Source organism: Quercus lobata, chromosome 8 (genome assembly GCF_001633185.2).
Source record: "Quercus lobata isolate SW786 chromosome 8, ValleyOak3.0 Primary Assembly, whole genome shotgun sequence".
Taxonomy (NCBI): Eukaryota; Viridiplantae; Streptophyta; class Magnoliopsida; order Fagales; family Fagaceae; genus Quercus; species Quercus lobata.
Genome location: NC_044911.1, coordinates 35595284 through 35667372, shown reverse-complemented (window position 1 = coordinate 35667372; position 72089 = coordinate 35595284). Strand labels below are relative to the sequence as shown.

Here is a 72089-nt window from a genome sequence, read left to right as displayed (position 1 = left end):
AAAATATTTTTAACTGTTGATTTGATTGTTTACAATGCTCGATTTTATAGTTTTTTTAAAGTTGTATTTCATTCTTAAAATTAGATTGGCAATATGTTTGGTGCTAAGAATTAAAAAGTAAAACAAAGATAACCAGTTCTCAAGTTAGTTTCATCATACCCTTTTGTTATTTACTTTATTTTTTGTTTTCTTTCAGATTATGAGAGATTTAATATTCTATATTTGGGTTATGGTTTTATAATTGTTGGAGGATTTGTTTTAGTTTATTTATACCATATTTTTCATTAAATTTTCGATTTTGTCATAGGATATTCCGAGTATCCTAAGAGTTATTAAATAAAATTAACAAGTCCAACAAGTCCAACTTAAACTCAAACTCATCATTTTTTTAAACAAAATTATTTTTGTTTAATCCAAACTTAACAAGGAGTAAAACTCTATCTCTCTAACAAGTCTAACTTAAACTCAAACTCAAACATTGATGTTATTATTATTATTATTATTATCTCTCGACTTCACTAATGTGATATTTTACGATAGGGTGCAAACCTATAGCCATGGATTATTCTTTTGAATGTAACCCAATCTTTTTCTTATATTTTTCTATTTTTTTAGTCATATATATTTTGTTGACAAATTTTTTATAAGCCATTGCACATTCAAGTAATGGTTTCTTCATCAAATTGTAACACAAATTGAAGTCATAGAAGAATAAATCATGTAATGGTGTAGTTTCTTAATCAATTTAAGGCTTTATAAAATTATTTTAGTCTACCTCACAAATAGGTAGGTTCCCGTGCATAGCATGGGTTAGCGACTAGTTTTTAACTATTCTTATTTATTATTAAATTTTCAATTCCATTTTAATTTTTCATATCCCTCTACCTTAACTTTCTTCAACCTTTCTCATTCCATTTTAACTTTTCATATCCCCACTACTCTCAATATTACTATTATTCTATCTTTTTATCTTCCTTTATATTTGACTCTTCTTATTTTTATCCTCATACTATAAAATTGTCATTCCCTCTCTTATTCCATGCATAATTTTCTATTTTTCCACACACAAAACCCCTCTCTCTCTCTCTTTCTCTATTTTTTTCCTTCAGTTTTTGGTAAATACATTTTTTATTTTAGTGTAAAAGGTTGATCAAAACATACTAATGCAGTACCGAAAGCTCCACCAAATGCATTACAGAAATCAATTTTAGACTGCTAGAAGTCAGTCAGTTTGCTAAAATTGGAATTGACTGGTAATCTAGCTTGACCTTTTAGTGAAAAGGCAAGGGGAGACTTCATGAAAGATACATTTTGGCATGTATCTTATACATTAGAGAAGAAGTTATTTGTTTCTTGGCTAGATTGGGATGAATTTGCTGAAATAGTGGAGTTGCAAAGTATAAGAACTGGCCGGGATGTAGAACCAATTGAAAATAGCTCGGCTGAAAATGGATCACATCTCTATGAACCATGATAACAAAGAATTGAAACACATCATAATTCATACATCCTTTGGGTTGATACGATTTAGTTTTGTGTTTCATGTTGTTATCTTTTTTATTTCATTGGTTGTTAAATGTTATATTATTGCATTATAAATATAGTATATACAAATATTATTTTATTTTATTACATAGCATAAATAAAATAATTTGGTGTTTATTGCTATACATTTCATTTTTAATATTTTTCTTCTCATCTAATTTTATTCAACATTTAAATTTAGCAACATCCTCCATATCATTAAATTATTTATAATTTGTCTCATTTAAAAAAAAAATTAAACATATAATATTTTGTTTAAATTCAATAAATAAAAATTGTTCTTATGAAGTCTTCCCATGAAATGTTACAATGCATCAATGGAAAAATGAAATACAAAATAAATACTAATTTAGAAACACTCAATTAAAAAAAAAAAAAAAATTTTTCTTATAAAGTATTCCCATAAAACGTACAATGCATCAATAGATAAAGAGAATACAAAATAATAATAATAATAATAATAATAATAATAATAATAATATCAAACCAAACATATCATAAAATAAACTAATAGTTATGGATATACTAACTTCATAATAGCAAAATGAAATAAAAATAAATAAATAAACATTACAATGCATATTTAGTACATTAGGATTATCATCAAATTTGGGAAAACAATCGGATGTTAATGGGGAGAGAGAGAAAGAGATTAGTAAAAGAAATCAAACGTCAATTAAATAAATTAATTAGTAACTGTTAATTGGAAAACAAAGAGGCTAACAGCTAAAGGAGTAAAAATTTAATTAAAGAAGACCTTAAGAATTTCATTAAGAACTTTACAATGAAATTAAATAAATCCTTAAATTCACTTAATTAATTCATATAATCAACAATTAAATACAATCATACAAAATTTAAACTTAAAACAAATCAAACTCTAATCTAGAAAACCATATTTATTATCAAAACTAAAAGGAAGACATTCCTCGGTAATAATAGAAATATATAAGAAATAAAGATGAAAATTTTCAAAATCCTTATTTTGACATTTCATTTAACAATATTTATAAATAATAAAATATAAAAAAAAGTTCCTTAAATGCTTATATTCTTCACACATCACATCTTTTAAAAATCTAATGAAAGGTTCTATGATTTTAACTCTCATTTAATGTCTCTATTATGAAAATCACAAACCATTAAAATTTGATAATAGTAAAAAATGTTATAAATGAGATCATGAAAAAACTAATTAGCCACTATTATTATGGAATAGATGTCTTTTTTAATACACCTAAGGAAATGAAATGTATAGAGTTTACTTATTAAGGTATATGAAAAGATTCATGTTAAAAAAATATGTAAAGGTTTTTTTGAAAAAAAAAAAGTATATGTAAGTGATGATGTCAAAATTGTCAGTTAGGTCGCTTGTCCAATCCGGAGCATTAGACAATCTTGTAGGACTTGCAAAATAAAGGAGAGATTGATTGAAGAGACCATCGGATTGTGCCTAGTGAGGGAGCCTTCGATGCTTAAGTTAGTATCAACCCATATCTTTTGTATATAGATAGTGTTTTGTAGTAGTTTTTGATGTACCTTAGCTAGTGAGACAGATTGTCCCTTTTATAGGTGACTTAGGTAGCTGTTATACATAAATTAGGGTGATTATTACCTCGATTGTAATGTTCTTTGTCTTGATGAGAGTTTAAGACCTTTGATGGTCGTTATTGAATGTGTTGAGCAGTTATCTTTGATGGCCTACTAATGATGCAAGGTTGTCCATAATAATGAAAGACCTTAATGATTTTTCTAGACTCATCAGTTGCCCTCCATTCCTAAGTCTGATTTTGCTTGATGCTGGTCAGGCTTAGGGAATGTTCTTGACTTGTTTAGATTCAAGCTTTTTTTTTATCTTCAACTACTTTCTTCTTCAAGAATGTTAGTATTTCTATGACGACCTTTTAGTATCTACCTTTTGAAGGTCTTTTTGGACATTTGAGGGATCATAGCTTGAAAGTGAGCTAATTTCTTTGGACGACATGTGTGAGGTTTTAGCATCCTCTTTGGATCCCTTCATCAATCTTTTGTAGCTTGAAGAATTTTGATGTTTGGATGATATTATTCTTCCAAGATTTATATTCTTGTGTGAAGTATTTTTATCATCCATTGAGTGCACAATTTTATTCTATCAATTTAATTAAATTTTAATGCTAAAGTGTTTATATTACCTTGGCCATGCCATTTGTTGTTTTGACGATGAGGCTTTAGGGAAGACTTGATGTTTTCCGTTGTTGTTCGCTGAGTGATTGCATTTTGTGGAAGGAGAAAGTTAAAGCTCTAACCAAGAAGTTGTTGACGGTGCAAAAGGATGAGTAACTCTAGTCGGCCAATCAGAAGATCAAGACTATGACTGCCAAGGCCATCTAAGTGTTCCAGCTCACTGAAGAATACAATATTGTTTTGTTTAGCTGGTACTACCAAGGCTTTGAACTACTGAGGCGGTACTCGGTGAAGCATGGTTCGGGGTTGATTTGGAGAACCTGGACTTTGAGTCCATAAAGAAATGGAGGATGACGAAGTTGCTCAGGCTATGATGATCGCCTTCCATTAATTGCTACGCGAACTTTTTGGTTTTTGTTTGACCTTTGCCATATGGTTTACCTCTCTTAGCTTTGTCGAAGTGATACATATCCTTTTAGGGGTCATACCACTTAGCTTGTCTTTCAGGTGATTTACATCTATTTAAGGAATTTTATTACCTAGCTATTTTTAAGTGATGTACATCCATTTAAGGAGTTTTATCACTTGGCTTCATCAATGATTTACATCCATTTAAGAAATTTTATCACTTGGCTTCGTCAGTGATTTACATCCATTTAACAAATTTTATCACTTGGCTTTGTTAGTGATTTACATCCATTTAAGGAATTTTATCACTTGGTTTCATTAGTAATTTACATCCATTTAAGGAATTTTATCACTGGCCTCATCATGTGATTTACATTCCTTAGATTAGGGAACCTTATCACTGGCCTTCATCATGTGATTGCATCCCTTGAGTTTGGGAATCTTATAACTGGCCTCAATAATACTTGCTACATTTTGTTATAAATAATAATATCCAAATAGGTAAATTGCATATTGTACTATAATAGATATCTTTTGATGAAGTGTATTCTATATGAATCATAGAGAAGTATTCTATGATATATAAAAATTGAAGCTATTTGACTATATGCTTTTTTAAACTGATCTTTGTTAGGTGCTTGCACTGTATATAATTTTTAAAGCAATTCAAAAAGATTTTGGTGAGTTAGCGGAGATAGTGGAAATTTATTAAGACTTAAACTCATGTCTATACTGTTAACACAATCATCTAGCATTTTAAGTCTAGGAGACTTAATAGAACTTCTCAGATTCATGACGATAAAACATATGCTACTAATAATATAGCCATATTGGTTTTGATAATTGTAACAATTTTATTGCAATATTTTCAACATGTTCCATATATGCATACTTGTAATAATCATGCAATCTTGATATGCACTTAATTCTAATAAGATAATATTTGGCATGGCTAATTAAAAAGAAAGAAAGAAATGAGTTACCTTGACAAGAGACCTTAAATCACGATACTATTGTGTAAGTCTTCTCGACAAGTTTTAAAATCTCTTTTGTTAAGCTTAACATTCTATTTCGAGTTTGAAGCTTAGATCTTTTTTTCTTCATTCTTTTGTAGGCGACTTGACCACATGCCCCCGTTCAAACATGAAAGTTCAATTCTCGTTATTGGATGATGACTAAAAGAATGGACTGTCATGGTTTGTACCTTTATTTTTGTTCCTTTGGGCTTAATCTTAGTCCCAAATGAAACCTTCATAAAATTTTATGTCTAATTTATTAGAACAAAATTTAGAAACTTATAGACCAATGCCTATAAATATGCATGGATAGAGATGAGGCAGTATGTTCATGATAGGACATTATATATAAATTTATAGAGTGGTCCCAAAAAGGCACTGCTACTCTTCAAAATAAATGAGTAGAATGAAAGAAATAATTAGCTGGATAAATTATTTCATAGTGCAGGGTGATAGCAATTCAATTTTGGAGAAATAAATTTGGAAAATACCATCATCTTAGGTGTGATATTTTCAAGATATGAAATTCCATAATCAATTAAATGTTTTTAAATTTCTTTCAAAAGAAAATCTGCTGATAATAAATAGGTATATATTGACACCTCAAGTTGAGGTGGCTACTAGTAAACGACATATAGGCCATTTATGAGAAACTTATGTCTTATTTTACCTTCATCAATTATATAGCATAACGTATACTTACAAGGATAGCAACTTTATGAAATGATAAGAGAAGGCCATGATATGGCTGCATATAATTCATGGAAGTACATCAATGCTCACAAATAAGGGAATAAATTCTAGTATTCCAGCCTGAATGACATGCACATTGGTTGCCAAGTCCTTTTTATAGGAATAGCCTACTAATTTAGTTTACATGGTAAAATACATCCACTTAACCATATATAAAAATCTATCATCTCTTTTGCTTTCTTTTTTTGAAAAATGTTTCCTTCATTGGTTGATTATGAAATCAGTCAACAAATGTTTAACCACCTAGCATACGATTGTCCAACTCTTGGCCCTTAACATAGAAATTAAACAATAGCAATTATGGTGTGGCAATAATAAGTGTTGCATAATTGACCCTTAAATATGGCGCTAAAAGGAGGGTGAGATATTTCCCCCATAGTGTGGTTTGAAATATCTTTAGATTTTGCTCTTTTTAAAGCAAGTAATGCTATAATATAAATGAGAGGAGTAAGGACCTGACCTGGCAAGAAAACCTCTGCAACATTCTTAATGGTTGTGGTGCCTACGCCATGATCTTTTTTCTGCTGGATGATTGTTTTTATATTGAGCTTTTTGTTGATCCATTTTGTCAAGCTTTACTGGGCACATTTTGCTCCAAAAAGTACTAACAAATTAATAATTTCGATTGTTTTCAAATGATGAGCTTAATATAGAGTACATGTCATTCAAGTCAAAATATACATTTGGCCGACTGCTTTAATGAGCATTCACATGGTCCTTAACTAATTTTCACCTAATGGAATCACATGGAAATAATTTGATACTATTTAGTATTTAGAGACAGTAAGCTCTGCTCGTATATCACATATATAAGTAAGTATTTAGTCTGGTGATGTCACTAGTGTTCGAGCAAAAAATAAAAACATTGTACTTGTATAGCTGCTTCTATTGAATCATACATGTAGATTGTTACACCGTGAGAGTCCCACATTTTTCCCTTTGAATGCTTGAAGGCATGGTTGTGTATAGATTGAACCATTTAAATTCTCCATTCGCAAAGTCAGAGCAACATATATTTATACATGGAAAAATTTGAATAGTAAATTTTGTTCGTTCTATTGTGAAACATTTCAAAGTACAAAATTTCATAATATTTCGAAAATGATTTTTGCTTGAGGATTGAAGTTTGTAATTCTTTGGGTCTTTCAACCCTAGTCCCACCTTGCATTCACTTTGAAAATTATTCTGTATGCAAGGTCAAATAGGCCATTCATGCATTTTATTTCTTACGCTTTCTTTTAAATCTTTTCCGATTTTTTTTTTAGTAATGTGTCATTAGTCAGTTGATGAACTAATAACTCGTTCATAACTGTAGAGTATACCTTTTCTATTTCTATACTTTCATCTTTTACTATTGTTAGCAATAAATACAAATATAAATTTGGGGGATGGCCCCTATGATACAACTTTGCTACCTGTGAATATCAAGTTATCAACCAAGATATTATCCTTGTGTTGTGTACCATTTATGTTCCTTCTTTAGTGTAGCATTAATTTGACACATAAAAGGACACAAACGGATTGTTTAGTTATAGTAGAAAATGTAATAAAACCCTTTTAATGGCCATTATTAGGATATTAAAGCCATAATATATGACTTATATTTGGCTTTAATGACAAAGATTTCAAAGAGATCGGCATGACTTCTTAGCCATTGATCTTTTTCGAAGTGTGTAGGCTGTAGCAATTAAGGTATTCTTTCCTTTTTTTTTTTAATGCCTATATTTAAGATCATAACTTTGGTAAGGTAATAAAAAGTTTCAGCTTCATTTTTCTTAAATTCCATAAGTTATAATATATTATCTTGTGGAATAATATTTGACTTCCTTATTTCCAATCTTATCAAGATGCATTAGGAAAGAAAAGTAGCAATATAGAAAGCCATAATTAGGATTTCAAGGTCATAAAATTTGCCAGTGACTGATCTGGGCTTTTTGGCAGTTGATTTTATTCATCATTGTTTCAAAAATATTGAAGTGTTAAGCATTCATAAAAAGAGTGTAATATATGAACATAACAATGGCCCTACTATGTTGTGTAACTAGTAGATATTGAAACATGACAAGAGAGTGTAATGGACATACCTGCTATGCTTTGCCTCTTCTTTCTCTGTTGAGTAATAATTTCTATGCAGCCCACATATTTTTTACTAAGTGTAAATTACACAGCTTTATCAGTGGTTTGTTTTTGAACTAGTCTTCCTTGTGGAAATAAAAGTCCATGAAATATATATCAACCATAGGAGGCAATATGTGTGTTTTGGACCTTTACAAGAGCTTCTATTGATTGACCTCAAATGACGAACTTAATGTGAATACCGTCTAAGGAACATTAACGGGATCCATAATTTTCATTACGGAACTAAATGTAGAAAAATATATTTATTTCCTTTCTTTGTTGAAGAGCTTTATTGAGATATAAATCAAATTTCTTAAAAGATGTATGAATAATTTCTAGTTTGAAATTGGGGTACTCAAACTTGAAAAAGGCAATGAAATATGAATCCACTTCTTTAATGCTCAAAATTATGACATACTATAATTTTATTAAAATAATAAATTTTGGTTTCACTTTTCAAATGCCAAAAGTTAAGATTTACAGGATATTATTTTTGGTAAAGCAATAATATTTCGCTTTCCATCAACTAGGATGTTATCAGTATATCAATTGAAGACACAAACGGTCTGTTATATTAGGAAAGGTAGTAAAACCCTTTCTAATGGCCATAAATCGGATTCAAGATCATAATATTTTGCTAATTTTTGGCCACAAATTTTTTTTTCCTCTTTCTTTTACTATTTGTAGTGTGTTTTTGGTAAGTGTATCTCTTGTGATTTCTATGACTATTTGAAACAAGTAATATGAGATTTACACTATTCTTATGAAATTAATCATTATTTTTGGTGTAGTGACAATTATGGTAAGTTTCTAAAAGAATTTATCCATGTATCTATTATCTCTATGGTTGACCTCTTTAATAGGTGCTTAGCTTAATTGGAACCATTCCTTTTGAAGCAAATTTTCTAGAATACTAGCCTAAAATTAAGTTATGCAATACCAAATTGTAAATACACGATCTGATAGCTATAACGTAACTGTTTCTGAAAATTGTTTATGCCTTATTTGGAGTCACCTAAGAGGTAAGACTTTAAGATCTTAGGCAAAACGTAATTCTACCAAATAGAAATATTAGTATAGGGGGAATCAAGTTGTCAAACGTACCTGAGCGATTATACTCAATGGATGGATTAGTGGGTTAGCCCATGGAATGCATCCATTTAACACCCACTTATGAGGAGGTTTATTTATTTTATTTTTTTTTTTACATGCATCCTTCACTAGCAAAACGATGAAGGTGCTCTAGTAGTGTATTAGTGATTCAAATAGGAGGATTCCTTGATTGGAGTGATATTTTGGGTTATTTGGTACTATACTTTAGCGTCCATTACTCCAAATTGAAAAGAGTAACCCTTTGTTGCAGGAAGAGCTTAATGGCTTATCTTTCCCACAAATGGCATCAAACTGATGATGCCAAAATCGCTAGCTGGGTCACTTGTCCAATCCGGAGCATTAGACGATCTTGTAGGACTTGCAAAATAAAGGAGAGATTGATTGAAGAGACCATCGGGTAAACCCCGATGAGGGAACCTCTGATACTTTAGTTAGTATCAACCCATATCTTTTGTATATAAATAGTGTTTTGTAGTAGTTTTTGATGTACCTTACCTAGTGAGACAGATTGTCCCTTTTATAGGTGACCTAGGTAGCTGGTGTACATAAATTAGGGTGATTATTACCTTGATTGTAAATTTCTTTGTCTTGATGAGAGTTTAAGACTTTTGATGGTCGTTATTGAATGTGTTGAGCGGTTATCTTTTGATGGCCTACTAATGATGCAAGGTTGTCCATATTAATGGACGACCTTAATGATTTTTCTGAACTCATCAATATAGTTTTTATTAACTAGAAAGAGAATGAAAAACCAATTTTTAATAACTACAACCGTCACTACTCTATAAATCATAAACAACACTATGTATATTCAATATCCTAAACAATAGAGTTAGACACTTTTGGATATACACTACTATATTCAACCTATAAATTACAACCCAAATCAATCATACAATTACACAATCAAAGCATGAACATGTAACATGAATTACCTTCTAAATTACTTCTTGGAATTCTCACAATTATTGAAAGAGAATTGCCAAATTTAATTTTTAGAAAACATCAAGACAAGGTACAAGAATTTTTATTTTTCATTTTGTTGGTTTAACTTCCATAGACAAAAATATTAGCCACATTATTTCAACCCTTATGGAAAAGAAGGTTTACATGTAGCATGCAAAATGTGTTTAATTGATTTAGAGATGTAAAAATCAGTCAACCAACTATGGTAGAATTAAGGTTTCAAAATTTAAATAAAACAATTCTATAATAATAATAAAAAAATATGATTATGAAATGAATTACTTTTCATTAAATTAGTTCAAATTACAAAATGATAATAATAATGAGACCACCTTAAAAAATAATCACACGCAACGCACAGGTTTGCGACTAGTACCCATAAAAGTCCAACGACTATTTTATCCATTATTGCCCAACGACTATTTTTCTCATAATTACCAACGGCTATTTTACTTATAAATTCCCAACGGCTGGAAAATAAATAATAATAAAAGTGTTTGGAACACACACCCACACCAACATTTTGTAGTACTGGTGGGTTGTGAGTGGTGGCTAGGTTTTGTATATATATATATATTTTTTTTTATACTAGCGGGTATTTTTTAATATATTTTAATGTGTCATAATGATAAAATAAAAGTTGGGATATGGGGTGTATTGTTAAATGTTATGCTAAAATAGATAAAATGACTTTTTAGTGTGCTAAAGTAACATTTTTGTGTGTGTGTGTGTGGAGAAAAAGTAGTGTTTTCTCCTATTTGGGCCTTGGGAGAGGGGGGGGGGGGGATTTTAATTTTAGATGTCTTCATTGAAAGCATTAAAATGTGTTAATTGAATTATAAGGCTTTAAGCCTAGCTACATAAATATTAGTATATCAACATATTAGACATCGGGCAAAACAATGTTGATGTTCTTCAACTTTTGTTAATTACAATTCAAGAAGCTATGTAAGTCTTTCTTACTCATGTCACATCAATTGAGACCATGCATGCCGTGGTAAGTTCTTGGGATATATACTCTGTGAAATATACCATGGGACAAACTGGTATTCAGTGTAATGAGCATATACAACAGTCCCTCACATAGGGATGGATCTTAGGTGAGTATATAGAGTGATTCTTCATTTGTGAATTGTTTAATTTTGATATCTTATTTGTATAATATTTATTAAATGATATAATTTTTAGTAAATTTTATGTTAAATATGTTACAAAAAGTTAAAAGTTAGTTTATTTTTAAAAAGCTAAAAATTAGATTATATATATAAATTTAAAAAAAAAGAAAAAAAAAAAGAGAGAGAAAAGCTGAAACAAAAACTAAAAGTTAACTTGTCAACCCCTAATAGTATTTTGAACGTGAAAACCTTGTTAAGGGAAACAAGATGCAAATTTCAGATTAATTAGAGGACGCGTAGTATTCATCGCATGTGGAAAATGTGAGTGGCTGGAATCCTTCAATCATATGGAAGGTCAAAGAAGTAATTACGAAATTATGTACACGCTCATTCTCGGAAGGAGATGAAGTGGACGGTAGCAGCCAGGACCACTTTAAAAAAATGGGTGTTCATTGGCCCCAAACTACATGACTGTAGAGATAAAATCGCATGTATCATTGGCTCCTTATTGTAACCAGCATAGCACATTTATTGAAACATCGCTATTTAAATCATTTAACTTTTTTCGAAATATTTGTATAAAACAAAACGACCTTTGACATATTGGTAGAGTTTGGATTGGGTGTCTGCGTTTAAAAACGTGCTTTTTCTCTTCTTTTTTTTTTTTTTTTTTTAGCTATAGTTATTGACTTTCAGAGACAAAATTTACTGTTTATGAATAGTGTTTGCACTGTTTATATACTGTTTATGCATTTAAAAATATTAAAAATAGACCCCACGGTACTATTCAAATATTTAAAAATTATTTCGCTACAGTATTTTCAGTTTTCAGTTTCAGCAACAATAAGTTCAATCCAAACGGATCCATTGCCAGCTGCTTGCTATTAAAGATGAACATGAATAAAAAAGACCTTTGACGTATTGCCAGCTGCTTGCTATTAAAGTTGCCTTTAATTTTTTTTTTTTTGATTTATTTTTAAAGAAAGTAAAAAGGTACTTTTACTTGCCATTACTCTATTATTCCAGGAAACCACCACTCCAACTGCAGATTAATGGTATTTCTCTCTTTAACTATAGTCGTGACCCCAAAATTATGGACTTCTTCAGGAGATATTACCCTTATTTGCCAATTTGGTTTCTAATCCATTGTGCTTAACTAATTCACTTCAAAGATAGCTGACTTCTTGTTTTTTAATCTTGTTTTCTTCTGTATCTGTCAATTCAGGACGAACATAAATTAGAAGGATTTATTATTATTATTTAAACTAAGATCCTTCAACTAGAATTTCAGTTCAATGCTAATTTAGCTTGGCTCTAATTTTTTATGCCTGTTTGTTTGATATCATGGACCTAGTTCATCAACTACTCAAACTAACATTTTGATTAGCTTCAAGTTGCCTATTTGCTTCAGGATTAATGCCTAATGAGAAATATTATGTAAACTCATTAATTAGATTAAAGAACATCGTTTACTCTTAAATTTTGGAATTATTTTTATTTTGGTCCTTATAATTTGATTTGGTATTCATATTGCCTTGATCATTCATTTCAACTGGTAATCTAGTAATACCAAAAATTATACGGGCAATACTAATGTGACTTAATGGATGCCACTTATTTGACACTTAATGGTCATATTATTATAAAAAATGGATGACAGGGTTGATATGAAAACGAAATCAAATGTGAAGGGCCAACATGAAAAGCCAAAATTGTACTTTAGTCAATTACTTAACTATTTAACAATTATGCCAATTTAATTAGTGATTTTGTACGTTTTTAAACCCCTTAAAATACAAGTTGTTTAACCTAATATTAAACCAAGTTGATAAACAAGTTCATTAATAAGATCTAGGTTAAACACATTTAAATCATATCATGTGAATAGTGCGGAAAAGTAAATAACACAACGATATGATAACTCAGGAAAATCGAACCAGTAAAAAACCTAGGGAGGATTTAACCTAGCCATTCTCAAGGTAAAACAGATCCACTATGAAAAAATTGAAATTTTACAATAAGACTTAGACCATTAACATCCTATTACTATCTCGTATAGAAAACTTACTACCACGACCATGTGACAGCTCCGAGTCCACAGACTACTTCTTTCCTTGAACCACAACAACCACAAGTACTCCCACTTGTGTTTTCTTTAAACTCTTGAAACATCAACTGAAGAAATCACCAAGTTCTTAACATCAAGAGATTCACACATACAGCATATCAACAACCTCTAAAACGTGGCTAGAGTTTTTCCTTTTATACTTAAAGCAAAACATAGAACCCTATACGTCATATGGGCTTGGGTAAAGTTGGAAATTCTACAGAAAAAACAATTTGCACAAGGTTCGATCGATCGAGTCTAATTTTCGATTGATTGAGCCTTGCAGAAATTGAATAATAATTTCCTGCAATTACTCAATTCTAACTTTACACATAAACACACTTTGAGCAGCCTAAATCTAGACTCTAGGTTTTGATCATGGTTTGCCAAGATTACACATTGAAGTTCTAATACATTTAGATCCTAAATTCTTAGAACCTAACAAACTCCCCCTTTGGCAATCCGTGAAAAAAACACATAACAAAATTGAAATGCTCAAAATTACAAAACAGCCCAATAAACAATTTAACCTAACTAATATCTATCAGTTACCAATGTAGATAGTAGCACAACTAGATAAACATGTATATTCCTGAAACACTCAAAAAACACATAAATGCAAGTGTGGAAAATAAAAGTAAAATAAAATAAATTCTTGATTTCACAAAATAGAAAAATAAAAGACATATATCATGACCTCATAATATAAATCAATAGCTAATGTAACACATGTGAAACAAGAAACAATAATAGAAATAAAAACATAAAACAAAGTATCTCCCCCTAACATATACAACCCATAGAAATAAATACATCAAGATAAAATACATCATAAGCCAAAAAATGAATACATCATGAAGCACTTAGATACAATCTAAAGCTCCAAAGCTCCAAAAACTCAAAATCTCCCCCTATCTCCATCAATATGTACTCCCCCTTTTTGTGACGAATTGCCAAAGGGCAATCAAGGCTCATCATCAAAAGGAGGTGGTGGAGTAGATAGCCAAACAATCGCCAAATCTGTACGCAAAGCCTGAAACTCTGTGAGCACATCCACCAAAAGCTGTCCATGTGCCGCCTGAATGGTCATGACAGTATCCAACATACTTCGAATGGATGAATCACCTGAAGTAGAAGGTGGAGGATCAACTGCGGAAGTGGGATCGACAAACTCCTCAGCTGTGGGGTCACCAGAAGAAGAAGGATGAGATGCAACACTTGTGGAAGACTCTACTCGAGGGTGTTTATAGCTAGCTTTCATTTGAGCTGCTCTCTACCTAAGGAAGGTGGCACCTATGGGAGTTATAATATGTACGGGCTTAGACGCAGGAAAATCCTCTAAACCTAGATGTAACAAAATCCTATGTATAAAAACAGGGAAGAAAAGACGATGTGCTATAGAACTACTCTTATGAACCTCAACCAAGGAACGAATGAAAAGAGTAGGAAAACTCAGAGGAGCATCAGTCACAAGGGCATACAAAGATGCACGTTGCTCGATAAGAATGGTGTGCAAGTGAGAGATGGGCCAAATAGAATAGCAAGAAATTTGGAAAATCAAATAATGGATCTCAATAAGCTCATGGGAGGTAATACGTGGATCAGCACCCCACTGAATGGAAGTACCGATGAGATATGACATAATGTCATCGAGAGGAGGGATCTCCGAATAAGGGTAGACTGGCTGTCATACCAAAGGTATCCCAAGCCATTTGTAATTGGTTATTTAACAGTACAAATTTCTTTAATAGCTCTACCTTCATTTCTTTTGGCTAATATGTCTTTACTGAATCAAAATCAAACCACAAAATCATATAAAAATCACCAAATTAGAGTTTAAAATTATAATTAAAATTTAAAAAGAAATCTAGGCACATTTGCACAAAAATTCCATCTAACTAAGTCACACTTAGAAATATTGGACCCTTTTTCTTTTGTATAAATAGGGGGTCCCAATGGGATAGGGGGCTAACAATTTTCTCTCCAAAACATTTATTGTAGGAACACAAAAGTTTTCCATTGTAGACTTTTCACAATTAAAGAATATGACTTGCAAACTAATCAAACTAGAGTTTTTAGTACCTACAGCAATTTCACAACATCAAGAACAAACCCTAGTGTATACAATGTCAAATTCCATAGTCTCCTATTACATCAAATGAGTGTTTAATTTTTCTTGCAATGTATTGAATAGTAAAGCTTCTGGGCCATAGTCTCAATTACAACTCTTAATCATGTTGGACTTGGATGACACCTATCAACAACGTATCATTATGAGATGCAAAAAAAATTTGGAGTGTACACAATGTTTAGTGTGGATGGGAAGAAATTTCATCCTATTCCAATTGGTTAGGTTAGTAAGGGACCTATTCCAATTTAATGATCTTGGAATTTTGTATACAAGTAATAATCAAGGAAACTTCCACCTAAAATAAGTCAAACTTTTGGCAAGAGAGAAAATTGATGTCTAGACAAATCATGCTAAGGCCAACCAAAATGGACCATATTCTTAATTTCTTATCTCTATTTGTTCCATGTACAAGACTTATAGTCAATGCTTGGCGTATAAAAATTGAACATCTTATCTAAAGTCCATCCTCTAAAAGCTTGAGAAAAAATTCATTTAAACCAACACAATATATAAATGATAAAGGAATCAAAGAAAAATTGTCAAAAATAATGAAAATTTAATCTATGCTTAAATTCTTATAAGGATGAACACAATAGCAATATCCTTTTAAAAAAGAAATTAAAGATTAAAAAATCTATACTTATTTTGTATGTATGATAAAGTCCTATCACAAAGGTTTTTGAGACTCATGTTGATTAGTGATTAGAAGTTATAAAAGAATAATCATCAATATATATATATGAAAGTAGAGATCTCATGTGGGAGTGTTTGAGGTCTTGCCAGGTGACGCTCTAATTTTACATATAACATTTTTTTTTACCTCTTTCATTAAGTTTTTTTTTTTACTGTTACCCAAAAGTTTACATTAATTTATTTTACTATTATCTCATTAGTCTCTCATTAATTGCCTAAGCTGACATCACACATTTCTCTCTTTTTCATGTCTTTTAGCATACCCACCATTTTAATATTTTTAAAAAAGCAAAAAAAATAATAATTAAGGACTAATAGTAATAATTAACCAGATAAGGCCTTGGAGAGAGATAGAGAGACATAAAAATGTTGTAAATTGTTAAATAAAACGCATTGTTTCCCTATCAAAAACCTAAGACTGACAAAACATTTGAAAGAGAGAGAAAGAGAAATCTAAGGGGATGTCTATAAGGTTGAATTTATTCAACCATTTAATTGGCTTTATTTCGTGCCAAATTTGCTTGTATTTCAGCATTTAGTTACCCTGTATTTAGGTGGGTTTGTTGTAAGGATAGTGAGTGAGATAGAGTGAAGTTTGCTCAAGAGTGTGCAAGAAAACAGAGACTCGTGGCTTGGCCACGCGGGTGACTCGCGGCTGCAAGCCGTCAAACGCAGCACACGTGCCAAGCATGCCGGAAGGTGAACAGTCATGCTAGCTGGAGCACTACAGGACAAAACAGGACAACTGGCCATACGGTTATCTCGCGACTTAGTCAAGCCGCGAGGTCAAGCTGCGAGCCACCCCTATTTTGTAAATCCTGACGTTTCACATTCCTTTCCCACTCCAGTATAAATACCCCTTTTACCCACAAATGTAAGAGAGCTTCCAGAGAGAATTTTGAGAGAGAAACCCTAAAGAAAAACAAGATTGATTCACCAACAATCTATACATTAGAGTCTCTTCAAATTCCTTAACTCTCTTCCTCTCCATTGTCAAATTCTTGAGAGGCATTTTACCAAACCTTGTTCTCACCATAATCATCACTGTGAGAGAGCTGTTTGGATTTCTGGGAAGCAGTTAGGAAGGAACCAATCTTCATTGGTTGATGCTACGGTCTAGTAGCGGAATCCGGGAAGTTAGAAAAGAAAAAGGTTCGGCGTAACCTCGTTGGAGCAAGAAGCTTGGAGGGTTTAGGTGCACTGGGTAGATTAGGCTTGGAGGGTCTATTGCTGTCCATGTATCCCAACTATATTTTCTAGTGGATTGTTTACCGCTTGGAGGGCGGCGGAGAGGTTTTACGCCGAGGGTTTCGGTTTCCTCTTCGATAACACATCGCGTGTTGTCTTTGTGTTTGCATCTTCCTTCCTCTTTATCTTTGCCTTATTATTATCTGCTGTGGGTTGTGATTTTAATTTGGCTTAGATAGTTTTACCAATTCCATATTATAGCTTATGTTAATTTTCCGCACACTAGTTGTTTGACATATTGCTTGAATTGGTTAAGTTGTTATTTGGGGATCTAAACGTTCAAGGGTGTTTCTACACATATTTGAACTTTCAATGTCACCTCCGTCATATTGACCCCCCACCACCATCAAGACACCAAAACCCCTACGGGTATTTTTTTCTTCTTTTTAAATTAGGGGATTAAATATGATTTAGGTTTGGGTAATTTGGTTGGATAGTTTTTGTTTTGGATATATAAGTAGAGAGAATATTTGGTACGCAATGTAAAGTCATATTCTACCATGGTTTTAAATCATCTATAAGACACGTGCATACACACTTGCCCACACTATGTTTTAGTGTCGCATTATCAATGAGTGGAAAACAGTGAGAGAGTTGGACATAATTTTATTTCATAGTATTAAATATGTGAACACAACACAAATTATTTGATTTTCACAGTCGTGTTACTCTTTTGCATTTATTTTTTATTTCATGATTAAAAAAAATAATAATCTTACCTTTTTTTTTAGGGTGAAAAATTAATCTTACCTTGAGAAGGCTATAAATATGCAGTGAAACAACAATTATAAATTGCACACATATAACCACTATAATTATTCAGTTCAAGGAATGAGTAAAAAAAAAAATTTGGAGGAATATTGTAGAATAAAAGTTGTTACAAAATGTCTCTCTCAAATACTTCATGCGAGAGTGCATGAGGTCTTGCCAAGTGTCATTTTAATTTTGCATTTAGCCTTTTTTTACCTCTTTCATTAAGTTTTTTTTTTTTTTAATTTTTTATTATTACCCAAAAGTTCACATTATCTTATTTTAGTGGTATCTCATTAATATCTCATTAATTGTTTAAGCTTACACCACACCTTCCACTATTCTTCATGTCTTTTAGCATACCCACTGTTTTAGTTTTAGTTCTTTTTTTCTTTTTTTCCTTTTTTTTTTTTTTTTTTTTTTTTTTTTTTTTTTTAAAATGTAAGGGCTAATAGTAATAACTAATGAGATAAGACTCTAGAGAGAGATACAGAGACACAAAAATGTTGTGGATTGTTAAATAAAATGCACTATTTTACTATATATTACCAAAATAAAAGACTTGAGACTAACAAAACATTTGAAAGAGAGAGAAAGAGGAATCTGAGGGGTCACCACCTCCGTTATACTAACCTCCCACCACCATCAAGACATTGAAATCCCTATGTGTAATCTTTTTTTCTTTTTAAATTAGGGGCTTAAATATGATTTAGGTTAGGTAATTTGGTTAGATAGTTTTTGTTTTGGGTATAAAAGTAGAGAGAATATTTGGTGCATAATGTAAAGTCATATTCTACCATTATTTAATTTTAAATCATCTATAAGACACATGCATACACACTTACTCACAACATGTCTTAATGTCACACTATCGATGAGTGGAAGATAGTCTGAGAGTTGGGTATACTTTTATTCAAAATTGTTTTATATAAAATATCACAAAATTATCCGTGCATCGCATGGGCAACTTAGTAGTTTATAATAAGATGGTGTAAATAAGAAGAGACAAAATAAAGGAAGATGAAGGGAAAGATTAATAGTGATATTAAGATAGAGGGTAGAGGGGAGATGAAAAAGTAAGGGAGGGAGAAGGGTTAAAAGAAAAAAGGATAATGACATGGATGGATACTGATGTAGCTTAACAGAATGGTAGCAACAATAAATATTATGCTTCAGCTTTTAATATATACATAGATATAGATTAGCTTTCCTATTGAAATATTAAAAACTTATTTGATTAAGATGGTTATTTAGAAACTTTCTATCTCCTTCAAATTTGGGTCAAGCATGTGCCACTTTTGTGAAAGTAACATGTCCAACATGCAAACCATTGGGTCACACACATCTTGTTGGTTAGGAATGAAAAATTAATAAATATAAATCAATTTAAGTATCAAATATATTAAAAAATTAAATGACACATCACGGTTTGAACTTAGTTGAATTTCGGTCCAACTTCAAAAACCTTGAACTTCTCTCTTTCTTGGTTCATTAAACAATCTGAGTTTCATAACCATGGTTACGGTTACCAAGCTTATGAAGTTTCATCTTATGAAAATTTATTTATTTTACTAGTCGATAAGAGGAGTTTAGGAATCCTTTTGAATTAAGATTGAACTTTTAGTACCACTAATAGTTAATCTGTGTTTCGCACGGTTGTGTTTTTGTTTTTGTTTATAAGCTTGTATTTATCACAAATAAAAATAATTTTTATTATTGTATAAAGGAGTTTTTTATTATTATTTTGTCTTGGCTTATTTTAATTCATAGATGAAAGTGATCTAGGGGACAAAGTCTACTGGTCCTCACCGGACAAACTGGGCTTCTGCCCTTTTCAAGCAAATTAATTAGCTTTTTGCCCTTCTTCCTAAACTAAATAGGGAAATGCCCCTCTTTTGAAACTCGACTTTTTCAAAATCGAGTTAAACCCTATAGTGACGTTTTCAAGGACCTATAGTGGTGTTTTGTAACTTGATATCCATGAAATCGAGTTATAGGCAATTTTATTGCCTATAACTCGATTTCATGGATATCAAGTTACAAAACGTCACTATAAGTTCTTAAAACGTCACTATAGGTCCTTAAAAACGTCACTATAGGGTTTCAGAATTTTTTTTTTTTTAACTCGATTTTGAGAAAGTCAAGTTTCAAAAGAAGGGCATTTCCCTATTTAGTTTGGGAAGAAAGACAAAAGGCTAATTAATTTGGCTGAAAAGGACAGAAGCCCATTTTGTCCGGTCCTCACCTTATCTGCCGTATATGCCATACAATAGCTGGATAAACAAAAGAAGGGCATGTGTCATATTTTTCCAAAATGCGATGTTGATCTCTATCCCTTTTTTGCCGATGCGTCTGCAGTCTGCACAGCCATTTGCTTCACAGTATGTATGAAGTAGGTGAATGGTCCAGTTCTTAAAATCAACACAAGAAAGTAAAGCCAAAGAAAATAACGAAAACAAACCACGAGAAAGATGAGTGGAGGAATTTGAGAACCCCGTCAATGCGAGTCAACATGCATCTCCAATAATTGAGCTTTGTGTAACAAACTACCATTTAGCTTGCAGAAATTTATATCATTGCCCTCAATGGTTTATTCGTGAATTGACATGAGATAAGTGTGCACTATGCAGAGACGTCAATTGAAACGGGTTGGAGGATCTTCCTGTCGCAATCAGGTATGCAAATACCGATTGCCCCCTACGTGGAGTTAATTTTTAGACTTTAACCCCTCGTACAGTTGTACTTATACTTGACACCAAAATAATAATAATCATAGCACAAAAATATTCAAATACATCATTCAATAAAAGCAAATACTCATATCTATCGATTTCTTCGATCTTTTTATTTTTTTATTTTTTATTCTCATCTTCTCTATGTTACGTCATCTAATATCTATGGTAAGCTTCTGTGTAAGGGACATTATTCTTATGATGAACAGTGCATATTTGGGCATAATTTGATATTTTTTATTTTTTATTTGTCATTTCTCATTAGAGAAAACTTTCATTTGTAAATTTCATGAATTAGTTTTGCTGCACTAATTATGAATTGATTTTGCGTAGTTTAACAATTGACAAAAGTGAGAGAAATAAATAAAACGATAGAGTTTCTGATAAATTTTCTCTTAATATATAAATAGATGAGTCATCTCATTCAAAGACCGAATATCTCTCTATTTTGCTTCAGCTTTTCCTTTTTCTCTTCAGTGCGTAAGACACGCCCAAGTCGCCTTCCAAAGAAAAAGCAAGATGACTTTTGTGGCTTGTTCAATAGCCTCATTTAATGAGGTGTCCTATAGAATGTGGGCTGGACTACAATGGTGCCATGCACCCAACATTGAGAACCGACACATAATTTGACTAATAAGTAATTTGGTTTAAAATTGGTAGTATAATTTGGCACAACCGGGGCCTAAATCCGTAATAGAATGATTTTCTTTGTTTATTTGACATATCATGTCGTCATGAAGTATGCTTATCGAAAGAACTAGATCCACTAATTTAGTCATTTTTGTTTTGTTATTGCTTTGTAAGTCAAAAAAAAAAAAAAAAAAAAAGTAAAATGACCAGGAAGGGATTCAAATTAAACAGTAAAAATGGTTTAAGTTGCATAATCGTTTTGTAAGCTTTTCCCGTACTCACAGTGAAAATTGCTGACCAAGAAGTTTTTGCGTCAACAAGCAAGAACATGAGGCCATTTTAGTACCAAGAAAGCCAAAACAGCAGGAGTTGCTGAAATTAGATGATCAGCGACCACACCGACACTGTGCTTCTAACAACAAAGTAAATTCTACTTGTGCGTGTGCTTTTTTTCATCCTGGTAGCAGAAAGTTGAAAAATGGGAGCAATCACCGTTATTAAAGGATGGTCCGCAAACTGCATGCTGTGTTCCATGTTCATCTTGTACATACCAGTACTTCTGTGTTCCTTCCATGTTTATTGCGCTGATAGAGTTTCTTTGAGGCATGGTGAGTGGATTAGAGACTATGAAGAAACTCTGGTTTCGCCTGGAAGAAAGTTTGAATTAGGATTCTTTGGTCCAACTGGAAGTTCTAGAGACAAAAGGTATGTTGGAATATGGTACACTTCGGATAAGCAAATAGTTGTATGGGTTGCCAATCGAGATAGCCCGCTTATCAATACTACCACTGGAGCTTTCGGATTTACAACAGATGGCTACCTCACGGTATTAGATATGAGTAGTGGGAAGGTTCATTGGTCTTCTGGACGTGATAGTTATTATTGGTGTGATCCGTGTACAACTACAGACTGGATTCTGAATCTCACGGATTCTGGAAACCTGGTGCTATTCGATAATGAGACAAGTCTATGGGAGAGCTTTAATAATCCAACTGATACATTTCTCCCAAACATGACTATGAATCGATACATGAACTTAACTTCTTGGAGAGACCGTGATGACCCTGGAACTGGGAACTTCACGTTTATGCTAGATACAGCAGGAAATTCGAACACACAAATCATCAACAAAGGGGGGAATATTTACTGGAAAACCTTGGAGAATGGTGGGTATTACTCTATCGTCACAACAACAAAAGGTCAAAATAGTTATGATTTTGAGAATGCAAGGTTGGTGATGAATTTTAGTGGGAAGATAGAGTATTGGGAACAGAGCACAAACGGGACTTGGTCGTTGTTTGATGTGCATCCGAGTGACAATTGTAGTGTTTACGATTTTTGTGGAAAATTTGGTAGCTGTAATTTAAACAATAATAAATTGCCATGCAAATGTTTGCCAGGGTTCGTGCCTCATGTCCCTCAGAAGTGGTATTCTGGAGATTTTTCGGATGGGTGCACCAGAAATTCGACGTCCTGTGGCAATACCTTCTTGAACTTAAAGATGATGAATATAGGCGGAAGACCAGAACAAATTCACCAGGTCGGAAACGAAACAGAATGCAAAGAGTTGTGCCTTAAAAACTGCGACTGCGAGTCTTATAGTTATAATCAAGACTCAGAAATGGCATGCTGGATTTGGACGCAGGAGCTATTTAATCTTCAAGAGGAGTATGTTGAAGGTTATAACCTCTCCATCCGTGTAGCAATTTCGGATATAGGTAATGTACTAACTGGTCGATTTTACATAAATTGCTTAGATTTACTAACGTAGTATTTTACTTCAGGAAATTTAGAGAGCGTCTTGAATATGAAGTAGAAAGTTTAGAAATCTTGCCAGCTGTTTATAGTCCAAGCCAAAGTCTATACAAAATGTTAAAGATACAGCCACTCTCTTAAGATACTGGATACAATAATAGTACTAACAACTTAGTAACTTTATTTATAATGAATTTGACAAGGAGCATGGTTCTACATAATAACCAAAATCTTGTCAAGGTGAGCCCGATAAATGAAAATATCAATTATCTTTACTGAACAAAAATAAAATGTTAACCTTTTTTCTCTGTATATGATAAACTGTCAACCATGGCCCATGGGATGATGGGCTGTCGGTTTGTGGACAGATGGATTGCAATGATAGGCAATTTCATTATATGTATATAAGGCCAAGTCCTATTTGTTTGAGTTTATTCACTATTTGAAACTTAATATTTCTGCAGAACCAACTGTACAAAATTGTGAGCCTTGTGGCACAAACATGATCCCTTATCCACTTAGCACTAGCTCAAATTGTGGTGATCCTATGTACTTCAGTTTCAATTGCAACACTACCTCTGGCCAGGTTAGCTTCAAGGCCCTCAGTGGGACATATCGAGTCACTAGTATCGATCAAAATACATCAAAGTTTTTTATCCAAGTCAAGGATGTAGGAAATTTGCGGCTAAACCAGTCATTGCCATTTAAAGTTAAGTTGTACACAAGGTTAGGATTCTATATCATGTGCATATTGCAAATTAAAATTACTTTATTACAAATAAAGATTTAGTTAATGTTGCCCCTGCTGAGATTTTTTATTTTCTTCCTTTACTAGCTGTGATAATGGTTGCTTAAGCACAATGTTAGGACCTTGTGTATTTAGCTAAGGACTGATATTCAGGGGTTTTTCTTTTACTTGCTTACGTGTAACGATTCTAATTTCAGTTGCATTCCAGGTTAGAATCCTATGTTAATGCACCATATGATAACAGTGTGCCCTGTACATTTAATTTTGCTTTGTTAATGAACGATAAATTTTGTAATGTTGCCAAGAGTATAAATACTCAAAACGATATTGTCAATGATAATTATGAAATCATAAGAAACCCCTCTTAAATTTGAAACCCGTCTGCCAGTAGGATGTCTAGATAGTTTGTTCTAGGCACTCACTTATTCCTTTCCTTAAATGAATATTTTTTATATGCATTATCACAGACCTAGATTGAATGCAGGTGGGAAACCCAACCATTTTATCTTGACAATGGCCCAATAGTATTCATCTTACTTATTGTTTTCTTTCATTTTTGAATTTGTGCACAACGAGCTTGCAGTGTCTCACAAAAAAAAGAACCTATTACGTGCAATTATCCCAGTGATTACTGCAACTTTGATGGTTATTGCATGCTGTTACTTGTATTATTTGAGAAGAAGAAAAGTGGCCAACGGACAAGGTAACTGGTGCAAAAACAACCATATACCCTTGTTTCAAAATGACAATATTTTGGTTTCTTCCATAAAATTAGCTAGCAAGAGACTGAAGTTATGATTAATCTCTTAGAATCAGTTAACAGGGAAAGAAATCAGGGAAACGCAGCATTTCGACTGTATGACAGTGAACGAAGTGTCAAAGAATTGATAGATTCAGACCAATTTAGAGAAGATGATAAAAAAGGCATAGATGTACCATTTTTCAATTTGAAGAGTATACTAGCAGCAACAGATTACTTCTCAGATACAAAAAAGCTTGGACAAGGGGGCTTTGGGCCTGTTTACAAGGTATTAACCTTTTTAGTACTCAATCAATATAGCAGTTTGTTTACTAGTTTCTAATTAATGATGGATGGTGCTTATGGTTATGGGAGTTTTCTCTCAGGGTACATTTCCAGGAGGACAAGAAATTGCTATAAAGAGGCTCTCGAGTGGTTCAGGGCAAGGCTTGGAGGAATTCAAGAATGAGGTTGTTTTGATTGCTAAACTTCAGCATTGGAATCTTGTTAGACTTTTGGGTTATTGCATAGAAGGAGATGAAAAAATGTTACTCTATGAATACATGCCAAATAAGAGTTTAGACTCATTTTTATTTGGTTAGACTCTAAACCTGAATTTTATTTTATTTTATTTTTACTTATCAGTAATTTGGATCTGAATGGTTACTAAAAAATGTCCTGAAATGGAAAATGGCATGCAAGATCGGACTCTATGCGTGTTACTAAATTGGAAGATACGCTTTGACATCATTTTGGGAATTGCTCGAGGGCTGCTCTATCTTCACCAAGATTCGAGGTTGAGGATCATTCATAGGGATTTGAAAACAAGCAATGTTCTTCTGGATGAGGAGATGAACCCCAAGATTTCTGACTTCGGCTTGGCAAGGATATTTGGAGGCAAACAAACTGAGGCAACCACGACAAGAGTGGTTGGGACTTAGTAAGTTTGATGCAGATGGTTGATTATGAAAGATAATTATTTAGACTTTGTATGGCAGTTTTCAGTTTTCCCATCTATGTCCCCTAATTCACTGACAATATAAATAATTTTTGTTGTGCAGCGGCTACATGTCTCCAGAATACGCATTGGATGGGTTTTTCTCAGTGAAGTCTGATGCCTTCAGCTTTGGTGTAGTTGTACTTGAGGTTATCAGTGGAAAAAAGAACACCGGATTTCACCAGTCAGAACATACTTTGAGTCTTTTAGGTTATGTAAGTATGTTGCATTAGTAAACCAAACAAAAAGTATGTTGCATCAATTACATATAGTTATATTTCCTGCACTCTACCTAATGCCAATTTGAATTTCAAATCGTCCCAGGCATGGAAATTGTGGAAAGAAGGCAAGGCTTTAGATTTAATGGACCAAACAATACGTGAAACTTGTAATGCAGACGAATTTTTGAGGTGTGTTAACGTTGGGCTTTTATGTGTACAAGAAGACCCAAGTGATCGTCCCACAATGTCGAATGTGGTTTTCATGCTTGGTAGTGAAACTGCAACTCTCCCAACTCCTAAACAACCAACCTATGTTGTAAGAAGATCCCTTTCTGGTGCAACTTCTTCTACTACTAAACCAGAAAGCTGGAATGAATTAACATCTACCATTGAAGAAGGCCGATAATGGTGGATAGCATAAGGGCTCTCATGATTCTTGTTTTATCTTTATCAGTCCTGCGGAAGTTTCCAGTATTCTTCCTATGCTTCTCAAAGGAACAATTAAGGCATATTTCTTGTCTGTCATATTGATACTTTTTTTATTTATTGTCCCTGATAAGTGATAAAATTGTATCCAATCTAAGTCTGATTGTTTCCTATTTGAACCTCCTTTGTATTTATTGTAATTTATTTGACTTCTGATTTTCTCTAACTCTGACCAACTGCCTTCATTTATTTAATCCTATTATTTTGAAGCCTAGAACTGCATTATTTGTGATTTTGCATCAAGAGGTACAGTCAGCTCAGCCTTACATTTAAGGTGTACAGTTCACTGCCACACTAAACAGGAAGAGATTCAAAAGAATGCTATTCACAAGTACCCTTTGTGTACTTATAAAGAATAGGCATACATGTCATGTCTCCATTGTAAATAATTTCAAATGCAGTCATATGAAGCCATTTGGAAATGTTGTAATGGGAAAGACGAGTTCTGTTTCACGGTGGCCTTATAACTGTATCTAATATTCCATCTAAACCAAAGAAATATAAAAGTTAATTAGTCGAAACAATCAAATAGTAAAAATGGAAGACGAAAAGGACAAAAGATGAAAAAACTCAAAATTATTTTCAATAATAAAAAATCGAACTTTTGTAGAATTGCGAATTGCTTACTCTGTTCCTGCATGAAAGTATGCTGCCATGCCTTTGAAGAATTGAGAATTAAGAATTCCTTAATCAAAATTATTTTCAATAATTTTGTTTACTCGACATATCATGTTGTCTTTGAACCATCCTTATCGAAAGAACTGGGTCCACTACTTTAGCGATTTTTGTTTTGTTCTTGCTTTGTCGTGCAAAGTAGAAAAGGTTTCAAAAGAAAACAATTAAAGGAAAAGGAAAAAGAAGGGATTCAAATCAAACAGTTAAAAGTGTTTCAATTTGCATACTTTTATGGGAACCTTTTTCAGTGAAAATAGAAGTCTTTGCGTCAATAAGCAAGAACATCAGGGCATTTTCGTACCAGGAAAGCCAAAACAGCAGAAATTGCTGCAATTAGATGATCAGAAACCACACCGACGCTGTGCTTCTAACAACAAAGAAAATTCTACTTGTGCGTGTGCTGTTTTTCATTTTGGTAACAGAAAGTTGAAAAATGAAAATGGGAGCAATCACCGTAATTAAGGGATGGTCCGCAAACTGCATGCTATGTTCCATGTTCATCTTGTACATACCAGTACTGCTGTGTTCCTCTCATGTTTATTGTGCTGATAGAGTTTCTTTGAGGTATGGCGAGTGGATTAAAAACCATGAAGAAACTCTAGTTTCGCCTGGAAGAAAGTTTGAATTAGGATTCTTTAGTCCTGCTGGAAGTTCTGGCTACAAAAGATATGTTGGAATATTGTACAAGTGGGATAAGCAAACAGTTGTATGGGTTGCCAATCGAGATGACCTGCTTATTAATACTACTGCTGGAGCTTTCAGATTTGCAAAAGATGGCAATCTCGAGGTGATGGATACGAGTACTGAGAAGGCTCATTGGAATTCGGAATGTTATAATTGGGGTGAATCCTGCAATACTACAGACACGATTGTGAATCTCACGGATTCTGGAAACCTGGTACTATACGGATACTCATCCGAATATGGTAATGTGACAAGTTTATGGGAGAGCCTTGAAAATCCAGCTGATACGTTTCTTCCAGGCATGACGCTGTCGTTGGATGGAAACTTTAATTTGACTTCTTGGAGAGGCCGTGATGACCCTGGAAGCGGGAACTTCACGTTTATGCTAGATGCAGCCGGAAATCGGAACGCAATAGTCGCCAACAAAGAGGGGACGACGATTTATTGGGAAACCTCGGTTGGTTTATACACTTTCCTCACAACAACGGAAGTTCAAAATGATGCTGATTTTGAGAATGCAAGGTTGGTGATGAATTTTACTGGGAAGATAGAGTATTGTGTACAGAACACAAACGGGACATGGTGCTTGTCCGATGCGGAGCCGAGCAACAATTGTAGCATGTATAATGCTTGTGGAAATTTTGGTAGCTGTAATTTAAACAATAAATTGAAATGCAAATGTTTGCCAGGGTTCAAGCCATATGTTGCTCAGAAGTGGCATTCTGGAGATTTTTCAGATGGGTGCACAAAAAATTCGGTGTCCTGTGGCAACACCTTCTTGAGCTTAAAGATGATGAAGATAGGGAAAAACCTAGAACAAAGGTCTTGGGTTGAAAACGAAACAGAATGCAAAGAGTTGTGACTTAAACACTGCGACTGCAAGTCTTATTCATATAATCGAGGCTCAGAAATGCCATGCTGGATTTGGAAGCAGGAGTTAGTTAATCTTCAAGAGGAGTATGAAGGTGGTTATAACATCTCCATCCGTGTAGCAATTTCAGATATAGGTACTGTACTAATTGGTCGATTTTACATAAATTTGCTTGAATTTACTATCGTAGTGTTGTACTTTAGGAAAACTAGAAAGCGTCTTGAATATGAAGTAGAAAGGTTAGAAAACCTGCCTGCTGTTTATAGTCCAAGCCCAAGTCTATACAAAATGTTAAAGAGGCACAATAATAGTACTAACAACTTAGTAAATTTATTTATAATGAATTTGACAAGGAGCATGGTTCTACATAATAACCAAATTATTTTTTCAAGATGAGCCGATAATTGAAAATGTCAATTATCTACATATGGCGAAGGAAGACGACCAAGAGACAAGGTATGCACTTTGCAAAATGCATACTATGCACGTTGATCTTTATTTTATTTTATTTTGGGTTTGATTGAATCATAAAAAAACCTGTTACAAGTTCTTCCATGTAATTAACATGTGAACTAAGATAGATTAGTGTCTTCTGAATTCAGAAAATAGACAAATTGACCAAAGAAATCGAGTACAACGCATTTTATATAGTGAAAGCTATGTCCAAGACTTAATAGATTCAGGTGAGTTCCAAGAAGAAGATGAGAAAGGAATAGATGTACCCTTTTATGATTTGGAAAGCATACGAGATGCTACTAATAACTTCTCAGATGAAAACAAGCTTGGACAAGGAGGCTATGGGCCTGTTTACGAGGTAATCTCAGCAACATTTAGTGGTCATTAATGTACATGTCAACTAGTTTTTGGTTAATGGTAATATTGTGTATTGGGAATTTTGGTCACAGGGTAAGCTTCCAAGTGGTCAAGAAATTGCTGTAAAGAGACTTTCATTTGTCTCAGGTCAAGGTCTACAAGAATTTAAGAACGAGGTGGTATTACTTCAGCATCGGAACCTTGTTAGACTATGGATATTGCATAAAAGGGAATGAAAAGATTTTAATTTATGAGTACATGGCTAACAAAAGTTTAGACTTCTTCTTATTTGGTTGGCTTCTAAACCTATTTCCTTTATCTACTATCCATATTATGTTAATTTTAGTTCTTATTTTAGTTGTTAAAATTATTTTTTGAAATGCGAAATGGAATTATGGAAAAACACAAGATCAAAAGCAAAGCACATTTTTGGACTGGGAGATGCGTTACAACATCATTTTGGGAATTGCTCGAGGGCTTCTTTATCTTCACCAAGACTCTAGATTAAGGATCATTCATAGAGATTTGAAAACTAGTAATATTCTTCTAGACTATGAAATGAACCCCAAAATATCTAACTTTGGATTGGCGAGGATTGTTGGTGGAAAACAAACGGAGGCAAACACAACAAGAGTAGCTGGAACTTAGTATGTTTCCTATACACAATATGATTGTTGTAGCTGATTATTTATGTATTATGGCAAATCTTCATTCTACTAACTTTGTTTAGATAATATGCACAAAGAAGTTTCTTGCTAATATCATAATTTATACAATTGTTGTGATGTAATGACTATATGTCTCTAGAGTATGCGTTAGAGGGAATCTTTTCAATCAAATCTGATGTTTTTAGTTTCAGTGTAGTTTTACTTGAGATTATAAGTGGAAAGAAGAAAATTGGTTTTTATCAGTCAAAAGAAGCAATGAGCCTTCTAAGTTATGTAAGTGTGTTGAATTTTCATAACCATCTTCATTCTCTTCATATTTTGTTTCATTATAGGCTATGTAGGTGTGTTAATTTTTCTAATAACCTACGCTTTGGTAATTTTTTACTTCATACCAATGTTTGTTTACTGTCATAGGCATGGAGATTGTGGACGGATGACAGCTGTTGGATTTAATGGACGAGACCCTACGAGAAACTTGCATTGCAGATCAGTTTGTGAAGTGCCTAAATATTGGTCTCTTATGTGTATAACATGACCCAAGTGATCGCCCCACCATGTCAATTATTATCAAGATGCTTGATGGTGAAACTGTGAACCTTCCAACTCCCAAACAACCAGCCTTTTCCATAAGGAGAGACCAATCCAGCTCAACTTCTTTTAGTAGACAGGAATCAAATAATGAACTAACGAATAGTCTAGAAGGACGATGATGCATGGTTACGGTGCTCATGAATCTTGTTATTCTCTTTATAAAGCTTGGGTTTGGATTCAGCGTTTGCTGAATCCTGCGTCCACGTTTTTCCCTTTTCTTTTATTTTTTTTATTATTTTCGCTTTCACGCGTTTAAGGAGAGACAGATTTTACTGTTTAGAGATAATTTTTACTGTTCATATACTATTTTGTCACTATTTATCACTGTAGCAGTACTGTTTATACATTAAAAAATATTAAAAATGGGTCCCACGATACTATTTACACATTTAAAAATTATTTTGCTACAGTGTTTTCAGTTTTCAGTTTCAGCAACAATAAGTTCAATCCAAACGGATCCAAAGTAAATATTTTTCCTTAATTATTTCCGTTGCTGGATACTTCAGGTGACTATAAATCCTTTCCCATGTTTGTTGCAGTGGTGTTTTGAATTTGAATGGATAAGATTTGAAATGTCTTAAATTGTGGTTGGACTATTGCTATTTTAAAGAACTTCTTGTATGTTTTAGAAGACGTGAATTAACATAATTCTTGTATTTATATGTTCTATTTAATTCATTAGGAAAATGGCTTGGGGTGGTTAGAACAACGAACAGGTGGATAACACCTCTACAAAGAACTCAAGGTTCTCGAAATAGCACTTAGGCCAATCAATTCACTAATCAAAATCAATCAAGCATAAAAATGAAGTCTATATACCTATTTATACAACCGTTACTGCATAATTGTCACTAGTTGGCTGTTTAGTGTTAAAGTATTGTTTATTAACCGTCTTAAGAACTAACTGAAATATCAATCTATACTTGTACGGGACTCAGTTGAAACTACAATATGAGGGCTGTTTGGTAACATCTGCATCACTGTAACTAACCGCATATGCATCAGTCATCTTCTTAACTTCCAAATTCCTTCCAGAAGCTTCCAACAACCTAGCAGTGGTGTAGTTATCTAATGAGGGACTTACGCTGTAACATAAGTGCTTGCACTTGAATTTGAAACCCAACTACTTGCCCTTGTATGCATACATGATGCTCTGCATCAGCTTCTCTGCTGAATAAAATTCATTCATCCTATACTCTATCAAGAAAAGTTTATTACGTAATTTTTTTTAATAGAGTAATTAAAATTTAAAAAGGTCTTCAAGAATAGTTCAACCGGTTGACACTTTCTATTGTGTTAATGACATCCAAGCATATAGGCAGTGGCAATGGTCTAAGGGCCCCAAATGATAGAAGGCCCTTTTTTTTTTAACTAATACTATAATATAATATATGTATGTGTACATTTTCATTAAGGCTTTCTTTCTTTTCTTTTTTTTTTTTTTCTTTTTTTTGAGATAAATTAAGTCTTCTTTAGGCCTTTACCTAAATAATAATAATAATAAGGCCATTTTCTTGAAGATGAAGGTGAAGAGACAAAATTAAAATTAGACAAAACTCACCTAATAAAATTAAAATGTAAATTAATAGTAGACAAATTCATTAACTCATTTATTGAAATTTGGTAAAATCTAAATTAATACTAGACAAATTCATTAAATCTAACTTTTACCTCTTGAAATTTGCCAAAAGAGAGACTATTTATCTCTAAGAACAAACACCCCCCCCCCCCCACACACACACACACAAAATCATTCTCTCTATCTCTCCATCTTAATCCTAGGAAAAAAAAAAAAAATTTAATTCCAGACATTTTCTCAGTGCTCATCTTAGTGTTCTTCATCTTAATCTTTTTCTTGTTAACCTTTCTTGGTACTAGCGGCTCATCTAGGTGGACGGTGTGTGTGATGTGCCTGCTTCGATTTTTAGGTGGCTTCTAGCATTCAATTTTTAACACTTTTGCTTTCTTCTTCTTTTTTATTTTTTTTAAATGAGTTATACAAGCACTAGCATTAGATGTGCTAAATGCTAAATATTTAGCATTTAGCACACCAATGACCAATGACCAAACACCAAAAGACCAACTACATTAGATGTGTCATATGCCTAAAAAAAATAGCATGGTGCTACAACTAGGGTACTGTAGCACCATGCTATTTTTTTTTTAACTTAGTTTTTTTATTATATTTTCTCTCTCCTCTCTCATCATCAATTCTCCACTTCTCCTCTCTCTCTCTCTCTCTCTCTCTCTCTCTCTCTCTCTCTTTTAACCTACTTGTCTATTTGTTTTGCCTCTATCCCTCTCTCAACCATCCCTTTCTCGCTCTCTACCTCTTGCCATGCTACCAATTCTATTGACCTCACTCTTTGGATTTTAAGTTGATTTTGGTGATTTTGGGTTGATCTAATTTTGGGTTTTTGGTGGTTGGTTTTGGGTTGTTTTTATAGTAGCCAATGGTGATTGGGTTAACTTTGGGTGATGTTTGGTTGATTTTGGTGGTGATGGGTTTGCATTTTGTAGTACTGGTGGGTTGTGGGTGGTGGCTAGGTTTTGTATTTTTTTTATACCAGCGGGTATATTTTTAATATATTTTAATGTGTCATAATGATAAAATAGAAGTTGGGATATAGGATGTATTGTTAAATGTTATGCTAAAATAGATATAGTACCTTTTTGGTGTACTAAAGTAGCATTTGTTTTTGTGTGTGTGGAGAAAAAGTAGTGTTTTTTCCTATTTTAACTAATTACTTTTCAAAATATACACATGATTCTCTATTCTATATTCAATTTATTTAAATATTTATTATTATTTCCATCTTCCTTTCTTTATTTTTCTTTTGTTCTCTCAACGAATGAACAAGGGCACTATATAGCAAAATGGTATTTTGGCTAATGTTTAGGGAAGTAAATGTGGGTTTTTTATTTTTTTTATTTTTCATATAGGGCTGTTGTCCTGTTTTAGAGAACCCATTACATATGCTCTCTCTCTCTCTCTCTCTCTCTCTCTCTCTCTCTCTCTCCAAAAGGATAGTTGGGGGCCTTTTGGGGGGGGGGGGGGGGGGGGTGGAGATTTTAATTTTAGATATCTTCATTGAAAGCATTAAAATGTGTCAATTGAATTATAAGGCTTTAGGCCTAGCATAAATATTAGTATATGAACATATTAGACATCGGGCAAAACAATGTTAATGTTCTTCAACTTTTGTTAATTACAATTCAAGAAACTATGTAAGTCTTTCTTACTCATGCCACACCAATTGAGACCATGCATGCCGTGGTAAGCTCTTGGGATATATGCTCTATGAAATATACCATGGGACAAACTGGTATTCGGTGTAATGGGAATATATAACAATCCCTCAAATAGGGATGAATCTTAGGTGAGTATATAGAGTGATGCTTCATTTGTGAATTGTTTAATTTTGATAGCTTATTTGCATAATATTTATCAAAAAATATAATTTTTAGTAAGTTTTATGTTAAATATGTTACAAAAAGTTAAAAGCTACTTTATTTTTGAAAAACGAGAAATTAGATTATTGAAAAAAAAAGAAATAAAACAAGAAAAGCTGAAACAAAAACTAAAAGTTAAACTTTTCAACACCTAATAATATTTTGAACGTGAAAATCTTTGTTATAGGGAAACAAGATGCAAATTTCAGGTTAATTAGAGGACGTGTAGTCCTAAACTATATTCATCGAATGTGGAAAATGTGAGTGGCTGGTATCATTCTATCATATGGAAGGTCAAAGAAGTAATTACGAAATTATGTACACGTTCATTCTCGGAAGGAGATGAGTGGACGGTAGCAGCCACAACCACTTTAAAATATGGGTGTTCATCAGCCCCAATCTACATGACTGTAGGGAAAAAATCGCATGTATCATTGGCTCTTTATTGTTACCAACAAGTTAAGAGAAACACAAATTAGAATTTTAAATTAGAGTTCTAATTTTACACTATGTGTCCTAAACTATTTATTTTTAAAGAATGTTATTTCTAAATTTTAGAATCAAATATGGGATCATATCATAAATATTTCAAGTGAGTTATTAGGTACAAAAACCAAAGAGTCTAGAATAAATAAATTGTTAAAAAAAAAAGTGTTTTACAATAATTTTAGAAAAAAACATGAACAATTTATATTTTATACCTAATAATATCCTTATAAATTTTTTTAAAGAGTTAACAAAATATAAAAATGACTATTAATAGTATTTAAATTATATTATGCATCTTATTGTATATCTTTATGTGTATCCATATATATACATGGGATTACAAACTAGTATTATATAAAACAAAATAATACAAGAGTTCACTAGCATAGAATCTGACCATTAAGGATGAAAGATGAACTTTCAATAGTTTAAGGACAAAAAAAAAAAAACAAACAAACAAACAAACAAACTTTTTAAAGTTTAGGAATAAAAAATTTTTTTTGATAAAATTTAAAGACCAAAATGGTATTTTACTCAAAAGGCGTAAATGCACTTTTAGTCCCTACATTTTGGCTTTTTCCATTTTAGTCCCTACATTTTAATTTTACCACTTTTAGTCTTTAAATCAATTAACACGTTCCATTTTGGTCCTTTCAGTTAGCTCACTACCAGAAATTGCTTATGTACGAGATGGAATTATTAAAAAAAAAAAAAAATTATTTTACTATTAAAAATGCCACGTCAGCTTATAAATTAAAAAAAATTATTTATTAATTTTAACTAAATAAAAAAAATTAAAAACAGATCATTTAAAAAAGAAATTAAATTAAAAAAAAAAATCTTTACATTATGTTCTTCCCAGTCATCATGAAGAACATGTTCATGTTTTTCCTCAAATAATATGTTTGGTTGTCGAGGAAATTAAAAAAATCAAGAACATGCCAACATGGAACACGTAAAATCAAAGGGCACAGATCTACAAAATACAAAAACCTTCAAAGATTCAAAACACAAAGAACACAAACCCAAACCCAACCCTCAATCTCTAGCAAACTCAGAACATCACATGAAAAATAAAACCCTCCATACAAACATCAAACCTAGAAACAAACCCATAAATTTCAAACCCAAATTTGAGAAACCCATAAAAAAAAACCAGAAATTTTAAAACCACCAATCTAATAGAAACCCACTGATCTATGAGAGATTGGAGGTAAACCACTGCCGACCTCAGCCCCTCCACTGTCACCGATCAATCCATCAAGCCACTGCAACCCATACCAACGTCAAACCCATCCAACGATCCCCCCCCACCAACCACCGGACCAACCACCACTTCACAACCATTGATCTAAGAGAGAGCTTTAGAGATTTTTCCAAATCCACAGTCTGAGAAAGAGAGACTTTAGAGCTTTAGAGCTTCAGAAAGATGAAAGAGAGAGGGAGATTTTGGTCTGAGAAAGAGATCATTAGAGATTTTCGTTTGGGTAAGCAAACCCAGATCTACGATCTCTCTCTCTTCACCTAACCTCCAACCTAATTGTGCTCCTCCTCACTCGAATTCGACCACAGATACTTCCCCATCGTGAGTCCAGCATAGAACGGAATGTAAAATGCCATAGCCGATTCCGGCTCCATAACCCAACATTTGTGCTTCAAGAGCTGGTTGTGGAAAACGATTTTCGAAATGAATTGGTCCATCTAGTACCATGCTAGAGATAGGTTCTTCGGCATGATCCCGACCAGCCCGGTTGCCATCAAACCTAACCCATTGTTTTCTAGAGCGTTGCAACGTGAGGTCCACAGGTTTAACCGGTTGCAATTTGCGAGAATCTTTGCGTTAAACGCTGTGGGGAGGTTGTACACATAGACTTGACCTAACCCGCATTGGTCTTCTAGGTCGGGTGAGGTGAAATTGGAAGCTTGCAGCAGTTAGAATTGGCGGTCATCATCGTGAGTGTGGGTGTGGGGGTGGGGGAGAGAGAGCAAGAGAGGGATAGAGCGGAGAGTGAGGATCTGTGTTTTTAATTTAATTAATTTAATTTCTTTTTTAAACGATCAATTTTTTAATTTAGTTAAAATTAATAAATAATTTTTTTTTTTAATTTATAAGCTGATGTGGCATTTTAAAAGTAAAATAAATTTTTTTATTATTATTTTAATAGTTCTGTCTGCCACCTAAGCAATTTCCAGTAGTGGGCTAACGGAAATGACCAAAATGGAATGCGTTAATTGATTTAGTGACTAAAAGTGGTAAAATTAAAATGTAAGGAATAAAATGAAAAAAAAAAAAAAAAAAGTCAAAATCTAGGGACTAAAAGTGCATTTACGCCTACTAAAAATTAAAAATGAAACGCGATTTAGTGGACTGGCAAAGACCTTTGACCGTTTGACGTATTGCCAACCGCTTGCTATTAAAGTTAACCTTCTTTTTTTTCTTTTTTCTTTTTTTCTTTTTTGTTCTAAAGAAAGTAAAAAAGTGCTTTTACTTGCTGTTGCTTTATTATTCCAAGAAACTACCACTCAAACTAGAGATTAATGGTATTTCTCTCTTTAACTTAAATTAATATGTAACCCGCACTACTGCACTGGAATGGATTTATTATTGATCATGAGTTTATTCATGTTTAAAAGGCTCAGTTAATTCTAAATTCATAGGATTTCAATAAAGGGAAAAATAGACCTAACCGTACCCATTCTTCTTGGACTTTGGGCTGCCTAAAAGGCTTGGCCTTTCCACCTACAAACCCAGAAATAAATAAAGAAACATTAACAAAGAGTGCAGTCGAGATCTCATAGGGAATCTATACTTGAAATGAATCAATGATAAATGATATTAAAATTGAATCAACGAAGAGTCAAAGGAACCTACCCAAAAATGGCTATGGTGGTGTGATGGCAGAAGAAATAAAGTTTCACAAAAGAGGGTAGAAATAGACCTTTGCAAGAGTTCTGCTATATGTATGGAGTGCCTCGTTCTTTTCCCCTGTAGACAAATAGAAAAATAAAATAATACAATTTTACATTCCAAACAACAATCATAATTATAATAAGAAAAGGGTAATACAAATCAAATTGTTGGCGTGCAATACTCAATCCAGTTTGGAGTATTCATTAAATTAGAAAGTTAACATTGACACCCAAACCAGTAGATACGAAAATTTGAAGGAAAAAAAAAGACACCAAAATCAAAAGGAATTAAAAAACAAATGATAATAAAAATAAAAAAACTAAATAAAATTCAGAGAATGAATTGAAATAAGAAGAAGAAGAAAAAAAGAACATCACATAGGATGATAACCAAACCACATTTAAGCAAAGAAAATTCCTTGTTTCTTGGCAATATCTTCAATGGCTGTCAACCCTAAGCTAAATGGGTTTCAAACATCTTTGATCATGCCCTTTATTTCTTCGTCATTCAAGCTTAATCAAAACCAATAACCCAAATACCTAAATTAATAAAATCAACCCAAAATAACAAAACCTAAATCATATTTGATACCAATTTTTATTGTTTAAAGATACATGTATCAATAGTGGTTCAGGCAGTATATATTGGTGGCAAAAGGCTGGGTTGAAGGTGGGAGATGGTCTAACACAGTGGTGGTCCTTAATCTCTCCTTCACAGTGCCTTATGACTCTCTCCCTCCCTCTGTCTCTTGTGAAATCAGTGATTTCATTGGGTATAAAAATAGCCTCTTTAGTTTTCATGTTTGGCTGCAAAATCAAGAAAAAACTTACTCATCTATACAACATGTGGAGTTAAACTATGAAAAGAATTTTCAATGCCATTAATCATCAATCATCAACATGACAACAGTAAACCTTTACTGAAACCTTTTTTTTTTTTTTTTTTTTTTTTTTAAATTGCACCCAGTGGGTCTTGAACCCATGACCTCACCCTTCACTAAGAACTTATAAGGGGGGAGCTGCTAGGTGGATAAAGAAGAATTCAAATATGCCCTTAAAGCAGTTAAAGATTATTCTTCCTTTAAGTTTCTTCATAGTGGACCTTTATTTGAGGAGGAATCTAGAGATATAAAATCATGACAGAAAAAGTAGGGAAATAGAGCACTCACCTGTACAACATGTGGAGCTAAACTTAAAAAAGAATTTTCTACACCATAATAAACTGCAACAAATAAACAGGGAAAAAGATGTCATATTTAGGTTCAAATGCAACTGAGCCATAAACTTGAAATTATATAATGCAAATCAGAATTTTACCAGTTTAAGAGTTGTATCTTTTAATCGTCTAGCACAAATCAGCCCAATGGTAACTGCTCCATATATGCAGAGAAGGAAATGCCTGCAAATCGTTAAAGAAGCATGTAAAATAAATAAAACTTGAAAAACAATCTTAAAATAAAAATCAGAGAAGAACAAATAGATACAACATATTGCCTTACATCTCAAATAAAGTTACAATAATTGATACAAAAATATAGAAGAAACATCAAGGAAACTTCTCACTGATTGACGCTATTTAAAACTTGGAACGAAAGTTAAGAAAATAGTTTGGAACTTCTCCACTACTGTGCCATGAATTTCAAAAGTTTTATATAGCATAGAAAGTATGTCTTCTTTTTCCTAATCCCCTCACAATCTTGGACATGAGGATTAAATGGTCAAATTTCCAAACAGAAGAAAATTAAAGCTTTGTTCAAAGGCCCATCTCATAACATTAGCAGTAGAGATAGATTTGCTACCCCTCATTATCAACATCTTCTAAGAAGGAGGTACTAACTAAAATAATGAACTGTTTTATGTAGCCAGAGAAGCCTATTTACCATAGCATATATCTAGAAACTCTATTGCAAATCAGATATTACTCACTACAAAAGAAAAGCCATAAAGTAGCCAGTGTTTCTCTCCCCTATACAATTATTTTGCACCAATGAAGAGCTAAGTAGAAATTGAAAGTAATATTTAACAGTTAAAAAACAAGCCATCTCACTACAAAAGATTAAAAAATAATAAACAAAATAGTTTGATATTTTACCATCCATCCACAATGATGGTCAAAGCGAGCAACACAGCGATTATAAATGCTGCAATGCTTGGACCTGGCAGGTCTGAACCAAAGGAGGAAACAATCATTATTAAAAGAATTTTTCCAAAGAAATCTCTATGACTCTCCCCCTCCCCCTGTCTCTTGTGAAATCAGTGATTTCATTGGGTATAAAAATAGCTTCTTTGGTTTTCACATTTGATTGCAAAATCAAGAAAAAACTTAATTAGCATAGTAATTCACTTGATCCGATACATAGAAGTGGTTTTAATGAGAATGGGCCCACATACATTTAGCCACATGGAGCAAAATTCAACTTCAATTTCAAATTCTAATTGAACAATTGGAAGGATAATTATGAACTGATCGCCACATAGATGTAGACACATGGCACAACATTAGAGTTCTAATTTGGAATTGCAATTTAAGTTTCTATCTGCTTCACCTATTATTATATATATAGAATAGTCGTGACCCCAAAATTATGGACTTCTTCAGGAGATATTATCCTTATTTGGTTTCTAATCCATTGTGCTTAACTAATTTACTTCAAAGACAACTAGCTTCTTGTTTTTTAATCTTGTTTTCTTCTGTATCTGTCAATTCAGGAAGAACATAAATTGGAAGGATTTATTATTATTTAAACTAAGATCCTTCAACTAAAATTTCAGTTCAATGCTAATTTAGCTTGGCTCTAATTTTTTATGCCTATTTGTTTGATATCGTGGACCTAGTTCATCAACTACGCAAACGATCTAACATTTTGATTAGATTCAAGTTCCCTATTTGCTTCAGGATTAATGCCTAATGAGAAATATTATGTAAACTCATTAATTAGATTAAAGTACATCTTTTACTCTTAAATTTTGGAATTATTTTTATTTTGGTCCTTATAATTTGATTTAGTATTCATATTGCCCTGATTGATCATTTCAATCGGTAATCTAGTAATACCAAAAATTATACTAATGTGATTTAATGGATGCCACTTATTTGACACTTAATGGTCAGATTATTATCAGAAATGGACGACAGGGTTAATATGAAAACGAAATCAAATGTGAAGGGCCAACATGAAAAGTTAAAAATATAATGGACCAAACGGAAAACAACCCCAAACTTTAAAAGCTAAAATTGTACTTTAGTCAATTAATTAACTATTTAACAATTATGCCAATTTAATTAGCAATTTTAATGATGTTAAGTTAATCACAACCACAACAAGTACCAAATCTAAAGAGTAAACAAAGAGACAGTAGTAACTCAAATTTGGTAATGAAGTGAAAAACTATTTGAAAAAACTCCAAAGGAAAAAAAAACATTCTGAGTGTAACCTAACCCAACTAAGAAAATCTAGTTAAACTCACTTTACTCTAGACAGTACCCTGTTGACCTATAGCAGTTTTAGAATGTCTGAACTCTTTGTACACGAACCCCTTCAGGAACAACCCATCTATGTTCACTACTAGAATTTTTGATCGACTCCAATGACTTTTCTTGATGGTTTGAATACTACAGTGGTATGTATATTGGGTCGATAAACTTTGTGGTTTCAGTTTTGATTACCAATATGGTAGCAACTTTGTAGTGCATATTGACATTTCGAACTTCCAGGTTGAACAAATTAGGTTTAGTTTATCACTGTTTATGGTGCACAACCACAATCTTTCTAAACCTTGTGTGAAGTTAGGTTTATAAAAAGTCTTTTATATGTTATGCAAGTATGGTACGAAAACCAAGGCAACCCGCCTTTAATTAAAACACACTAGATTTTGTTTTCATGATTTCCGATTGATCAAGTCACAATCAAATAGGATTAGCTATCAAAAATCATCTTTCAATCAATTGAGATGAGAATGAAAGTCTATCAAAACTTGATGTTTGATCAATCAAGGCAGTTGAAATCCTGATAAAATGTCTCTTTACATTGCATCTTCACATTGCGATCTTTATCATTGATCAGCATATTACAAACTTGATCATTATTTATTACATTGTCATGGAATTTTTCAATCTAAAACCTAATACCAATTAAAAAGAAAGTAAAAAAAGAAAAAATAAAAAGATTTATGATCATCAGTTTTCATATTAGTAGATAGTTGCCATTGGCTAATATATCTGCAAAATTGTGTGCTACATGGGATTGTCAAAGTGGAGTGTGGTTATCACATCATCTATCTATTGATGTTACACTCTCAATTGATGAATCGAAGTGGGCTACAATTAAGTGTGAAAGTTCCAACAGTGTATAAAACACTCTTGAACGTTTAGACCCCCAATTACAAATTAACCAATTCAAGCTTTATGACAAACAACAAGTGTGCGGAAAATGAACACAACCTATAAACAGAATTGGTAAACAATCTAAGCCAATTAAAATCACATCCACAGCAGAAAATAAAAGGCAAAGATTAAGGGAAAAAAGATGCAAACACAAGGACAACACAACGATGTGTTATCGAAGAGGAAACCGAAGAGGAAATTGAAGCCCTCAGCGTAAAACCTCTCCACCGACCTCCAAATGGTAAGTAATCCACTAGAAAATGTAGTTGGGATACATGAACAGCAATAGACCCTCCAAGCCTAATCTACCCAGTGTACCTAAGCCCTCCAAGCTTCTTGCTCCAACGAGGTTACGCCGAACTTATTTCTTTTCTAGCTTCCCGGATTCCGCTACTTGACCATAGCATCAACCAATGTGAAATTGGTTCCTTCCTAACTGCTTCCCAGAACACCAAACAGCCCTCTCACAGTAACGGATATAGTGAGAAAAGGTTTTGGTAAAAGGCCTCTCAAGGATTTAACAATAGAAAGGAAGAGAGTAGAAGAATTTGAAGAGTTTCTTATATGAAGATTGTTGGTTTTTAGACCCCTTAAACAATTGATTGACCTAGTTAATTAGCCAAGTTGTTACTTAGTCCAAATTCCAAGTCTAGGTTATCACAATCAAACAATCATATCATGCATAACAGCGGAAAATAAATAAGACAATGATATAATCACCTAGGAAAACCAAACCGGTAAAAAACCTAGGGAGGATTTAACCTAGCTATCCTCAAGGTAAAAAACAAATCCACTAGAAAGAATCGAAATTCATACAAAAGGACTTACAAGCACCCCCGCTTGTCTTCCTAATGCTACCAACCAGTAGAACTTACTGACACAACCATGTGCAAGCTCCGAATCCACAGACTCCTTCTTTCTTTGGCCTTTGCAAAACACAAACACCCCCGTTTATGACTTTGAGATCCCACTCAAAGGTTTAGCAACACAAACACTCCTGTTTGTGACTCCAAGACCACCCTTGAAGGTTTAGATCATCAACACCTTTGATGACAAGAGAAGGTAGCAACTTCTACAATACCGGATCTTGAGATTATTCAAGGAATAGCACCGGTAGAAGACATAAGAGAGATTTTTAGGGACAAAACCCTAAATACAAAAGAGGCACACTCTTTTCTCTCTGAAAAGCCACACAAAAACGTGCTTAGGGTTTCCTTTATATACTAGGAGAAGTAGATTAGAAACCCTAATCCTAAATGGGCTTGAACTGCTGTTTGGGCTTAATTAAAATTCTGCAGATACGATTTTCGATCGGTCGAGCCTGTCTTTCGATCGGTCGAGCCAGACAGATTATGAAATCTTCTTCCTGCAGCTTGTATGTTCTTAAATCTTGACTTGAATCACATTGAGCATTGTCTAATAAAACCTATAGACTCTAAGATCTATATCTAGACAATTTTGTGTTCACGATTTGCCAATTGTTCTAAACATTTAGAACCTAACAAACTCCCCCTTTGGCAATTCGTGACAAAAATTTCATACAAAATGAAATGCTCAAATACAAGAACAACCCAATACAATAAAATGCACAATTAGATCACAAATCCCAAACTAAGACTCCTAACCTAGAAGTTGCAAGAAGAGGTAGAAGGTCTTGATCAAAATGCACCTGTCTTTCCTGAAACAGTCAACAAACACATCACCACATGTGTGGAAAGAACGACATATAAACAATAATATGAAACATAATATAAAAAACAAAAGTAAACTAACTCTATTCTCCAAACCCTATGCTCTCTTTAGAGTGCTTTGGGCAGCCCGCTTATTGAAAGGTTTGCAGGTGAGAAGCTAACTGAAAGTTCAAATATGTGTATAAACATCCTTGAACGTTTAGACCCCCAATTTACAAATTGACCAATTCAAGCTATATGTCAAACAACTAGTGTGCGGAAAAAGAACATAAGCTATAATATAGAATTGGTAAAACTATCTAAGCCAAATTAAAATCACAACCCACAGCAGATAATAAAAGGCAAAGATAAAAGGGAAGGAAGATGCAAACACAAAGACAACACGCGATGTGTTATCGAAGAGGAAACCGAAGCCCTCGGCGTAAAACCTCTTCGCCGCCCTCCAAGCGGTAAACAATCCACTAGAAAATGTAGTTGGGATACATGGACAACAATAGACCCTCCAAGCCTAATCTACCCAGTGCACCTAAGCCCTCCAAGCTTCTTACTCCAACCAGGTTGCGCCGAACCTTTTTCTTTTCTAGCTTCCCGGATTCCGTTACTAGACCGTAGCATCAACCAATGTAGATTAGTTCCTTCCTAATTGCTTCCCAGAAAACCAAACAGCCCTCTCATAGTGATGAATATGGTGAGAACAAGGTTTTGGTAAAATGCCTCTCAAGGATTTGACAATGGAGAGGAAGAGAGTTGAGGAATTTGAAGAGACTCTAATGTATAGATTGTAGGTGAATCAATCTTATTTTTCTTTAGGGTTTCTCTCTCAAAATTCTTTCTAGAAGCTCTCTTTCATTTGTGGGTATAAGGGGTATTTATACTGGAGTGAGTGAGGAATGTGAAACGTCAGGTTTTACAAAACAAGGGTGGCTCGCGGCTTAGCCTCGCGACTTGACTAAGTCGCGGACCCAGTCGCGAGATAACCGTATGGCCAGTTGTCATGTTTTGTCCTGTAGTGCTCCAGCTAGCATGACTGTTCACCTTCTGGCATGCTTGGCACGTGTGCTGCGTCCGGCGGCTTGAAGCCGCGAGCCACCCACGAGATCAAGCTGTGAGTCTCTGTTTTCTTGCACACTCTTGAGCAATCAACATTCTATCTCACTCACTACCCTTACAACAAAACCCACCTAAATACAGGGTTACTAAATGCTGAAATACAAGCAAATTTGGCACAGAATAAAGCCAATAAAATGGTTGATTAAATTCAACCTTACAATCTCCCCCTTTGGCTATTCCGTGACAAAACCCTAAAACAGGCTCTAGACTTAACATGTGAGTTGGGAACAGTTGAACAAAACTCACTCACACCTAACTCTAGAAGCTGTGAAGCACTTGAATCATAAGAACATGAAACTCCTGAAACACAACAATACACTATGATCATTGTATGCAGAAAAGTATGAAATGCATATGAAATAGGCTTAAAGTGATCAAGCAAGGATGAAGTGAAGTATTAAATCATGGCTTGATCAACCAAGTAATCACCAGAAGGTACTGATCACAGTGCTCATTCACACTTGGAATGAACACTTGAACATACAAGTTAACAAGATCAAAGCAAGTTACTTGTATGCATAACACTCAACCAATGCATAATACACTAAGTATATGCATCTAGGAACAATCCTACAAGGGCACAAGAGTGACAGTACTTAAAACAAAATGCAAGACATTTAGATAGAAGTACTGATTTAAACAAAGTATAAAGGACTGCATAAAGCATGGTACAAACCATAAAGCCTACAAGCTTGCATAAAACATTAACCCTAAAAGCTTACATAAGCACATGGGTACAAAACATAATATATCAATTTAAACTGAATAACATCAACATTATATATAAAAGAGTAAATCAAGATTATAAGTTATGAGTTAGAAACAAGAATACACCAAAACCACAGTGTATCAAACCCAAAGAAACACTAAATATCCAAAAACATAAACCTATAAGTTTAAAGGATAAGGCATAAAACAAAAGTATGTGTGGACTCCCCTATTACTATGCACACTTCCCTTTGAGCTTTCTCCCCCTTACTGAATGCTCTCCCCCTTTTTGGCACGAATAGCTAAAGGCTGTCGTCCAACTTCCGTTGAATAGCGTCTAGCTAATTCTCCATAGTCTCGAGACGCATTTGAACATGGTTGTTTGTGGAGTAGAGAAGTGTCACCATCTCATCAATGCGTTTCTGAATATTTTCAAGCATATTACCCACTCTATCAGTTTGAGGATCAGTCTGTGCTTGCGGAATGCTAGCTTGTGGAACTTCACGAATAACATATGAAGTAGGTGTGGTATGTACAAGTGTCTCTGACTCAGGAGCAGATGGAGTAATCGGAGAGATGTGTGCACTCTTTGGTGTTTTAGAGGAGTGACTTTTGCTAGCTTGAAGAGAGTACATGGAAATAGGACGCTGACGGGTCAACATTTTACCATTTGTGGGAGGAACAACGCCTTCACGAAGAATGAGCTTTATGATGAGACTGCAAAATGGAATAGTTCCTCGAGCTGTAGTTTGAACCGCGGTCTTCCTCATAGTTTGAAAAATGTGAGCACAGATATCAATGGGGGCTCCTGTAATAAGATCACAAAGGAATTGAGCTCTCCCAAGATTTATGAAGGTAGTGTTGGATAGTGGGTAGAGATTAGAGAACATGATCAACTTCAATGTGGTCAGCTCTGGTGCAAACTTTGCGGTGCTGATGGATGTGCCTGTATGGGATACTTCATGATCAGATCCTAGGATTTGTAGAATGTCTTGAATGTCTGGAGTTCGATCATCGTACAGAGTTAGATCCACATTCTGAGGTCTAGTGATGCCGAGAATATCAGCGATGGAGTTCGGGGAAATGCCAAATTCCTTTCCTCTGACCCAGAAAATAAGTTCAACTCTAAGATCACTTGCATTGGAGAAGCATTCCTTAACCAGTTCATCCATTGGATCGACAAAGTTCCCAAACAAGTTTGCCTAATCTCGGGGCTCAAAGATTCGAGGGATAAAAGTGGTCCCTAAGGTGTTAAACTCCAACACCCGTTCCACTATAGGAGTTGACTTGTCAAGATGTTTAAGTAGATGTGTGAGGTAAGCGGGGTTCTAAACCTCTCCTCATTGGAGTCTTGAGATGACTGTGATGGGAGACGAGTCCTTTTAGCAACTGGGGTTGCTGGATCGTCAGCAACAATGTCTTTACCCTTAAAGGATCGACGAGACATCTGCAAGAGAATAGGCCCACAGCAAAGAACCAAAAACAGCACCACACAAGATAAATATCAACATAATTAGATGCAAATAAGAGTGTAAACCAGAGATTTTAATATACAAATACAAACTTAAGACAGGTCAGACCCAAACAAACCACCATCAATACTAAGGAGCACAATACAACAGGTGTAGCAAAATGGTGAAAGTGCAATAGAGCATAAAGAGACACAAATTCATAAATAACTGTCAATGAGACAGTCTACCATAACCATGATATGCATAAAAAGACAACATTCGAACATTAAGAACGGATAGCATAAAACAGACCACATAAGATAGGAACAGGCATAAAATTTCAAAATGAAGGATCAGAACACCCAAAATAGAGCACATGGTAGTGAGACACAACATTCAGAAAATGAAGTGCTTTAAAGGTATACTTTCAAGATGCCATCACACACACGTTATGTCAACAAAAAGCACAGTAATATGAGATAAGTAATCCAATGCCGCAAGCATACTTCAATACACCCACAAATGAATGAAGCAAGTCACAAAAATACCAAACCCATTTAACAAAAGAGGTTGAGAATCAACAACAGGCAAATAACAGAACAAAGAAGAAACACAGTGTGACCAGCAAAATGAAAGCGGATGAAATCAACAACAAACACAACCAGCCATACCCATTAAACAAAGAGATGAATGTTTCGAATACAATATCTATCCAAATGGCAAGAAAAATATTCATTAAGCAGGGAATATGAGATGAGGAAAACAAGACCCATACCTTTTCTTGATGATTTTGAGAAGAAATGAAGCACCAATGGAGTTTGAAAATGGGTACACGAAGTGTTTGGGAAGGAGATAGTTGAGAAAGAAGATGAATAGTCACAAAAGTTCGAGGGAAAACTGAAAAAGATTTAAAAACTGCTCCTATTTTTGCCAAACACGCGTTTTTCGCGACTTAAGTGAGTCGCCAACAAGCTGCCAAGTGAAGTCGCCAAAACACTCAAAGACAGAATTTTGAAAAAATTTTCTAAGTATTTTTCGCGACTGGAAGGTCTACCCGCGAGGAAGTCGCGAGCTGAGCCGCGAAAATCTCTGAGTAACCCTCACGACTGGACCTTCCACTCGCGACCAAGTCGCCAAAAATGACCCGCGAACTCGCGACCGAGGCCTGCGACTTGACTTACCCGCAACTGAGTGGCCAAAACAGGGCAAAAATGAATTTCTGAGATTTTCAGATTTTTAGAACAAAATACTTTCCAAAAACACCTAAAACACTCAAAAAAAAATTTGTATTTGAATTAACAAAGATTGAGCATGTAAAAACACATTTCATCAAGTACAATCACACAAATGACTATGGAATTTATTGAACATAAACTTGTGTGTTGTATGTAGATATCAACAATGAGAATGTCCTTAGTCTAATGTGAAGGTTCAATGATCAATTCAACCAAGGCATACACAATTAGCACTAGATTAAGTGATCCATCTCAATTATAGAAATATGTATATATGACCTCCCACAAAACTTGATAACATATCTTGGAGCTTTATATTTGACTTCACTTTCAATCATAACATTTTATCTTTTTTATCTTTTTCGAGACACTCACCTCTCATTGTGAGAGTGATATTTGATATTTTACTTTAATGAACTAGCCATTGGTTTTTTGAATAAACATTCACTTTAATTTTAAGTCGCTTACCATTTTTCCTAGTCGAATAGTAGAATGTGCGACAAGCTTTTGCAACTCAATATCTCTTTTCATTTGGAGATTTACATTTGGTGAGCTCTTTTTAGCAAAAACAAAAATAAAGAGTGTGAAGATATATAGACACAAGTCTATGCATGTCTCAAGATCATCATAACCATTCACTAATCATTTATGACAAGTTTGAAAATCTATTTACAACAATCACATAGATTTCAAGATTTCTCCTACAGTGATAAGAGTACAAAGAAACAAGCTATGCTCGAAAATGCACAAAGCCATTAGCACAAAGGTACAAGGCAAAACAAGTTTTGAGACAAAAAACTCAACAATGTCAATCAAACTTTTTGATTTTCTAATTTTTATGTGATTTTTGGATTTTTTGACACAAGGAGAAAAAGATTGATCAAAAACAAAAACAAAATCAAAAGTATGCACAAATAGACAAGCAAACAACCATCAACATAAACAACAAGCAATCAATCAAACATCGTCACAAAGCATAAGAAGTATTAATGCATGGACATGTTGTAATGCTTATGCATGAGTACCCTTTTTCACCCACACATCACTTGCGTTTGGGGTGATTTCCTTATAGGATTGGGTACGGGAGTTAGGGCTTTCAAACCTTCGTGTGAAGCTTTCCAAGCAGTTGGTGAATGCACCAATCATCTTTATCACGTTCATCATTCCGGGATCACCGTTTGATCTCTTGATGGTTCTCCAGCCCAATTTCTTCTATCATTTCTTGGTCCTCGTGACCTTTGAGGAGTTGCACTATTCTTTGCTCTCAGCTTTTAACAATTTGGTCGAGTATGCTCTTGAAGACCGCAATGATGACACACATAAGTTGATCTAGGACCTCTTTGTGGTCGTGGACGAGACTTGGCTCGAGATTCAGACCTGCCTATAGATTGATTACGGGAATTCAACAACCATTCGTTCCCCATATTTCTCTTCTCCTCTATCTTGGGCTTCTCAGCAATAGGACCAACATCAGCTGATTCTTTGGCTTTTATAAACTTCACTTCTTTAGTGACATTTCCAGATGAGCTACTTCCTCCGGTATATCCCAACCCGGATTTGTCTGAAAAGCTCTTTTGAGATGAAATAACATCATCTAGTTTCTTGGTAGTGACCCTCTCAATTTTAGCATTTGCTTGCACAACCTCTTGCTCAAGGAATCTCACTTTTGTGTAAGCTTCTGACAGCTCACCGTTCAGTGTTTCTATCTCACATTTGGCCTCCCTATATCGGATTAGGAGACTTTTATAATCCTCCTCTGCCTTCTTCATTTTTCTCACAGCTGCCTTGCCCACCCTTGTGTACTCACCTAACTTCTCCAGGAGTGAGTTATAATTCTCTTGAAGATTGGCTGTGCTTTCATTTTCTTTAGTATCTGATTCTTCAACAATTCCTAGTGATTCTTTATCACTATGTTCTCCAAGGTCTCGTAGATTCAACTCGTCTGAAGACTCAACATGGGCAATAGTCATAAAAACTGAATAGTTCCCCTCTCCATCACAGCTTTCTTCAGATTCTGAGTCGGATGAATCCGAGTCACTCAATGTCATGGCATACACTTTGTCTTTCGATTTCAAATAATTCGGACATTCTTTCTTAAAGTGTCCATGCCCGTTACATTCGAAACAAGTGAGACCTTGTGTAGGTTGGGATTCTTTTCCATCTTTCTTTTTGAATTCCCTTTTCTCCCTTCCTGAACTTTGGAATTTTCCTTTATCACCAAATTTGCCATTATTTTTGAATTTCAAGAATTTTCTGAAATTTTTTACAAGGTATGCAACATCTTTGTCAACCACGTCTTCTCCCGATGAGTCATGATCTTCCACCTTCTCATTAATGGTCTTAAGAGCAAGAGATTTACTCTTTCGTTGATTGGGCAGCGACATCTCATAGGTCTGTAGAGAACCAACCAGCTCCTGGACTTTGATGTCATCAAGGTCCTTGCTCTCCTCAATCGCTGTCACTTTAGCACGAAAACTTTCTGGCAATGATCGAAGGATCTTCCTTACAATCTTAGAATCCTCCGTTTTCTCTCCCAAATTGAACTTGCTTACAATCACCTCATTCAACTTGTTATAGAAAGAGTCAAAGGACTCATCCTCACTCATTTTTAACTCCTCAAACCGAGTGGCTAGTATCTGCAGCTTGGTGTCTTTTACCTTCTTCGTGCCTTCGTAAGTGGTCTCCAATATCTCCCATGCTTCTTTAGCAACGGTAATGTGAGAGATCCTGTGAAATTCATCTGGAGACACACCACAGAAAATAGCATTGAGTGCTTTACTGTTAGCATTAGATGCAGCAAGTGCTGCTTTATCCCATGTGGATTTGGCTTCCTCAGGCCTGGTCCAACCTATCTCAACAGCATCCCAAACGGATTCATCAATAGAACACAGAAAAGCTCTCATGCGAACCTTCCAAAAAGCATAATTACTACCATCAAAATATGGAGGTGCATTTAGGGATTGAGACTGATCCATCTCAATAGGGAGTCAAGGATCACACAATGGTAATGAAACCACTAGAAGTGTACCCGCTTTGATACCAATTGAAAGTTCAAATATGTGTATAAACACCCTTGAACGTTTAGACCCCCAATTTACAAATTGACCAATTCAAGATATATGTCAAACAACTAGTGTGCGGAAAATGAACATAAGCTATAATATAGAATTGGTAAAACTATCTAAGCTAAATTAAAATCACAACCCACAGCAGATAATAAAAGGAAAAAATAAAAAGGAAGGAAGATGCAAACACAAAGACAACATGCGATGTGTTATCGAAGAGGAAACCGAAGCTCTTGGCGTAAAACCTCTCCGCCGCCCTCTAAGCGGTAAACAATCCACTAGAAAATGTAGTTGAGATACATGGACAGCAATAGACCCTCCAAGCCTAATCTACCCAGTGCACCTAAGCCCTCCAAGCTTCTTGCTCCAACGAGGTTGCGCCGAACCTTTTTCTTTTCTAGCTTCCTAGATTCTGCTACTAGACCGTAGCATTAACCAATGTAGATTGGTTCCTTCTTAATTGCTTCCCAGAAAACCAAACAACCCTCTCACAGTGATGAATATGGTGAGATCAAGGTTTTGGTAAAATACCTCTCAAAGATTTGACAATGGAGAGGAAGCGAGTTGAGAAATTTGAAGAGACTCTAACGTATAGATTGTAGGTGAATCAATCTTGTTTTTCTTTAGGGTTTCTCTCTCAAAATTATCTCTGGAAGCTCTCTTTCATTTGTGGGTATAAGAGGTATTTATACTGGAGTGAGTGAGGAATGTGAAACGTCAGGTTTTACAAAACAGGGGTAGCTCGCGGCTTGGCCTCGCGACTTGACTAAGTCGCGAGATAACCGTATAGCCAGTTGTCCTGTAGTGCTCCAGCTAGCATGACTGTTCACCTTCTGGCATGCTTGGCATGTGTGCTGTGTCTGGCGGCTTGAAGCCGCGAGCCACCTGCGAGATCAAGTCGCGAGTCTCTGTTTTCTTGCACACTTTTGAGCAATCAACACTCTATCTCACTCACTACCCTTACAACAAAACCCACCTAAATACAGAGTTACTAAATGTTGAAATACAAGTAAATTTGGCACGGAATAAAGCCAATAAAATGGTTGATTAAATTCAACCTTGCACTTACCGATCAAACTCTAAGAACAACTTTCAATCTCTTCCTGCATGTCTTCATCTGATATAGATATGACTTCCTCCTCTTCTGTAGTTAACTTCATGCTCCCCATGGTGTGTATCACTTCGTCGGCCATAACTTAAGAAACTCTCTGACTAATGTTAAAACTAATGCAAAGACAAACCCTTAGCCGGACCTAAGGGAGAAAGCCTCATATACCAACGAGAGAGAGAAACTCCTACCCTAGAGGAGAGCCATACAGGATGAGATTCAAAAGAATGCTATTCACAAGTACCCTTAGTGTACTTATAAAGAATAGGCATACATGTCATGTCTTCATTGTAAATAATTTCAAATGCAGTCATATGAAGCCATTTGGAAATGTTGTAATGGGAAAGACGAGTTTTGTTTCACGGTGGCCTTATAACTGTATCTAATATTCCATCGAAACCAAAGAAACATAAAAGTTAATTTGTCGAAACAATCAAATAGTAAAAATGGAAGACGAAAAGGACAAAAGATGAAAAAACTCAAAATTATTTTCAATAATAAAAAATCGAACTTTTGTAGAATTAAGAATTACTTACTCTGTTCCTGCATGAAAGTATGCTGCCATGCCTTCGAAGAATTGAGAATTGAGAATTCCTTAATCAAAATTATTTTCAATAATTTTGTTTACTTGACATATCATGTTGTCTCTGAACCATCCTTATCGAAAGAACTGGGTCCACTATCAGGGGCGGCCTAACATAATTTGGGGCTTAAGGCGAAAAATTTATGCGGGGCCTTTAATATATAAATATTAATTAAACAAAATTATTTAATACTAATTAAATTAAGGTTAATTTGATACATTAAATACATAAATAATACCAACTAGACTAATGTTAATTTCATATAGAGAATTGAATATCATAGTTGAATTATAAATATTAATAAAAAGAAATAAAAATATATTGCGATTGGAAAAGATACTTTATTTTGGATATAAGACGATGCATAGTTAAATAAAGTTGTAATCTAATTTTTAATTTTATATTTTGATTTTAAGAGAAAGAGAGAGATAGATATTATTTGGTGTATGGTTTTGTAGGATATTAGTTTACAAAAATCAAAGTCTCAAACTATTAGGGGAGATTAATCTATAATTGATGATTTAACACATTTGCAACATCTTTTTGAAATATTTTAGGGTTTTAATTGAGTTAAGGTTGTCTCGTACTTTGAGAGTCTTAATAGAAATGAAAAAGAAAAATGCGCTAATTAAAAGTACTATAAAATGTTCAAAATATGATGTGATATTGTTTCTTATTAATGAATTTCATCAATTTAACTAATGAATGTTTATATCACATTTTTTGTGATTAATAACATGACAATTTGTAAACTAATAGTAAAATTTGTACATCACTAATAAAAAAATATACAACCTTTAGAAAATATATATAATTTTATAAAAATTTGGGTTTTTAACTATAAAAAATGGGACCTTTTTTCTCAAGAAATTTTTTTTTTTTTAATGGGCCTTAGGCCTAGGCCTAACTTGCCTAGGCCTTGAGCAGGCCCTGTCCACTACTTTAGCGATGTTTGTTTTGTTCTTTGCTTTGTTGTGCAAAGTAGAAATGGTTTCAAAAGAAAACAATTAAAGGAAAAGGAAAAAGAAGGGATTCAAATCAAACAGTTAAAAGTGTTTCAATTTGCATTCTTTTATGGGAACCTTTTTCAGTGAAAATAGAAGTCTTTGCGTCAATAAGCAAGAACATCAGGGCATTTTCGTACTAGGAAAGCCAAAACAGCAGAAATTGCTGCAATTAGATGATCAGAAACCACACCGACGCTGTGCTTCTAACAACAAAGAAAATTCTACTTGTGCGTGTGCTGTTTTTCATTTTGGTAACAGAAAGTTGAAAAATGAAAATAGGAGCAATCACCGTAATTAAGGGATGGTCCTCAAACTGCATGCTATGTTCCATGTTCATCTTGTACATACCAGTACTGCTGTGTTCCTCTCATGTTTATTGTGCTGATAGAGTTTCTTTGAGGTATGTAGAGTGGATTAAAGACCATGAAGAAACTCTAGTTTCGCCTGGAAGAAAGTTTGAATTAGGATTCTTTAGTCCTGCTGGAAGTTCTTGCTACAGAAGATATGTTGGAATATGGTACATGTGGGATAAGCGAACAGTTTGTAAGGTTGAATTTAATCAACCATGTGTTGGCTTTATTTCATGACAAATTTACTTGTAATACAGCATTTAGAAACCTTGTATTTAGGTGGGAATCATGTAAGGGTAGTGTGTGAGAGAGTGTGAAGAAATGCTCAAGACAGTGCAATGAAGCAGAGACTCGTGGCTTGGCCTCGCGGGTGGCTCGCGGCTTGCAAGCCACCAAAAGTTGCACACGTGCAGAGCATGCAGGGGAGCTGAACAGTCATGCCAGCTGGAGCACTACAGGACAAAAATTCAGACTGGCCATTTAGCTAGCTCGCGACTTGAACTCGTGACTCAGTTAAGTCGCGAGGTCAAGTTACCAGCCAACCCTGTTTTTGGAAAAACTGACTCTTTGCATTCTTTTCACACACCAGTATAAATACCCCTCATTCCCACAAGATATGTGTGGCTATTCAGAAAGAAAAACCCTAAGAGAGGTTTCCTCAAAACACCCACCCAATTAGAGAGAGCTACTCATTCTTAGAGAGAAACCTTTGTAGTCTCTTCTCATTCCTTCTCTCATTGTCATACCTATTGAGAGGAGATTTCTATCAAAACACTACCCACACCCATTCAGAGTGTTGAGTGTTTTTGGAGCTTTGGGAAGTATTGGAAGATGCCAAGGATGGCGGATGCTACGGTCTAGTAGCGGAATCCGGTAAACTAGAAAAGAAAAAGGTTCGGCGCAACCTCGTTGGAGCAAGAAGCTTGGAGGGCTTAGGTGCATTGGGTAGATTAGGCTTGGAGGGTCTATTGCTGTCCTTGTATCCCAACTGTATTTTCTAGTGGATTGTTTACCGCTTGGAGGGCGGCGGAGAGGTTTTACGCCGACGGCTTCGGTTTCCTCTTCGATAACACATCGCGTATTGTCTTTGTGTTTGCATCTTCCTTCCTCTCTATCTTTGCCTTTTCATTATCTGCTGTGGATTTTAATTTGTTATGGCTTAGATAGTATTTAATCAATTTCATATTATAGCATCTGTTAAGTTTTCGCACACTAGTTGTTTGACATATTACTTGAATTGGTTAAGTTGTATTTTGGGGGTCTAAACGTTCAAAGGTGTTTTTACACGTTTTTGAACTTTCACTTGGTATAAGAGCGGGTACACTTGTTGTGGTTTAAATACCTAAGTGTGATCCTTGACCCCTTGTGTTTATTTGCCATGGATTGTGCTTTGTATAACTCTTTGCATGATTTGGTTGGTGATGAATGTAACATGACACGTGTTTGTGAAAATACCTCTATGAGTGTTAGTCCTCATAAGTGTAATGACATGTTATTTGAATCTATGGGTGTTGTTGACAAACTCTTGAAGAAAAATGCTAAGAAGTTTCAAAAGAATTTAAGCAAGTTGTTTTGTGAAAAGGATGATTTGATTGCTAAGCTCAATGAATCCAACAAATTGGTTGAGAAATATAAAAAACTTGTTGAAGATTCTCTTGAAAAGCAAAAAGAGTTTGAATGTTTGAATATGAACTTGGATGCTAAACTTGTTTTGTCTAAAAAACTTGTTGATGAGTTAAAATGTGAAAATGAATCTCTTAAGATGCATGTCAAGTGTTTGATTGCTGAACCTATTGTTAAAAAGGATGATAATATTTGTTGCAATCATGTTGTGGTACCCGATTTTGTGCCTAGTGTGTGTTCTACCTTAAAGGACAAATCGGTGTACATTCCTCCACATAAAAGAAATCAAAAGGTGGAGAGAAAGACTGTTAATTCAAAGCCTCCGTTTAGGTCTCAACCTAAGGTTTTGAATGGATCTAAGTTTGTTCCAACTTGCCACCATTGCGGTGTGATCGGTCATATAAGACCTCAATGCTCCAAGTTGAAAAGGGAACAAAAAAATGTCGCTAGATCTCTTCCTAAAAAGCCTAGTAGACCTAAACGCATTGTTTGTCACCATTGTGGTGCCTTTGGTCATCTAAGACCTCAATGCTCTAAGTTTCATGTTTTTAAAAGAATTAAAAGAAAAGAGAAACTTGAGCTTCATGGAAATTGTGCTAAAAAGAGTAAACTGGTTTTGAGTGAAAATAGCATGTTGTTAAAGAAAATGTTTAATGCTCTTAACTCCTTGACTATGTGCATCTCCGGTTCTCATTGTTCCAACCCTCGTCTCGCTTCTCTTGAGACACTCATTCAAAACAATCGTTCCGTTTGGATGAGGAAGAGTTCATATGGTTGAGCTTTTGCTCTTTTTGGTCCTTGATCTAATTCTTTCGATCTTTATAGGACCTTTCATGCATTCAATGTCATATTTTCATGCATTTTGTGCATCTTGCATTTTTTTTTTTGTATGCATTGTTTTGTTTTTTATCTTACTTTTATATTTCAGTTTTGTGTGAGTAAAAAATCCAAAACCACATAAAAAGTGAAAAATTTAAAAAGTTTGATTGTATATGTTTGAGCACATATCACATGTGAGTTTGACCTTGTACCTTTGTACAAATGGCTTTGTGCATTTACGAGCTTAGCTTGTTATTTTTGCACTTATATCTTTGTGGGAAAAATCTTGACATCTTTGTGTGATTGTTGTAAATCGATCTTCAAGCTTGTCATGAATTTTAGTCAATAGTCATGTTGGTTTTGATACATGCGTAGACTTGTGCTTATATCTCTTCCCACTCTTTTATTTTTATTGCTTAAAGAGCTCAATAAATGTAAATCTCAAAATGAAAAGAGATAATGAGCTGCAAAAGCCGTCGCACATACTAGTATTCGACTAGGAAAAAGGGAAAGCGACCTATATGAAAATGTATGATGCCTAAAAAGCCAAAAGCTTGTTCATCAAATTGAAATATCACAAATTTCAGGCATCAATCTCAAAATGAGATGTTTTGATTCAAAATGATCAAATGTTATGAATTGTAAAGAAGCCAAATGAAAAGCTTCAATCTTATGTAATCATTTTCTTGTGGGAGGTCATATATGTTCATTTCTATAATTGAGATAGACCACTTGACTTAGTACTAGTTGTGTATGACTTAATTGAATTGATCATTGAAGTTTCACTCTAGACTAAGGACTATTCCACATTTGATACACACACACAACACACATGCCTAATGTTCAATAAATGTCTTATTCATTTGTTAGATTGTACTTGTCTAAATGTGATGTGTGTGCGCTCAATCATATATGGTTCAATCCAAAAAGATTTTTGATCATTTTATATGTTTTTTGAAGTGATTTTTATCATTTTTTGTGTTTATGTTTAGTGCTTGCTTTGTTTTTCAATGTTTAAACATGTTCTGTTTTGAAAAACAAGTGTCAGAATTTTTGACTACTCATTTTGGCTACTTGCGCGAGCTGCCAGCAAGCTGCTAGTTTTGGCTACTCAGTTTGGCGACTTGCAAGCTGCGAGTTTAAGCTGCGAGTTCATCCAGAGAGGTTTCGCGGCTCTCTTGCGACTTGGCTCGCGACTCGCCCAGAATCAGCTTTTTAATGAGCTTTTTCGTGGGAAACTTGTTTTAAACCTCTCCCATCCTCTCTAAAACCCCTCTTTCAATATTTTTACATCAAAACCCAACCAATTTGAATGATTTTTCATTCCCTTGACATCTCTAAGGTAATTATAAACTCTATTCATTAATATTGATTCTTAGATTATGTTTTGGAGAGTTTTGTGCTCTTGGTTGGGATTTTTATCATAGGGGTTAGGAAAACTTATTTTTTTTGTCAATTTTCTTCATGGGATTGGTTTCTTTTGTTGATTTGCATTGGATGTTGGCCTCTTGTGGCAGAAAGAACATGTATTAAGGGTGAATTTCATGATGTTCATGCATTGTTTCATATTATTGTTCATAGTGTGCATGCTAGGTATTTGATAAAATGCCTCTTAGACATTTTCTCACTTGTTTGGACTCCGATGAGTACCAAACTTTGGGGTTTCTCATGTTTCCTCATTAGGAACATGTTTGGTTCATTGGTTGTGTATTTAGCACACCTTGCCCCACATGTGCATTTTTCATGCATTGGTCATGCATTGCACTTAGCCACCTCTTGCACACACTTTTGTTACCCTTGTCATGCATTGGTCTTTACCTTATTTCTTCATCTTAGCATGTCATGCTTACCTTATGCTTTGTAGCATGTTACTTTGTCTTAGGTTTGAGCTTCATTTTCTCATTCATCTTGCACCCCTCATGCATCATTATCATTGTTCGTTCCTTCATCTCTTGCCCTCATTTCTTCTTGACCCTTTGTCTATTCCTGACAAAAAGGGGGAGAGTATACTCTAGAGAGTATATATCGGAGTGTTGTGTCATTTCTATATGACTCTTGTGCACATCTTTAGGGGAAGAAATTCTATTTCTCATGCACATTTGTAGGGGGAGAGATTTTCCATAGTGGAGATGCATATACCAAGGGAGAGAAGACATTGTGTTAACTAGAAAACTTTGTTCTGTTTTTTTTTCTTGTTGGCTTTATGGTGCTTTGAGTTATGCTTTGTTGTTCTCATTGCATCATGTTTGTGCTTTGGACATGCATATATCCCTATGCTATTGTGCTTCTTTGAATGCATGTTCGGATGATCATTTTCTTTGCTATGTGATCATTGTAGTCATTTCTATATGACTGTTTTTGGTGTATGATCAAGTTGTTCACATGCTTCACATCATGTTTACTTGATCGCAATTTACTTGTTACATTATACTTGTCATTTTTTTTACTTGCTTTACCTTGAGGGTCTAATGTGTTTTGTGCAAGTGTTTCAGGTTACAAGTTTGTATGTTCCAAGTGCATCACAGCTTTTCATCATTCTGAAGGGGAGAGAAATTTTAAGCACTTTTAATTTATATTGTTTAAGTTTATATTCAGTATTTTGTGCTTTGTACTCATGTGCTTTTGTAAGCTTTTAGGGTTAATATTTTTATGCATAATATGTAGGCTTTATGGTTTGTACCTTACTTAATGCAGCCTTTTATGCTATGTTGAAATCAGTACTTATATCTAAATGTCTTGCATTTTGATTTATGTACTGTCACTCTTGTGCCCTTGTAGGATTGTTCCTAGATGCATATACTTAGTGTATTATGCATTGGTTGAGTGTTTGACATGCAAGAGACTTGCATTGACTTTGTTAGCTTGTATGTCCTAGTGTTCATTCCAAGTGTGAATGAGCATTGTGGTCACTACCTTGTAGTGATTACTTCGTTGATCAAGTCATGATTTGTTTCTTAACTCCATCTTTGCTTGATCACATATTGCTTGCTTCATATGCATTTCATACTTTTTTGCATACAATGATCATGGTGTATTGTTGTGTTTCAGGAGATTCATATTCATATGATTCAAGAGCTGCACAGCTTCTAGATTTAAGTGTGAGTGAGTTTTGCCATTGTTCCCAAACTCACATTTAAGTCTAGAGTCTGTTTTAGGGTGTTTTGTCACGGAATAGCCAAAGGGAGAGATTGTAAGGTTGAATTTAATCAACCATGTGTTGGCTTTATTCCATGACAAATTTGCTTGTAATACAGCACTTAGAAACCTTGTATTTAGGTGGGAATCATGTAAGCGTAGTGTGTGAGAGAGTGTGAAGAAATGCTCAAGACAGTGCAGTAAAGTAGAGACTTGCAGCTTGGCCTCACGGGTGGCTCGCGGCTTGCAAGCCGCCAAAAGTTGCACACGTGCAGAGCATGCAGGGGAGCTGAACAGTCATGCCAGCTGGAGCACTACAGGACAAAAATCCAGACTGGCCATTTAGCTAGCTCGCGACTTGAACTCGCGACTCAGTTAAGTCGCGAGGTCAAGTTGCCAGCCAACCCTGTTTTTGGAAAAACTGACTCTTTACATTCTTTTCACACACCAGTATAAATACCCCTCATTCCCACAAGATATGTGTGGCTATTCAGAAAGAAAAACCCTAAGAGAGGTTTCCTCAAAACACCCACCCAATTAGAGAGAGCTACTCATTCTTAGAGAGAAACCTTTGTAGTCTCTTCTCATTCCCTCTCTCATTGTCATACCTATTGAGAGGAGATTTCTATCAAAACACTACCCACACCCATTCAGAGTGTTAAGTGTTTTTGGAGTTTTGGGAAGCATTGGAAGATGCCAAGGATGGCGGATGCTACGGTCTAGTAGCGGAATCCGGTAAGCTAGAAAAGAAAAAGGTTCGGCGTAACCTCGTTGGAGCAAGAAGCTTGGAGGGCTTAGGTGCACTGGGTAGATTAGACTTGGAGGGTCTATTGCTGTCCTTGTATCCCAACTGTATTTTCTAGTGGATTGTTTACCGCTTGGAGGGCGGCGGAGAGGTTTTACGCCGAGGGCTTCGGTTTCCTCTTCGATAACACATCGCATGTTGTCTTTGTGTTTGCATCTTCCTTCCTCTCTATCTTTGCCTTTTCATTATCTGCTGTGGATTTTAATTTGTTATGGCTTAGATAGTATTTAATCAATTTCATATTACAGCATATGTTAAGTTTCCGCACACTAGTTGTTTGACATATTGCTTGAATTGGTTAAGTTGTATTTTGGGGGTCTAAACGTTCAAAGGTGTTTTTACACGTTTTTAAACTTTCACAGTTGTATGGGTTGCCAACCGAGATGACCCGCTTATCAATACTACTACTGGAGCTTTCGGATTTACAACAGATGGCAACCTCATGGTATTGGATACGAGTAGTGGGAAGGTTCATTGGTATTCGGAACGTTATTATTCGTGTAATCCGTGCAATACTACAGACAAGATTGTGAATCTCACAGATTCTGGAAACCTGGTACTATACGGATACTCATACGAATACGGTAATGTGACAAGTCTGTGGGAGAGCTTTAAAAATCCAACTGATACGTTTCTTCCAGGCATGACGCTGCCGTTGGATGGAAACATTAATTTGACTTCTTGGAGAGGCCGTGATGACCCTGGAAGCGGGAACTTCACGTTTATGCTAGATGCAACCGGAAATCGGAACGCAATAGTCGCCAACAAAGAGGGGACGACGATTTATTGGAAAAGCTCGGTTGGTTTATTCACTTTCCTCACAACAACAGAAGTTCAAAATGATGCTGATTTTGAGAATGCAAGGTTGGTGATGAATTTTACCGGGAAGATAGAGCATTGGGTACAGAACACAAACGGGACATGGTACTTGTCCGATGCGGAGCCAAGCAACAATTGTAGCATGTATAATGCTTGTGGAAATTTTGGTAGCTGTAATTTAAACAAAAAATTGAAATGCAAATGTTTGCCAGGGTTCAAGCCATATGTTGCTCAGAAGTGGCATTCTGGAGATTTTTCAGATGGGTGCACAAAAAATTCGGTGTCCTGTGGCAACACCTTCTTGAGCTTAAAGATGATGAAGATAGGGAAAAACCTAGAACAAAGGTCTTGGGTTGAAAACGAAACAGAATGCAAAGAATTGTGCCTTAAACACTGCGAGTGCAAGTCTTATTCATATAATCGAGGCTCAGAAATGCCATGCTGGATTTGGAAGCAGGAGTTAGTTAATCTTCAAGAGGAGTATGAAGGTGGTTATAACATCTCCATCCGTGTAGCAATTTCGGATATAGGTACTGTACTAATTGGTCGATTTTACATAAATTTGCTTGAATTTACTAACGTAGTGTTGTACTTTAGGAAATTTAGAAAGCGTCTTGAATATGAAGTAGAAAGGTTAGAAAACCTTCCTGCTGTATATAGTCCAAGCCCAAGTCTATGCAAAATGTTAAAGAGGCACAATAATAGTACTAACAAATTAGTAAATTTATTTATAATGAATTTGACAAGGAGCATGTTTCTACATAATAACCAAATTATTTTTTCAAGATGAGCCGATAATTGAAAATGTCAATTATCTTTACTGAACAAAAATAAAATGCTAACCCAGTCTCCGTATATGATAAACTCTCAACCACGGCCCATGGGATGATGGACTGTCGGTTTGTGGACAGATGGATTTACAATGCTAGGCAATTTCATTATATGTAAATAAGACCAAGTCCTATTTGTTTGAGTTTATTCACTATTTGAAACTTGATATTTCTGCAGAACCAACTGTACAAAATTGTAAGCCTTGTGGCACAAACACGATCACTTATCCACTTAGCACTAACTCAAATTGCGGTGATCCTATGTACTTCAGTTTCAATTGCAACACTACCTCTGGCCAGGTTAGCTTCAAGGCCCCAAGGGGGGCATATCGAGTCACTAGTATCGATCAAAATACAACAAAGTTTTTTATCCAAGTTAAGGATGTTGGAAGTCTGCGGCTAAATCAGTCATTGCCATTTAATCAAACTACTCCAAGAAACTCTAGTTCTAATGTTTTGTCTAGAGTTACAGATGATGTTGAGATTGTTTGGGAGCCACCACTGGAGCCAATCTGTAATTTATCTGCAGATTGCAAGGATTGGCCACATTCAACTTGCATATCAGCAGTTGATGGGAAGAGGAGGTGCCTTTGCACCAAAAGCTTTTGATGGGATGGCACAAAGTTAAGTTGTACGCAAGGTTAGGATTCTATATCATGTGCATATTGCAAATTAAAATTACTCTATGGCAAATAAAGATTTAGTTAATATTGCCCCAGCTGAGATTTTTTATTTTCTTCCTTTACTAACTGTGATAATGGTTGCTTTAGTGATTTAGCACAATGTTAGGACCTTGTGTATTTAGCTAAGGACTGATTTTCAGGTGTTTTTCTTTTACTTACGTTTAACGATTCTAATTTTACCTTCAAAGTTGGCAAGTCTATCCTAAAATTTGCAAAATCGTCTACAGCAATGTCAATGTGATCGTTACCGAGTCATATATTGTTAGAGTCTGTATTTTGTATAAAAATAAATATTTTTGTTTCACAAATTGATGAAAATATGCACCCTTTAACTTCCACTAATTATCGTTTGATTATATCATTTGAGCCAGTTCACTACTGTAACTATACATGATGCGAGAGATTTCTATTCAAATTCTATACACTGAAGTATGACTAGTCATCTTTCTTTGTTGTAGTTTCTTCACCATCAGAAAAAGGAATTTTGGCAAAAAAAAAAAGAAAAAAGAAAAAGGATTGATATTGCTTCTGATTGTTGGAATAACTAGTGTGATTGTTCTCTGTGCCATTATTTTTATCTACATACGGCGAAGGAAGACGACCAAGAGACATGGTAAGCACTTTGCAAAATGCATACTATGCACGTTGATCTTTATTTTATTTTATTTTGGGTTAGATTGAATCATAAAAAAACAGGTTGCAAGTTCTTCCATGTAATTATCATGTGAACTAAGATAGATTAGTGTCTTCTGAATTTAGAAAATAGACAAATTGACCAAAGAAATCGAGTACGCATGTTATGTAGTGAAAGCTGTGTCCAAGACTTGATAGATTCAGGTGAGTTCCAAGAAGAAGATGAGAATGGAATAGATGTACCTTTTTATGATTTGGAAAGCATACGAGTTGCTACTAATAACTTCTCAGATGAAAACAAGCTTGGACAAGGAGGCTATGGGCCTGTTTACAAGGTAATCTCAGCAACATTTAGTGGTCATTAATGTACATGTCAACTAGTTTTTGGTGAATGGTAATATTGTGTATTGGGAATTTTGGTCCCAGGGTAAGCTTCCAAGCGGTCAAGAAATTGCTGTAAAGAGACTTTCAAGTGTCTCAGGTCAAGGTCTACAAGAATTTAAGAACGAGGTGGTATTGATTGCAAAACTTTAGCATCGGAACCTTGTCAGACTCTATGGATATTGCATAAAAGGGAATGAAAAGATTTTAATTTATGAGTACATGGCTAACAAAAGTTTAGACTTCTTCTTATTTGGTTGGCTTCTAAACCTATTTCCTTTATCTACTATCCATATTATGTTTAATTTTAGTTCCTATTTTAGTTGCTAAAATTATTTTTTCAAATGTGAAATGGAATTATGGACAAACACAAGGTCAAAAGCAAAGCATATTTTTGGACTGGGAGATGTGTTTCAACATCATTTTGGGAATTGCTCGAGGGCTTCCTTATCTTCACCAAGACTCTAGATTAAGGATCATTCATAGAGATTTGAAAAATAGTAATGTTCTTCTAGACCATGAAATGAACCCCAAAATATCTGACTTTGGATTGGCGAGGATTGTTGTTGGAAAACAAACAGAGGCAAACACAACAAAAGTAGCTGGAACTTAGTGTGTTTCCTATACACAATATGATTGTTGTAGCTGACTATTTATGTATTATAGCAAATTTTCATTCTACTAACTTTGTTTAGATAATATGCACAAAGAAGTGTCTTGCTAATATCATAATTTATACAATTGTTGTGATGTAGTGGCTATATGTCTCCAGAATACGCATTTGATGGAATCTTTTCAATCAAATCCGATGTTTTTAGTTTTGGTGTAGTTTTACTTGAGATTATAAGTGGAAAGAAGAACACTGGTTTTTATCAGTCAAAAGAAGCAATGAGCCTTCTAAGTTATGAAAATTCCATCGGATTTTTATCAGTCAAAAATCCGATGGAATTTTCATAACCCTCTTCATTCTCATCATATTTTGCTTCATTATAGGCTATGTAGGTGTGTTAATTTTTCTAATAACCTATGCTTTGGTTATTTTTTACTTCGTACCAATGTTTGTTTACTGTCATAGGCATGGAGATTGTGGACCGATGACAAGCTGTTGGATTTAATGGACGAGACCCTACGAGATACTTGCATTGCAGATCAGTTTGTGAAGTGCCCAAATATTGGTCTCTTATGTGTACAACATGACCCAAGTGATCGCCCCACCATGTCAATTATTATCAAGATGCTTGATGGTGAAACTGTGAACCTTCCAACTCCCAAACAACCAGCCTTTTCCATAAGGAGAGACCAATCCTGCTCAACTTCTTCTAGTAGACCGGAATCAAATAATGAATTAACGAATAGTCTAGAAGGACGATGATGCATGGTTACGGTTCTCATGAATCTTGTTATTCTCTTTATAAAGCAAATATTTTTCCTTAATTAATTCCGTTGCTGGATACTTCAGGTGACTATAAATCCTTTCCCATGTTTGTTGCAGTGGTGTTTTGAATTTGAATGGATAAGATTTGAAATGTCTTAAATTGTGGTTGGACTATTGCTATTTTAAAGAACTTCTTGTATGTTTTATATGTTCTATTTAATTCATTAGGAAAATGGCTTGGGGTGGTTAGAACAACGAACAGGTGGATAACACCTCTACAAAGAACTCAAGGTTCTCAAAATAGCACTTAATTAGGCCAATCAATTCACTAATCAAAATCAATCAAGCATAAAAATGAAGTCTATATGCCTATTTATACAACCGTTACTGCATAATTGTCACTAGTTGGCTGTTTAGTGTTAAAAGTATTGTTTATTAACCGTCTTAAGAACTAACTGAAATATCAATCTATACTTGTACGGGACTCAGTTGAAACTACAATATGAGGGCTGTTTGGTAACATCTGCAGCACTGTAACTAACCGCATATGCATCAGTCATCTTCTTAACTTCCAAATTCCTTCCAGAAGCTTCCAACAATCTAGCAGTGGTGTAGTTATCTAATGAGGGACTTACGCTGTAACATAAGTGCTTGCACTTGAATTTGAAACCCAACTACTTGCCCTTGTATGCATACATGATGCTCTGCATCAGCTTCTCTGCTGAATAAAATTCATTCATCCTATACTCTATCAAGAAAAGTTTGTTACGTAATTTTTTTTAATAGAGTAATTAAAATTTAAAAAGGTCTTCAAGAATAGTTCAACCGGTTGACACTTTCTATTGTGTTCATGACATCCAAGCGGGGCAAACTAGAGCATATAGATAGTGCAATGGTCTAAGGGCTCCAAATAATAGAAGGCCCCTTTTTTAACTAATACTATAATATAATATATGTATGTGTACATTTTAATTAAGGCTTCTTTAGGCCTTAACCAAATAACAACAACAACAATAATAATAATAATAAGGCCCTTTTCTTGAAGATGAAAGTGAAAGAGACAAAATTAAAATTAGACAAAACATACCTAACAAAATTAAAATCTAAATTAATAGTAGACAAATTCGTTAACTCATTTCTTGAAATTTGGTAAAATCTAAATTAATACTAGAAAATTTTATTAAATCTAACCTTTACCACTTGAAATTCACCAAAAGAGAGACTATTTATCTCTAAGAACAAAAGCCTACCCTCCCCAAAAAAAAAAAAAAAAAAAAAAAAAAAAAAAAAAAATTCTCTCTATCTCTCCATCTATATTCTTGAAAAAAAAAATTTCAGATTTTTTCTCAGTGCTCATCTTAGTGTTCTCCATCTTGATCTTTTTCTTGTTAAGCTTTCTTGGTACTAGCAACTCACCTAGGTGGACGATGCGTGTAATGTGCCTGCTTCGATCTTCAGGTGGCTGCTAGCATTCAAATTTTTAACTCTCCCCCTTTTGTCTTTTTTTAAATGCAATAGTTAAAGTGTAAAACTCAAATGAGTCAATACCGTACCGGAGGTTGTACCAGTTTGACCAGCGGTGTAACATCCCGTGAGTTTTTTTTTTTTTTTTTTTAAAAAAAAAAAAAGGTAAGTCAAAATTTTTGTGGACCAATGTGCCCCCACCTAACCCCACTACCCATCACACAATCCACTCCCTCTTTTCTCTCTTTGGCCGGTCACTCCCACTCTTATTCTCCTTTTCTTTTTCTTTTTCAGTCAACACAACACACATACACACACTCCTCTCCCTCCCCCTCCCACCGGTACATTCCTCATCCTCACCTCTACCATTTTTTCCGGCAAAATCACTAGAAAATCCTCAAGAACATCACACCTTCACATAAGTAAATTGAGGTAAAAGTTTTAATCTCTTTTGATGAGTATTATGTTCTTATTTGAGGTTATTTTACCCAAGCTTTAATGATGATTTTCATGTGATTTAAGAGCTTTGGAAATTATATTCATGTGTTATACTTATGGGTTTTGGTCTTGGTGGATGTAATTGTTGAGTGAGTTCATGCTTTTTACAATGTTGGGTATCTAGGGCTTGTTATGGTGAAAATTTAGGGGTTTTGAGGTATATCTTGTGAAATGAAATTGTGAATATAATTTTATGGTTTATTTGGAGCTAGTTAAAGATCTAAATTGTTTGCTTGAAAGGATATTGTGATTTTGGTGTCATGGGTCTCTTGATGATGTTGTGAAAACCATGTGGAAACTATTTATAAATTATTGAGGTTTTGATGTTAGAAATAATACCTTGTATGATTCATAAGTATAATGGGAGTCTATGTCTTGTAAAGTAATTGGTTGAGAAACTTTGGAGATGGAAAATATTATTTGTGAGGCTAAATCTAGGCTTGCCTAATTTAGTGCTTATTTGGCAATTCCTAATATGTAGCTAGATACAATTTCAAGTTTTGTGCTCATTGTGATAGATTTGCTTGACATTGTTTAGGTTCTAGCTAATCTCCCCTTGGAGCTTGGAGAATTAGGATTTTGCGGTTGCTAGGTAAGTAGCTTTTTAATGGGTATTTTTGAAAAATAACCATATCTTATAAATATTGCTTTTGGGTCAAACACATTTTGGAAAATTAATGGTGGAACTATGTTTTTCTAAAAGGTGTTGTGTTATGACCCTACTATATATATGATTATATATGAAAATGCATATTCTTATTGCATATGGGGGATTTGCATGATTTGTTAGCAAAGAAAAGACTAGCATCTTTGATTAAATTCTAGAAAATGCGTATTATGGATTTATTGCATTATTTGCAAAAATATAAAGATGCTTTATCTTGGCCTATGTTATTTGGGAAGTTAATACAAAATCTCTTTGGCAAGAAATAAGTTGAAGGCATTGAAAACCTTGTGAATATCTTGGGCATTCAAATGTTTTATGAAACTACTTAGAAGTGAAATTATGTATTTTGAATTAAAGTTATGTGAGCTCTTTATGTTCTACCCATGTGCTGTGACATGTGATTACTCGGTGATTACCTAGCTAGATACTATAGTCTGTGTGACATTAGCATCTTAGCGCCCGTCTTTGTGATGGTTATGAGTTCCGGCTTTATGTCGGCGATGAGTTCCGGCTTTGTGTCGGCAGTTTAGTTCCGGCTTTGTGTCGGCAATGAGTTCCGGCTTTGTGTCGGCGATTATCATGTGGCCTTGGGTTAGATTTTCTGGTTTGGAACGGTGTGTTATTGCTCACAGTATAGTAAGTAGTTTCATGTTGAGATATTTTGAGGAATGTATAGTATGTAATCTCATGAGAACATTTTGAGAAGCTTTGTGCTGTGTCAATTTATTCATTATTGTCATATTATTTTTGGGAAATAGTTTTGTAGAAACTATTTGGAAACTCCTGAATTAAAAGCATGATTAGTAAATTGTTACCACCAAGAAACTTGCATTTCCCCACCCCCTTTAATTATGCTACTTACTGGGCTTTGTCTCATTCCATTATTTTTATAACTTTTCAGAGTAGGCAACAATCTTTTGAGACAGCATTTTTGGTGGCTAATAGTAGTTAGACTAACTACTGATGGAGGCTGAATTTTTGTGTAATGGATATATTAGATGGTGTACATCTTAGTCTAGGCTTGACTCATTCTTTTGTATATTATAGTGGTTATGACTGTATTTTCCACTGTTGGGACAAGCTGTTGTTATGTAATGGTTGTTTTCAGACCTCTATTCTTTTGTGGCCTATGATCCTTGTAATTAATGCTTAGAGCTCTGACTTACTCTGAAAGTATATTCTATGGGATGATTAGGATAATTCTTGTTGTTGGCACTTGATAATAATTATGTGGATTGAATTGTCAAGAAGGAAAAATTTACAGGTACTTGAGACGTCTCTCTCATGTTTTGGACCCTTTGGGGTTTGGGGCGTGACAGTTACGGTATCAGAGCTTAGGTTATGATTCTGTAGACTTTGAAAATAGGAATTAATTTTGATTTAAGTCAGAGCATTAGGGGTTTGATGAATTCTTAATTTTGTTCCTTTGTTTCAGCTTCCACCTGCTATTCTTTTTTTTTTCCTTACCTATCTTTTCTATGTTAACCTTCTATGTTGCCTTGTGATTTACTTGCTTGTTTCTTGGGTATAGGTATAAGTACCTTGGTACATTATGCCTCCTAAAAAGAAAGCACGTAAAGTAAGGCATGTGGATGAGGTTACAGCTCCAGAGCATGGCCATAGGCAACGCCAAGAGCGTGAGAGATCTATCACTCCTGATGGTGGCGAGATTGATGAGGTGGCAGACAGGATTTATGCTAGGATTGCTAGAGCAGTCCAAGGTGGTGAACGTAGGAGGGGAGATTGCCTTTTTGGGGAGTTTCGTAAGCAAAACCCTCCAACTTTTGATTGGGGACCTGATCCTATGGCAGCAGAGAATTGGTTGCTAAAGATGGAAAAATTATTGAGAGCCCTTGAATGTACTGATGCTTAGAAGGTGTCGTATGCCACTTATGCTCTTCAAGGTTCTGCTGATAGATGGTGGTCAAGCACTGAGCCATTGTTGAGTACGGAGTTGGGAAGGGGCACTCCCATTACTTGGGAGAAGTTTAAGGAAGTTTTCAATAGGACATACTTCCTCGATGTAGTGAGGGATCGTAAGGCAAGAGAATTTTCTGATTTGGTTCAGGGGGCTATGACAGTGGAGGAGTATGTTGCTAAGTTTATTGAGCTCTCTCGCTTTGCTCCTTACTTGATTCCGGATGAGTCCAAGAAAGTGAAAAAGTTTCGGGAGGGCCTTGATGGTAGGATTCGCCCTCTCATTATAGCCTCTGGAGTGGATACTTTTACGGAGGCTGTGAAGCGGGCAATGAGTCTTGAAGAAGACTTTAAGTACAACCCCATTTCCAAGGAGAGTGAAAAGAAGCAAGGGCCCTTTAATTCTCAACATGGTAAGGGTCAAGGGCATAAGAAAGGATTCTTTAAAAACTCGGGTAATAAAGGACAATCTTCTAGGCATAGCAAGAGTGCCTATCCTCAGTCTGGTGATAAGAAGTGGCCTTGCATTCATTGTGGTAAAACCCATGAGGGTCAAACTTGCATGGAGGGAGTAAAGTTATGCTACACTTGTAAGCAACCCGGACACTTTGCTAGGCAATGCCCAACTACCAAGGGCTCGGGTTCCTCTTCCTCATCTCAAGTTGCAAAGGGTAATGACAATGGGAAGAAGGTGCAAGGTAGAGTGTATGCCTTGACTACTCAGGATGCTCAGGCCACGGATACAGTGGTGGCAGGTATACTTCCTTTGTTCTCTGCACATGCTAAATTTCTTTTTGATCCTGGTTCTACACATTCTTTTGTTTCTTGTGCATTTGCTAAAAATCATGACAAGAGCCCCGAACTACTTGACTTTGAGTTATCGGTTTCTACCCCTGTTGGTGATACTTTGTTGACTAATCTTGTGCTTAAGTCTTGTATTATTTGTATTGAGGGTAGAGAGTTATTGGCTGATTTGGTGTTGTTAGATATGCATGATTTTGATGTCATTTTAGGCATGGATTGGTTGGCTTCTTACCATGCTAGTATGCATTGTTTTGAGAAAGAGGTGGTGTTTACGCCTCCAGGTGAATCAGAATTTCTATTTAAGGCTTCATATTTGCCTTTTATGCCTCGTGTGATATCATGCATACAAGCAAACCGCTTGCTTAGAAAGGGATGCCAAGGATTCCTTGCTAGTGTAGTGGAGTTACAAAGTGGAGAATCGGAGATAGGAGACATTCCCATTGTGAGGGAATTTTCAGATGTTTTTCCTAATGATCTACCTGGGTTGCCCCCGGATCGTGAGATTGAGTTCTCTATTGATCTCCTTCCTGGCACTGCGCCTATTTCTAAGGCACCATATAGAATGGCACCCTCAGAGCTGAAAGAACTTAAGGAGCAATTGGTAGAATTGTTGGACAAAGGGTTTATTCGCCCTAGTGCCTCGCCTTGGGGAGCTCCAGTTTTATTTGTCAAGAAAAAGGATGGGTCTATGAGATTATGTATTGATTATCGTGAGCTTAATAGAGTCACCATAAGGAATAAATATCTTTTGCCTCGTATTGATGACCTATTTGATCAGTTGCAAGGAGCACAAGTCTTTTCTAAGATTGATCTTCGTTCTGGTTACCACCAGTTGAAGATTAAGGGTGATGACATACCAAAGACGGCCTTTCGGACTAGATATGGTCATTATGAATTTTTGGTGATGCCGTTTGGATTAACAAATGCCCCTGCTGCTTTTATGGATTTGATGAATAGGGTATTTCATGAGTACTTTGACCGATTTGTCATTGTGTTCATTGATGATATTTTGATTTATTCTAAGAGTCAAGAAGAGCATGAAGAACACTTGAGGATTGTTTTACAAATTCTAAGAGAAAGAAAGTTGTATGCTAAGCTGAAGAAGTGTGAATTCTGGTTGAATCAAGTAATGTTCTTGGGTCATGTGATATCTAAGGATGGAATTACAGTGGATCCTAATAAGATAGAAGCGGTGGTTAATTGGGATAGGCCTACAAATGTGAGTGAGGTTAGAAGTTTCTTGGGCCTTGCTGGTTACTACAGAAGATTTGTAGAGGGATTTTCCTGCATTGCAGCTCCTTTGACACAATTAACTCGTAAGAATGTTAAATTTGAGTGGACGGAAGAATGTGAGA

The 72089-nt window shown here is 34.7% G+C and overlaps 3 protein-coding genes and 1 pseudogene across 5 annotated transcripts; all 4 read left to right on the top strand.

Annotated features, from left to right (window-relative positions):
- The first annotated feature begins 21746 nt into the window (after positions 1–21746).
- LOC115956797 (G-type lectin S-receptor-like serine/threonine-protein kinase At4g03230) lies at positions 21747–24204 on the top strand. Its single transcript, XM_031075086.1, has 4 exons — positions 21747–22654; positions 22889–23206; positions 23708–23969; positions 24189–24204. Exons 1-4 carry the CDS (start codon positions 21967–21969, stop codon positions 24202–24204), a joined length of 1284 nt encoding a protein of 427 aa, XP_030930946.1. The 5' UTR covers positions 21747–21966.
- On the top strand, positions 23959–26553 carry LOC115955221 (G-type lectin S-receptor-like serine/threonine-protein kinase At4g03230). 2 transcript variants are annotated; one of them, XM_031073286.1, is made up of 7 exons: positions 23959–23969; positions 24575–24694; positions 24802–25019; positions 25117–25327; positions 25433–25670; positions 25792–25942; positions 26052–26553. In XM_031073286.1, the coding sequence occupies exons 2-7, from the start codon at positions 24634–24636 to the stop codon at positions 26352–26354; spliced, it is 1182 nt and encodes a 393-aa protein (XP_030929146.1). In that variant the 5' UTR covers positions 23959–23969; positions 24575–24633; the 3' UTR covers positions 26355–26553. The 2 variants fall into 2 exon arrangements, with proteins under 2 accessions (XP_030929146.1, XP_030929147.1); XM_031073287.1 differs by lacking the exon at positions 23959–23969 and having other exon boundaries at positions 24331–24694; positions 24808–25019.
- An 809-nt stretch (positions 26554–27362) lies between these two features.
- On the top strand, positions 27363–30865 carry LOC115955222 (G-type lectin S-receptor-like serine/threonine-protein kinase At4g03230). 2 transcript variants are annotated; one of them, XM_031073288.1, is made up of 4 exons: positions 27363–28800; positions 29267–29478; positions 29570–30418; positions 30560–30865. In XM_031073288.1, exons 1-3 carry the CDS (start codon positions 28704–28706, stop codon positions 29711–29713), a joined length of 453 nt encoding a protein of 150 aa, XP_030929148.1. In that variant the 5' UTR covers positions 27363–28703; the 3' UTR covers positions 29714–30418; positions 30560–30865. The 2 variants fall into 2 exon arrangements, with proteins under 2 accessions (XP_030929148.1, XP_030929149.1); XM_031073289.1 differs by lacking the exon at positions 27363–28800 and adding an exon at positions 28817–29120.
- Positions 30866–54200: 23335 nt separating this feature from the next.
- Positions 54201–65590, top strand: LOC115956796 (annotated as a pseudogene).
- Positions 65591–72089: the final 6499 nt, after the last annotated feature.

Coding starts and splice junctions, on each gene's coding strand:
- LOC115956797 (XM_031075086.1), top strand. CDS start 21,967: ATGGGAGCAATCACCGTTATTAAAGGATGGTCCGCAAACTGCATGCTG. Junction 22,655..22,888: donor CTGGAAAACCTTGGAGAATG/GTGGGTATTACT, acceptor AATGTTTGCCAG/GGTTCGTGCCTCATGTCCCT. Junction 23,207..23,707: donor TGTAGCAATTTCGGATATAG/GTAATGTACTAA, acceptor ATATTTCTGCAG/AACCAACTGTACAAAATTGT.
- LOC115955221 (XM_031073286.1), top strand. CDS start 24,634: ATGGTTATTGCATGCTGTTACTTGTATTATTTGAGAAGAAGAAAAGTG. Junction 24,695..24,801: donor AAAAGTGGCCAACGGACAAG/GTAACTGGTGCA, acceptor TTAATCTCTTAG/AATCAGTTAACAGGGAAAGA. Junction 25,671..25,791: donor ACAAGAGTGGTTGGGACTTA/GTAAGTTTGATG, acceptor TTTGTTGTGCAG/CGGCTACATGTCTCCAGAAT.
- LOC115955222 (XM_031073288.1), top strand. CDS start 28,704: ATGCCATGCTGGATTTGGAAGCAGGAGTTAGTTAATCTTCAAGAGGAG. Junction 28,801..29,266: donor TGTAGCAATTTCAGATATAG/GTACTGTACTAA, acceptor TTCTGAATTCAG/AAAATAGACAAATTGACCAA. Junction 29,479..29,569: donor GCTATGGGCCTGTTTACGAG/GTAATCTCAGCA, acceptor TTTTGGTCACAG/GGTAAGCTTCCAAGTGGTCA.